This window comes from Protopterus annectens, chromosome 2.part2, assembly GCF_019279795.1.
Source record: "Protopterus annectens isolate FY-2018-M chromosome 2.part2, PAN1.0, whole genome shotgun sequence".
Lineage (NCBI taxonomy): Eukaryota > Metazoa > Chordata > Ceratodontiformes > Protopteridae > Protopterus > Protopterus annectens.
Window position 1 is genome coordinate 720,011,640 of NC_056730.1, and position 72,089 is coordinate 720,083,728.

The following is a 72,089-nucleotide window of genomic DNA, read 5'->3' on the forward strand; positions in this document are numbered from 1 at the left end:
TTCGTATCCATATATATATGTACATTTTTACTAATTAAATATTGAATATTTTATACAATAAATATATTATTGTTGATTTCCTTTCAGATTTCATATATTTAATACCAAAAATTTTAATACCAAAAATTTCATGTGTAAAATAAAAGGGAAAAACAGGGGAGGGGGAGAGGGGGGGGGAGAGCTCTCAATTTTATCTTACAAAGTCTTATTAGCATGAAACCATCCTCATAAAATAAACAAATATTTCTATTAGTATTAGTATCTTCGTTTCTTTAGGTATGATCTAATACTCACATATGTATTTAGCCCTGGAAAGCTTTGTGCTCTAAGTTTAAAGATCCAATTTAATTCTATATTCTCAAGGTCATTAAAATTATCACCTTTTCTGATATTTATTTCTTTCTTTTGTAACACTCTGAATAAAAACTTATGTTCAGGAAAATCTATAATATGTTTGGCCAAAGCATTCTTATGGTCAGCTTTTTTGATAGCATAGATGTGTTCTTGTATTCTATCCCTAAATCTCCTTGTGGTCATGCCAACATAAAATGCCGGACATGACTCACAAGTGGCCAGATAAATGACATTACTGTCCTCACAGTTTGCAGTGCATTTAAACTCAAAGTTAAATAATAACTCAGGATGGAAGAAACTCTTCTCCTTAGATATCCATACACAAGAACTACATTTCCCACAGGAATAAGTACCTCTGATGTTATTCTTAGTTAAGTTTTTCATTATATAAGGTTTATTTGATCTTTTCTCATCACAAAGTAATCGTTTCAAGTTCTTTGAATTTTTATATGTAAAGTTTGGTCTCTCACCAACAAGCTGTTTAATATCACCATTTGTTGTAAGAATAGGCCAGTTCTTCGAAATAATGTCAGTTATCTGTTTGTTGTCACTTGTATAGGTGATAATACATCTGACATAACCTGAATTTGTTTTTAAAGAATTTCTATTATTATATTTAGATGAAAAGTTCCAACCTCTATCAAAACCAGAACAACTATAGTGCTTGTGGCTCCTATGTATATCATTTCCCTGTATAAATGAATCTTTTATAGTTCTAACCATGTCCAAGTTATACTTTCTCTCTTGAAACATTTTTTCTAATTTGTTAAATTCATTATTCCTTACATCAAGATCTTGACATATTCTATCTACCCTTACATACTGTCCCTTTACTATATTTTTAAAGATGAACCTTGGGTGCATGCTGTCATATTGCAACAAGTTATTTTTCCAACATGCTTTCCTGAATAATGATGTTTTTAATCCCCCTTGTCCATTCTTTTTAATTTTTAGATCAAGAAAATCAATTTCAAAAGCTGAATATTCAATCGAGAACCTTAAAAAGTCTGTAGTTTTCTCAAGGTCCATTATAAAACTTTTTAATTCTTGTATAGTTCCATCCCATAATAAAAGTATATCATCTACAAACCTATGGTAACAAAGTACCTTTTTGTAACTAGGATGTGTAAATAAACTTGTAACCTCCCAACTATATACAACAAGGTTTGCATAAGTATTAGCGCAGGGGGTGCCCATGGCTACCCCCCACTGTTGTATATAGAAAAGCTCATTGAATGTCATAACATTATTGGTCAGGACTATTTCCAATAGTGTATTAATTAGAACTTGTTCATTATTAGTGAATTTTCCATCCTTATTTATTAGGGACCTAATAGCTTCCATACCATATAGGTTAGGAATTGCAGTGAACAGACTCTTTACATCTAGTGTAACTAAAAGATGTGTTTCTGAAACCTGAAAATCTAAATTCCTAATATGGTCAATCAGTTGATAAGAGTCTCTTAAAATAGTAGGAACAGCAGACACTAATGGTTTCAATTTTTTCTCTAAAAATATAGAGACATTTTCTGTTACCCAATTGTGTCCAACCACAATGGGACGCATGGGAGGTGGTGTTAATCCCTTGTGCATTTTTGGAAGGCCTTTCAAATAAGGTAAAGTGGGATGCTCAATCAATAAAAATAAATAAAAATCATAGCTAATCTGTCTACATAATAGTAGTTCATTTAGCTCTTGGTGTACCTGAAAAATCAATCTTTGGACAATTTTTTCATCTATTAATTTATAAGTAATATTGTCCTTAAGAAGAAGTTCCATATATGCAAAATAATCTCTACTATTTAACAAAGCTAGGCCCCCACCTTTATCTACTGGTCTAATGACCACATTTGAATTCTCAATTAAACAATTTAATGACATCCATTCATCTCTTGTTAAATTGTGGAACAAATGTAAAAGACCCTTATTATATGAAATATAATGCTTATATAAATCATTTTCACATAATTTAATAAATGCATCTATACAAGGATGAAATACTGGCGTATATATACTTTTCCTTTTAAAACATTCAAAATTATGTTGAACATTAAAATCTGTAGTGTTACTTGATACATTTTTAAAAGACAATTTTAGCGCTATTTTGCGAGCAAAGGCTCTTAGGTCAGTTAGTAAATCAGAAATCTTACTTATTTGTGCCGGTATATAACTTAAGCCTTTGTTCAATAAAGAATAGTCCATATTGCTCAAAGTTAAATCCGATAGGTTGTAAACCAGACTTTTCATTCCTTCTGACGTCCCCTTTTGTACTGCGGTTCGCCTGAAAACTTCCTTTTCCCTCTTGTTCGACTCTCCGATCTTCCTCTTGAACCCCTTCTTATGCGCATCGGTAGTGGTAAAAAAGACTCAATATTAGTCTGTTGGAGTTTTGGTCTTGCTCCCAAGTCCACCTGCTGCTGCATAGCCATTTGGTTAGGTGGTGGAGTATCATTTAGTTCAAGTGGGACCTGTCTAAGACTTCCGGTCAATGTTGGCATGATGTCATCACGTGTGCTGGCAGTAGTTAAATGGGAAATGTCATCATGAATAACAGAAGTATTTCTTTGTGTGTCCGGCATTACCATTGCGGTTCTCTGCTGCAAATTATCATGATCTTGTCTCGCCCATACAAAGACCTGGCCGTTCATAAAGTCTCTGTTGTCTCTCTGTAATTTCCGTAATTTAATTGCTTGAAGTCTTTCCCCATATGCATTTATTTGATTTAGCAGGTTGTCAAGTCTATTGCTAAAAGTTTCCCCTTTAAATCTCTTTACTATTTCTTTGTATAGACTATCATTCTTCTCCGTTAAAGCATTCTCTATAGGGAGAAAATAGTCTATAAGTAGCTTTATGTAATTAAAGCTAAGCTCTAAGTTGAGCTTTTGCCAGTTTTTTAATAGTTCCGGATGAGAGTTGCCGTACGATGGCATACACAGCACTCTCATTCCTCTCGGAACTATTTTAAAATGTAGACACGCCTCTAAATGGCGTCTTTGCCATAATAATCGGAACTGTCTATACAGATTATTTTCAAGTTCTTTGAATAAAGGATTAAATTCCGAAAGCAAGTTAGCAGTACCTGTTTCATTAAGAGCCGCGTCAGTGGCTAGCTCATAAGTGAGTAGAGGATTAACTTTCTTGTCACATAAACTATTCCATTTTGAAAAACTCTTTTCTGGGTTGTAATCCAGTTCTAAGGCTGAAGTATCCATTGCGTAGGGACAGGAAAAAGCAGAAGATATATCCAAACTCGTAAATAGCAGCAAACCTGACCCTTGAAGGTGTTTCCAGAGCAGGAACGAAGAGTGTAGTATAAACTGGAAGTCACCACCATGTAGGAGTATATTTCTTTATTAAAACAACAGAATAAGCGCTTTCGCGTGCATCCACAAAGGCACGCTTCTTCAGATTCAATGAACATTACCAAAAACTCATTCATTATATCTGCAATACATTAATTCAATTACGAACTAATTAACCAATAATGTTAATTCTTCACTTATTCAATTAATTAAAACAGGGTGTAACCTAAAAACAATTTTTGTTACATTTCTTTTGAAACCTTCAAAGTCAAGTAACATAATATATTATCAAACAGAACATGTACTGTTTGTGACAAATATAAATTCAACATTCTAATATATAGCAACCTATATATGAATTAATCTAGCAAACCAACTCTGCAAATATAAAAAAAAAAAAAAAATATAAAAAATATATATATATATCTGTGCATTATAGTTAGTAGTTATAACATTAACAAATATACATTTTTAAAAAAGGCAAATACCAGCATTTCTCTTATAGCCTATATTGAAGGCAGTTCATGTCAATTTTATATATATATATATAGGCTCTGTCTTTGATAATGCATATATTTTTTCATATAGATTTTATAGAAATTTCTTTACATGAGAAATCCATAGTAATCTGTGTAAGGATGGATTATCTTCAGGTATTTACTCTATCCATGTCTTCTTTGCAGATATTAAATAGTTCTATATGAGCCATCATAGGGCTATATACATTGTATACCAAATATAACAAGAAGAAGAGACAATTAATTAAACCTATATGGATATATATTGTTAGTCATATTTCGTATCCATATATATATGTACATTTTTACTAACAACATACCCAGCACTTTAGTCATAGGTCATTCTATAGTCAGGCACACTGACATCACACTCACCAGGCTGAACAAGGAGAGAATTACTGTCAGCTGTCTGTCAGGTGCCAGGATCTGCCACATAATGCATTCACTCAAGTCACTCCACAACAAGTACAAATACGACTCTGTCATTGTCCATGCAGGAGTGAATGACTTGAGATGTACCTCCCTGGACTACATGAAAAGAGACATGGAAGAGCTCTCGGATCATGTGGCTCAGGCAGGTATGACCCTAGCCCTGAGCAGTATTTTGCCTTCGCCCAGAATGATACCACAGTATAAGGACAAAATGATTGACTTCAACAATTGGTTAAATTTCTGGTGTCATTCAAAGGGGATCCAATATCTCTCTGCCTGGGACAACATGATCGACAAACCATGATGCTTTGCCAGAGATGGTCTGCATCTGTCACCCCTAGGATTCAGGTTACTGGCTAAGGCTCTTGCCACACATATAGTGCCTTTTTAGGCAAGGATCAAAGGACAAAGCCACCACCATAACAGATATAAGCATGCAAGATATGAAGGTAATGCTGCTCAATGCTAGAAGTCTAAACCTCAAAATGCACTCACTCGAGGCACTCCTAAAAATGGAGAAAATCGATATCTGTGCAGTAACTGAGACCTGGTTCAAGGCTGCAGAGAGCACCCTTGCAATACCAGGCTACAACTCTTACCACACTTTTCAGCCACCAAACCAGGACCGAAGCACTAAAGGCGGAGGAGTGTCCATATTCACCAAGGATATTCACACCTCCAGACTAGTTGCCCAACACAATGCATCTGAAATTCTCCAGGTGCAACTAACACTAGGTAAGACTGCAATCCAAATTGTAGCTTGCTACAGATCCTCCACCATGCCCCAAGCTTCTCACTACACCTTTCTAAACATACTAGATAATATTAAGATACAACCAAACACCCTAATACTGGGTGATTTAAACTACCCTGCCATTAATTGGGAAAACTACTCGGGTACCAACACCTTTGCCCAATGGTTCTTGGAATTCATAAATTCTAATGCCCTGGACCAACTAATTCAAAGTCCCACCCAGGGGCTCAAATATCCTAGATCTGGTCATTACCAACATGGGAGATCGATGCTCCACATCAGTGGTCACCCCCTCATTGGTTAGGTCTGACCATAAGCTAATCACCCTTGATGTCCACATTCCACCTCCACCCCCCCCCCCCAGTAGGGAAACCTCCATGAAAAACTTCTCCAAAGCCAACTTCATGCTACTCAAGTCAGAAGTGACAAACTTCATGACACCCATGCAGATGGGAACTGGAAGTTCGACTGCCGAATCCTACACTAAGGCACTGTATGAGCACATCCAATCGTGCATGAATCATGCCATTACAAACAGAACCAAGACGGTCTCCTCCAAAAAATGGAACCCAATCTGGTGGTCCCTTGCAATAAACAAACTATACAACAGAAGGAAGAAACTGTTGCATAAAAGAGGAAAATCCCAGAATGCAAAAAACTCCCTTACCAGCATCAGTAAGAAGCTGAGATACCTCATAAAATCCCCCAAAGCTAGTTACAAAAATAAAATTGCCAAAGATTCCAAGGACAATCACAAGGCAGTCTATAGTTATTTCAAGAATCTAAATGGCAATGCTCAGAATGGCATTAAATATACTGATCCCAAGGATATTGCCAATATTCTGGCAGATCGATTCAGTGCCAACTTCACCCCCCTCTCACCCCCTAAAGGGCCCATCTCAATACCAAATGATTGCCAAATTCCGGTACTCATGGCCACACAGGTAAAAAACGCATTCTCCAAAGCTAAGAATACAGCATCCATGGGACCAGATGCCATCCCAGGCTGTGTACTACATGAACTACAAAATGAACTGGCACCTCACCTAAGTGTCATGTTTAATCATAGCCTCACCTCAGGTTTCATGCTCACTGAGTGGCACAGAGCTACAGTTATCCAACTCCACAAGGAGGGATCCACCTTGGATCCCAGGAACTATCATCCTATCAGTCTGACGAGCCTGATCTGCAAAGCCATGGAATGCATTATCATGGAACTTATAAACAACAACATTGGCAACCTTCAAACACTGGACCCCACCTAGTTTGGTTTCATAAAAGGCCGATCTTGTCTCCTCAACCTGATTGACTTCTTCAAATCAGTCTCCATTGCCGTGGATGAGGGTAAGGCAGTCAACACTGCTTATCTGGACCTCACCAAGGCCTTCAACACCATCCCCCACTCTGGAATCATAGATAAACTTATTAAATTGGGCATTAATCCCACTCAATGGGTTGCCAACTAGCTTACTGACAGAACCTACACTGTAAAAGCAGCCGACTCAAAATCCAGCTCCAGACAAGTGACAAGCGGAGTACCTCAGGGTTCAGTCCTGGGACCGCTCTTATTTGGCATCTACTTCTCTGAAGTACAGGCCAGCACTAAGGGACTCTGGCTAACAAAGTTCGCAGATGACTGCAAACTGAGAGCCATTATTGAATCCCCAAATGATGTGGATATTCTACAAAAGGGCCTTATAGAAACAGATGCTTGGTGCCAGAGCCATGGGCTCAAGCTCAATGCCAAGAAATGTATAGTTATCCCCTTTGGGAAAACCCTTGTACCTATGAATTACCACATAAGTGGCAGTACACTAAACACCTTAAGTGTGATAAGGGACTTAGGGACATAGGTGGACAGTGGTCACACGTTTGATAACCACATAGCCACAACAGTCAGGAAATCCTTCTATGTGGCAAACCTCATCACTAAGGCTTTTCATCCAGAAAAAAGGAGGTCATTGTCTCACTGTACTCATCCCTCATTAGACCCATTATAGAGTACAATGCACCATTTGGTATGAACCTCACAAGACATCTGCAACAACTGGAAAGGCCACAGATATACCTCACTAAAACAATGCAGATGCCCTATGCTGACCATCTAAAAAACTCCAGTTATACTCTGTCGCATATCGCCTACAAAGAGGTGATCTCTGCTTAACACACAAGACCATGTCAAACCGAGTGCCATCGGACATGCTACACTTAAAGAAATCCCAATCCCTCAGACCTACATGCTCCAGGGATCTTAATCTGGTCATCACAATGAACAAAGCATCCTGGAGGGATAGGTTCCTGATCCAGAGACTCCCCATACTCTGGAATAGATTGCCCATACATGTCAAGCTGAGCTCCTCTTTGGCCCTCTTCAAAAGGAACCTTGACAATTGGATGGGAGATAGGAAATTCATCCCAGGGATCACATCCGTCACCCTGCTAGACAGGGGACCAGGGAAGTAAATATTCTGTGAAGAAATAGCCAGGGAATTGATATGGATAGGCCCTAGGGCTGATAGCCTAGTACCAACCTATGAACCTATGAATAAATAAAAATTACAAATAGCATATTCTGAAAAAAAATTTTTTCAATGCTTGGGAGATGTGATTCATCCATTTTGTTATGGAAGAACATAAGAAGAAGGTAAGGGTTTGTATGAGTCTATACAAGGGGCAACTGGGTACAAAATTGTGAGCATCTGCAAGATTATCCCTTAAGCTGCTACCCCAATTAGTGTTAGTTATGTGTCTACATGTGTTAGCTGTTCTGGAAATGACAAATGGACAGTTTAGAAAGTGTGTTGCACTTAGTGTGATTCTTTTATGTTATATCAGAATGCATAAAGAACATTTTGTGGTACCGAAATGTTTCCTTTCCCTGTTCGCTCTTTAGATGTAATGAGTTGTCCAAGAAATTATACAATAGTCAGCATATGCATGATCTTAAAAAAATAGCTCCCTATTAAAATGTTAGCACAAAAAGACCAAAAACACAGAAGATCGAATCTTGAAAATTGCTCTTCTTCTTTAAACTTAATTTTGTGGGGGATGCAAACAGTCTCTGTATATGACTTTTACTCTCTTGTTATTCTCCTTACAATGTCTGAATATCCACTGGGTCACTTAGAAAGGTGCTGTTATATAGTAGGGTTCCCTAAGCGACAATAACAAATCTTAACAATTTGTTAAATCTGACAGAGTTATCAGGAAATCATAATATTTTAACAGCTAAGGTGAACTTTGTTGAGATATTACATAATGAAAATATTGCAGATTTTTAGCTGCATGGGATAAGCTTATGTAACAGATGAACTGCGTATAAAACAAATACTGTAGAAAAAAATAAATGTGACTTGAAGTTGCTTCATACATACTAAACCTTGATGGCTATGCATCTAGTTTGTACTAGCATTCGTATGCTCATAGGCTGACCTGCTTCATGTCCCTTGACATAGAAGCCACATCTACAGCTTTGTTACCATGACTACAGCTATTATCTTGAAGCACGGCATGGCAAAAAATATAAGGCTATGTCTGTATTGCAAACTGAAATATTACTTTACCTTTGTGAAAACAGACAGTTTTTGTATCATTTGTAGTGTTTACAGTTCCTATATGTACTATTAACAACATAGCCTAAGAATATTTCCATAAAGCTTAATGGTACTATCTGAAGGTAATAAACTTACAGATAGGTAATGTGCTATGAATAGGTTTTGTCCTATAGTCTTTTGCTTGAGTCCCTCAGTCCTCACTATTAATCTATAAGGCTCTGAACAATTCACAAGACAAGTGACCCAGGGTCACCCTTGAATAAAACACGTACATAGTCAGATTATCCAGTTAACCAAGGAATACAATAAAAGATCCAAAATGCAGCTGCAGCAAATGTGCCCAACATGAATGGGGTTTTAAAAGAAATTAAGGACATGCAGTTAACATTAATGCTGTTGGTACTGGCAAAGTGTATAAAAGCAGTAGATATTACTTGGATCAGTCATATGAGGAACTTAATTTTCCATGTACACATTTTAGCACATTTAGAGAACAGAGTCATTGAAGGTATAGTAAGGGTTACCTGTAAAAATGATGTTTACAAAGAACCATTTCGCATTAACAAATATTTCCTTACAAAATGACATTGAACAGTACTGCAGTGCTAATGTAGAAAATCAAGCACAACAGTGATGGTAAGAATAAGGCACAGCAGTGATACTAGGTTACGTTGCAACATCAGTTTGTGACATCTTATATGTTACTGCAAACACGCAGACACAGTCATACACATATAAACACAGGTGAGCACACACACACACACACACACACACACACACACACACACACACACACACACATATGCTTAAACCCACATGGTCAAATACACACTATGTTTATGGAGATGTTTCTGTGAGAGCTAATTTTTGTGGTGCCAGTGCAAGCTAAGTATTTCATTCAGATTTATCGACGTGTTAGAAAGTAAAACTGAGACTGAATGTTAATGTGCATGCCCAAAAGTGATTATTTCAAATCATATTTTAATGTTTTAAGCCATTGTTTTCATGAAAGTTTTTTTTTTTTTTTTTTTTTTAGTTACAATGTGCTAAAAGGTCTGCCAAGCTGTAATTGCCATGTTACAACTTAAAGCATTCTTTAATTTTAGAAGTGTGTCATCTAGCACAACTCACACTATGCCATGGTTATTATGATACATGCAAGAAAACAAAATACATCACCCATGGGATTAGAGAAACAATCAACATTCATAGAAAACTCAGATATATTGTATCTTACCTCTGACAGTCAGATACAAGATAAAGTCACCTAGATCATAGCAAAACAGACCGAAGTTTGAAATAAGTATTTTTTATTATTTTAAGTAATACAACGTGTAAAAAGGTCACACAGATAACCAACTGATTAAAAAACACAAACAGAAAAATCTAGCAAAGCTAGAATTCTAACTGTGTGATACCTTAAACCTCTTGCATCAGAGGCCTCATGGGATATATGCAAATCACCATTTAAGGATATCAGGTGTTTCAGCTGAATGGCAATTCTGAATATCCATGACTTTTTCTTTTACTTTCATTTCTAAGTCTATTTATGGACAATTCCAGGCCATTAAAGCCAAACCCCTGTAGGTGTGGACATGCATTTTTCTGCCTTCTTTCAGTAACAGAATTAATTTTTCCTTAGATATTTGTCATCATAGGTTACAACAATTCCCATTTATTTTCATTAAATGTCACTGTCACGGATGTGGCTGTATACTGCTTTGTGCTTTTCATGTGTTTCTCTTGACAGCCTCTTGAAATTCCATATGTTTTGATTGGGCACTTGCTTATTGTTATAATTTAAAAGAAAGTGTTAAGTCCATGGATTTAGAAAACAAATTTAACTGAAGGTATCAAGATTGCACCTTCGGTTACATTTTCAAAACTAGTTTGTGCAGTTGAAAGGCAAACTTTGTTGTACAGTAAGTTAACTTTTTATTTTACTCAATTAATTAGTTAATCAGTTTTTTCTCTGATGACGTTGTCTTGTTGTCTTCAGCCCTGGGACATTTTAGTTGTGCCTACCCACATACTAATTGAAATATCTCTGCCACACATGTGTAGTGTTTACATTTTACATAAAGATGCTGATGTTATCTGACCTACAACATTCTCTGATGAAAACTGAAGAACAAGGTGTAGGTCCAAAGTACTGGGCTCCCATTAATAAATGTTTCAATCCGTTCTTGTCGGAGATTGTTACAGTGATGACAACAATATTTAAATAAATTATATTTTCTAGCTCATGTCAATTAACTGATTGTTACATTCTAAGTATGCGGCATGCCTCAGGCATAACTGGTTCCTCCCAAGTGCATGCATTTCTGTGCTTCTGTAAAAAGCATATATCTTTTATCATTGTGGTTTCTTTTTCTGCATCCTGGTTTTAAGCATTTAGATTGTCAGTTCAAATTCCTTTTATAATTCCCAGCACAGTGTTTTGCTAGGTCTAGAATGTGTTATGTTATTGTCCTGAATGTAGCTACTGTTTACACTGCATGTCATAGCTGTTTCAGATTTTGCACTGGTTACTAACTTGTTCATTTACCACAGCTTGTGTTTTCAGAAAAAGTATATGTTTTATTTTAATTGATTCTTATATAGCTTTTGATTCTTTGTAATGCTAGATTTTTTGTTGTGCTTTTTTTGACAAAGTTTTTATTTTGAGTGACAAAATAAGACAGTATGCAATAAACTTCAGAAATGAGACTCTGCACTTGAAATCTTTGTGTAGCTTTCTAACAGAACATACTCTCAGGCAGTAGGGTTACTTTATTTAACCTTCATTGCTGGTGATCTGTTGATGTTTGTGTCTGGACCTTGTTGTTCTTTGTTTAGCTATGTGATATATTATAGAATAGTAGTGAAAGACAACAGACATTTTGTCTCCTCAGGTATACATGTACCCCCCATACAGAAATCCATACTTGGATCATCTTAGACAGCTCAAAAAATGCACTTATGGTTGGCGGGCTTATGTTGTAGTTATCCAATTTCTTTTCAAAGAAGCTTTACTTGCAGATTTAAATCTAAGATTCAAAGTTGTGTGCATTAATCCTTACAGTTATATTGTTACTAGTAATGTCACACAACTTTTAGAATTACAGAACGTATTAGGTGGATTTGTACTATTACTTTAGGACACTAGGCACTCATAGGTCCATAGGTTTATAGGTAGGTACTAGGCTATTGGCCCTAGTCAAAAAATGTACCCTGGCTTTCGCCACCCAAGAAAATTATTTTCCTGTGCCCCTGCGAGCAGAGCCACAGAAGTGATCCCCGGGGTGAATTTCCCATTTCCCATCCAATCATCAAGATTTTTCTTGAAGAGTGCTAATGAGGAGCTCTGTTTGACATACATAGGTAGTCTGTTCCAGAATATGGGAAGTCTCTGGGACATGAATCTATCCCTCCAGCATGTTCTGTTTATTGTGGTGACAAGGTTAAGGTCCCTAGAGCGTGTAGCTCCGAGGGACTGGGATTTCTTTAAGTGGCGCATGTCCAACAGCTCTGGGTTTGACATAGCTTTGTATGTTAGGCAGAGATCACCCCTGAGTAGGCGATATGCGATGGAGTAAAGCTGTAGTTTTTTGAGACGGTCTGCATAGGGCATCTGTTTGAGGCCAGTAATCCTCTTTGTGAGGCATTTCTGTGGTCTTTCCAGTTGTTGTAGATGTCTTGTGAGGTACATACCAAAAGGGGCGTTGTACTCTATAATGGGTCTAATGAGTGATGAGTAGAGGGGAACAATGACCTCTTTTTTCTGGATGAGAATCCTTTTGTGATGAGATGAGCCATGTAGAAGGATTTCCTGACCACTGTGGCGATGTGATTATCAAAGGAGAGACTACTGTCCACCTGTGTCCCAAGGTCTCTTATCACATTTTCGGCATTAAGTAGACTACCAGCTATGTGGTAGTTCATGGGTACAGAGTTTTTACCAAAAGGGATGACAATACACTTTTTGGCATTGAGCTTCAGGCCATGGCTTTGACACCAGGTATCTGTCTCAGTGAGGCCCTTTTGTAGTTTGTCCACATCGTTAGGAGTTTCGATTATGGCTCCTAGTTTGCAGTCATCTGCAAACTTTGCTAGCTAAAGACCTTCTGTGTTGGCCTGCACTTTTGAGAAGTAGATACCAAACAGGAGAGGACCCAGGACTGAACCCTGTGGTACTCCACTTGTCACTGGTCTGATGTCGTTTTTGGAATCCGCTACTTTCACAGTGTGGGTTCTGTCCATGAGCCAGTTGGTAACCCATCTTGTGACATAGGGATTTATACCTAGTTTAGTGAGCTTATCTATAATTCCAGAGTGGGGGATGGTGTCGAAAGCCTTGGCGAGATCTAGATAAGCTGTGTGAACCATTTTACCCTGATCTATGGCTTTGGTGACTGCTTCAAAGAAGTCAATCAGGTTTAGGAGACATGATCTGCCTTTTACAAATCCAAACTGAGTAGGGTCCAGAGTTTGGAGATTACCAGTGTCTTTGTTTATGAGTTCCATGATGATATGTTCCATGGCCTTGCAGACCAGGCTCGTCAGGCTAATGGGGCAGTAGTTCCCGGGGTCCGTCATGGCTCCCCCTTTGTGGAGTGGGATAACTGTCGCAGTGCACCATTCAGTGGGTACAAAGCCTGAGATGAGGCTATGATTGAACATCATACTTAGGTAGGGTGCCAGTTCATTCTGTAGTTTGTGTAGAACGCAGCCTGGGATATTGTCAGGTCCTATGGATGCTGTGTTCTTGGCTTTGGAGAGTGTGTTTTTTACCTGTGCAGCCATAATTATAGGAACTTTGCATTCTTCTGGTATAGAGATGGGCCCTCTAGGGGGTGAGAGGGGGGTAAAGTTAGCACTGAACCTATCTGCTAGGATGTTGGCAATATCAGTTGGTTCTGTATATTTAGTGTCGTTATGCTGTAACTCAGAGCAGATCTGAGTGTTCCCATTTAGATTCTTGACATAGCTATAGAATGCTTTGTGGTTGTCTTTAGAGTCAGTGGCAATTTTGTTTTCGTAACTAGCTTTGGAGGATTTTATGAGGGATCTCACCTTCTTACTGAGGTTGACCAGGGAGTTCCTCCAGTCATGGGATTTTACTCTTTTTTGCAACAGTTTCTTTCTTCTGTTGTAGAGTTTGTTTATGGCAGAGGACCACCAGATTGGCTTCCTTTTTTTGGAGGATAACATCTTGGTTCTATTAGGGATAGCATTACTCATGCACTCGTGTAAGTGCTTATAAAGTGCATTTGCATAGGATTCGGCAGTCATACCTCTATTGTCCGTCTGCACGGGTGTCATGAAGTTTGCCACTTCTATCTTAAGAAATGTGAAGTTGGCTTTTGAGAAGTTTTTTACAATGGTTTCCCTAATTGGGGCTGGGGATGGGATGTGGATGTCTAGGCTGATTAGCTTGTGGTCGGATCTGACCAACGAGGAATTGACCTCTGGTGTGGAACACCGGTTTCCCATGTTGGTAATGACCAGGTCTAGGATATTGCTGCCCCTGGTGGGGGTGTGAATAAGTTGACCCAAGGCATTGGAATTTATGAATTCTAGAAAACGTTGAGCAAAAGAGTTGGTATATGAGTAGTTTTCCCAGTTAATGGTGGGGTAGTTGAAATCGCCCATTATTAGGGTGTTTAGTTGTACCCTAATACTTTCCAGTGTATCAAGAAATGAGGAGTGTGAATCCTGGGGCATGGTGGGGGGTCTGTAGCAAGCTACAATTTGGACTGCGGTCTTGACAAGAGTTAGTTGCACTTGGATAATCTCGGATGCATTATGCTGTGCAACTAGCCTGGAGGTGTGGATATCCTTAATGAATATGGACACGCCTCCACCTTTAGTGCTTCTTTCTGGGTTAGGTGGCCAAAAGTTGTGGTATGAATTGAAGCCTGGTAATGCAGGGGTGCTCTCTGGAGCTTTGAACCAGGTCTCTGTCACTGCACAGATGTCAATGTTCTCCATTTTAAGGAGTGCCTTGAGTGAGTGCATTTTGAGGTTTAGACTTCTAGCATTGAGTAGCATTACCCTCAGATTTTGCTTGCTTGTACCTGTTACGGTGGTGAATTTGTCATTTGAACCTTGCCTAAAAAAGGCACTATAGGGGTGGCAAGAGCCTTAGCCAGTATCCGGAATCCTAAGGGCGACAGGTGCAGGCCATCTCTGGCAAAGCATCGTGGACTGTCGATCATGTCGTCCCAGGCAGATAAATACTGGATCCCCTTAGAATGACACCAGAAGCTTAGCCAATTGTGGAAGTCAATCATTTTGTCCTTGTACTGTGGTATCATTCTGGGTGATGGCAGGATGCTACTCAGGGTTAGGGTCATACCTGCCTGGGATACAAGATCGGAGAGCTCCTCCATGTCTCTTTTCATGTAGTCCAGGGAGGTACATCTCAGGTCATTCACACCAACATGGACAATGACAGTGTAGTATCTTTTGAAGTTTAACTTTAAGATGTCCTCTTGGATTTTCTCTGCTCCATCCTGATAGAATGCTTATCTGTTACACTCCTGAGGTTCATCTTCCAATTCAAAGGGCTGTAATTTTTATCTCTTGGCAGTGAGAATATAAAGTGTGAATAGTCTGAAGAGTACCTTGGGGTACTCTCCACACTCCAAGGTTTGTCAGCCTCAAATGTTAGTACATAGTAGTCACAAGGGTGTGAAGGTGCAGCCTCCCATGGGGATACTGGGTGCACAAACTCCCCACCGGAAAAAGCAAATATAAGTATAGCAGTAAAATTAAAATGTCTAATTTGCTGTTTATTTGTTAGCATAGCACTTTCATTTGCATAGCTGTAGGAACTTGTGCTACTGGGCCCAGGAGTGAGCCTCATTGCAGTTCAGGTGATGGTTATGCCACTGCTCTCCTTCAGTTGCACTTGATCTGAACTGACAGAATCAGCTAGCCTGACGTTCTGTGATATGCTTTTGTCACTTTGTTACTGTCTTTATTTAAATGGACAACCCTGAATGGGTATGGAATGAAATTTTAGAGGTAAAGTCATTTTCATCATCTGGCTAGGATGGGGATGCATGTTCATAGGTTCATAGGTTAGTACTAGGCTAACTGCCCTTGCGAGCCTTTTTAAGCCTAGCCAATTATCCCTTGTGAGATTCAAACCCTGCACCTTGTGTGTGTAAGGCAAACACCTTAACCATTAGGCCACCCTCCCAACCCTGTGTATGAACTAATTGCATTGTGCCAATTATGGGTGCACCCTGCTTTGGTTCCTGGCCATCCCCAGTTCCTATTCATCTCTCAGATCATTGCATTTATACTCCTCTTAACCATTATACTTTTAATACAACAAAGTAATTTGAAAACAATTTAATATTTAATATATGTTTCAGTCACTACTCCTGAACATCTCAAAAATAAAAGGTATTCAGAGCTTTACTATTTTGTTAATCAGAACTTATGTGTTTTTAATCAAACAGCTCTACATAATATTCCCATTCATTATTTACTTCTTTTCACCATCTTTATTTACAGCTCATCACCTTACAGACTCATGGTGAAATGCTACCAGAAGTAGAATATGTCTGTCATCAGTCTAGAAGTCTTCTTAAGTATGAGCTCAGCATAGCCCAGATAAATACAAATAGTCTGAATAACCTATGGATTCTGCTTGCAGCATGGTGTAAAACTGAAAGAGCTAGATACTTTAGGTAGGAATCATGACTAAATAGAAAACCTGTCCTTCTGTCTTTGTTATGCACATACTCCATATTTTTAGGTAATAAATTTTGTAAACATGGATGAACTGTGTTGTTGCTAGTAAAATTAAGCATAATTGTATGTAAACATCATCAACAAAATGTTACTATTATTGAAAATGCATTTTACTATTTGTCATTAACTGCTAGTCGGTGAGCATACCAAATTATATACAGAACTAGTCTACATATTTTACTGTTCTTCACCTAATTTCAAGATATACCCTCTTGAAATGTCGTCTGAAAATAATATTAATTTTTAAAGAGAACATTAATGAGAACTTGTTAGGAGCAGATAAAACAAAAATCAACCCCGATGTGTCCTCTTGCTGTGCTACGTATCATGAATTATCTTCTCATCTATCAGACCAATCCTCCGTAATGACACCACCTTTCTCCTTGATGTACCAGTAATGCTGTCATGAAGATATAAGGACTAAGATTTGCTACCAAACTCATTAAGCGATCACTGACCTATTCTTACTACATTTTCATATATATATATATATACCATAAGTTAAAGCCTATCCTATACAAAGTAGATTACTTCCAGAAGGACACTGAATTATTTTACACCCTACTTGATCATATTTTTAACAAACTATTTCTCAGTACAGTGAGACAAATTAAAAGAAGCAACTCTCACTAGCTTATCCCTGAAATAAAACAGCAAATGTAAAATAGAAGTATTGCCTAATACAAGTGGAAAGCCTTGAATAACCACTACACAGCTGTCCAAAAATACATTTAATGAGACTGTTATTAAGTCCCTGCACACCAGTACTCATGCCTTTAAGAAAGCAGTGATAAGTATGTTAAAAAAGTATCATTTAAATTATAGTTTATTCACATGTAGTTTCAAAATGTGTTGCATCACCTAGATTGGGTGTTTATTACTGCACTAACTGCAATGTGTGGTCACAGGTTTATACATGTTGCATTTTGAACATTAATTCTGTTAAACACATATCAAAATAATACTATTCTTGTAATTCCACCAACATGGTTGCAAGGTTTATTTTATTTTATTTTATTTAACATTTGCTGACCGAGAAACTCCAACTAGGACAAAGCCTATCTTCAGCTGATGCCCAGGGAGAAACACTCTAGATGCATGTCTTTGAAATCTAAAAATCTAAAAATATGATACTGTTTCCTGAATCTGAAAGTAATAGGTATTTGAGATGCACTTAACCCTTACGAAACACATACTAGGTAAACTAAAATTATGTGATTTATTCTGCAGCATGTACATTTTCAGTGGTATTAGAAAGGTATGGAAACATGACCTTTTCCACAAATTTAATTAAAACAAAAGAAATGGAATATATGAAGTTTGTAACAAATATTGTAATCTTCACTATTAAAGAAGAAATGCTGCAGACACTTGTAGATATCAAAACTTTGGAAATGTGGAAAAATGCACAAGGTCAAGCCAGTTACCAAATGCAATGAGAAAACTCTACAGGTAAGATAAAGTTGCAAAAAGATAAAAACTATTTATTGCTCTCAGTTTAGTGCTTTTGATCTGTGGTTGGTTATCTGACTTATCCTTCTCCAAAATAAAAGGGCACTACTTACAACTACCACATTTCCTGCTTCCCTTCTTTAACTTATTCTTGGGGGCACCTTTAACTCCTTCCAAAGTTCCTTAACATTCCTATGTGGTATTAGAATTCATATTACACATTTCAGAAATTTACTTAAAAATGTTCTAGTTTTTAATGACAATAGTCTTAATATCCTTGGAAATAGAGTTGTATTCAAACACCAGTGCTCTGGTAAAATAATTTGTGCCCTTAAAATTATTGGATGCTTCATCACCCCTTTCATTAGTCTGATCCAACTTTTACCAAGGAGTGGGATATATATTTACTCCCCCAACCCTTAACAATCACTTTCCTCAGTATGTTCAAAAATGAGTATGGATATCCTCTTCCAACAAAGATGGTTAAAAGTGGGTCCTCTTCTAGCTCAAATGTCTCTTAGTCCATGACCATGCAACCCTTACCAGTTGTCTTGTGACTAAACTTTTCTTAAATTGAACAGGGTGGCAACTTTCAAAATGTAAAAAGCTATTATAAAAAAGTAGTCTTCATATATATATATATGTGTGTGTGTGTGTGTGTGTGTGTGTGTGTGTGTGTGTGTATATGTGTATATGTGTATATATATATATATATATATATATATATATATATATATATATATATATATATATATATATATCTTGGAAGCAAAGTCATACAATTTCTTAGTAATTAAAACATCCAGAAAATTCAAAGATACCAAATAAAATTGGTAAGTAAAAATAAAAAAAAGAAATTAGTAGTACTCTAAATCCATACATCAGCAAACCCTTTTATCAATTCTGCACATAGGGCCGGGGTGTCACTTCAACAGTGACAATCATCTAGTGCCAAGGTTCACACTGCTGGGTGGCTAGTACTCCAAATATAATTAACAAATTCTAGTAACTTGGTTTCTGGGTCAGTCCACAAAATAAAAAAAAAATCATTCAGAAAGTGAATCTAAAGTTACTATGTTTGCAAAAATACAGGCACATACAGCCCTCATGGTTACCCCTTTGTTTTGTTTGAAATATCCCCCTTCAAATAGAATGAAGTTATTATTCAGAACTATTTCCATAAGTTCAGTGAAAAGTAAAACTTCCTCAGAAATAAAGGTAGGGATGTTATGTAACCCTTCTCCAAACCTTTCTCTAACTACACATTTCTAACAATACACGAGAATAAATCAACATCAGTCATAACAAAAAATATCTTTTGTCCCATAAATTGGGGCTTAATTTTCCTGCAGAGTCCCACAAGTCCTTTAATAATTAGTTGTTATTAGAATAAAGGACCTTTAGGGACCTATCAATGTATGTTTTTGAAGTCTGTGCTGCTCCAATGGGTTTAAAGGGGGATACAAAACTATGGACTTTCAAAATACTAAATAAAGTGCAAACAACATGGTGTGGATTCATCACAAAATTATGAATTGACAGAGTAATAATTCCCAGCATAAGGTTGTCATTCAGAATTAAATTAACCTTGTGATAAGCTATATTAAACCAAGACAAGATACAGGGAGATACTTTTCAGTATCCCTTAGTAGTTTATATATTTTGATCATATAATCAAAGATGTCCATCAATACCAACTAACCCCTTTTGTCATGCTCATGTCATAGATGTATTGTTGATTATAGGTGTTAGCAGGGTCCTTTCCTATTGCTTTAAATTGCAATAGGAAGAAATTGCTTTTTTCTTTATATAATGCATAAAAATTGTTCTCACATTCCTTTTCAAAACTGGAAATTAAACCATTAGTAGGCAGGATATAAGTATTTTTTGTCTTTATGTTATTCAACTCAGAGGTAATGGGGGATGTGCACATCATCCTTAAAATGCCATGCTGAATTCAATTTTCTAATGAATATTTTAAATTCCACCAAAAACTTAATTGGATCTTTAGGATGTCCACTGGAAACAAAATTCAGGTTCCTTTTAAATAAATTAGAAAACTGTGATTTAAATTAATTCTACAATAATTAAAAATATTGAAATTTCTTCTCATCTACATTACCCCCTTACATTGTGAAGTAACTGGAGTCTGAGTTATCAGCTCCATCTTCTTCTTATTCTTCTTCCTTTTCTCTTCTTCTGTAATTTCTGGTATTTCTACTGTTGTGTTTCCCCCAAGGTGTCTCCTTTATTAGGGTGCCTTGCCCTGACAGGCAGTTCCCTTTATTCTAACGGTTCACTAAACTCTCTGACCAAGATAAAGGGGGAAATTCTAAAGGGCCCAGTGTTTGAAAAGGCCCATGGTCTTCATGGATATTATTACCATTAGAGATCTGACCTTGTAAATTGTCTCCTAAATTATCAGTGTTCATATTACCCTTATTGCCTGTGGGAGATTTGTTTTTCCATTCTGGAGAGATAAGATAAGCACTCTTCATTTCATGCTTATGATCATCCCTAATAAACGTTTTGATTTTTGCATTCCTGAACAGTCTTACAAGTTTTATCTATCTTACTGAAAACATCACAAGAAGAACTCTTGTATGTATTGAATAACAAGTCACTAACAATATTATTGTTTACATTTTTGATCTTGACCTTTAATTGTCCATAGTTTGCTCATATTCCCTGATAAATATTTTCATGAGTTCAATTCCATGTCTGTCAGACATTTCCACTAATTGTGTGTAAAGCTGGGAGTCTATTGCTATCCCATTGGGGAATGTATGCATTCCTAACCCCTGTTGTACATGTCTTCTATTAATTGATTCCATGAGATAAGCATTGCTTTACACTTGGTAATCATAGCTTTAAACAAAGTAATTTGCTTGGCATGTGTACACCTTTGGTTCTCATCAGCAATCAAAGCTATAAAAGAAAAAGTCTTAGAAAAATAATTGTCAGAACATACCAAGTCATTGTTCAAGGCATCACTCACATGGACAGCCCTGAAGCTCTCAGCAGTGGGATTGTAAGTCACATTGATGCCCTCCACTACTGCTGCTATTTTTTGACTCATATCAAGGCAATTGTCATTGCACTCTTAGGTAGATTTACCACAATTGCAATGCAAATTTTCCTTACTTTTTCTTGCACCTTGGATCAAAACTGATCAATTGTACATCCAAACAATAATTGCATCTTTCTGTCCTTGAACTGGCAGTAGGCACTATCTCCTGATTCTAGGATAATAAATCCACAATTTGTGTCAATTTGCCATTGAGTCTCATGATATTGGAACTGTCTTACCTCTTAACTGGGGAACATTTGGGTTCAGAGAGTAGATTCACTGATGCCTATGTATCTATAATGAAAATTCTGGCAAAATTTACTAATGCAGAAGAAATCTAGCTAACACCTGTGTGTAGCAAAACTTTGAAAATGTGCAAAAACACATAAGGTCAAGCCAGTCACCAAACTTGATGAGAAAACACTCCAGGCAAGATAAAGTTGTAAAAAGATAAAAACAAATTATTGCTGTCAGTTTAACTCTTTCATCCTGTAGTTGGTTAAAAAGATAAAAACAAATTATTGCTGTCAGTTTAACTCTTTCATCCTGTAGTTGGTTGCCATCGGACTTCATTAGAACTTAGAGTTACGAAAAAAATCATCACTTTCTCTCTCTCTCTCTCTTCCATTACATGACTTAACCATTCAAAAGCAGATATAACATAATCTCTTGCAAGCTATCACTGTCACATAAACCCTCTTCACAATAATAAATGTAGAATAATAGGGAAATATACATAATATAAAATAACAGGAAACTTCATTATGATATTAATAACAGTAATACTAAAAATAACCTACCCTTATCTATAAAAAAATCTAAATTAATGATTGTCACACATCATAATGTGGTTGCTCACACTCTTAGGAAATGAATAATGGATGTACTGTCCTTTAAGCCAGGGAAAGCTGTAGCATTTAATCAGAGTTGCCAAATCACCTCCTTGTATTCTGTACATTTCTCCAAAGTCCTTCCCCCTTGTTTTTGTGAACTATTTTAAAAATAACAAATTAAAATAAATTGAAATAACTACATTTAGTAACATGCCTATGTAGGGCATTGTTCAAATGTTTGTTCCTAATATCATTTAGAGGTTCATAAATTCTCCTGCAAAAAGTGCATTCCATTTGTCCAACATAGAAGGCACTGCAGGGATCACACAAGGCCAAATACACCAGTCCTTTGGGCAAGCAATTTCTAGCAACAGGTCAAATGGTAGTCCAGGATATATTAATCTTGTAACAAGATACAGGGAGATACTTTTTAGTATCCATATTTGTGTATATATTTTGCTCACATAATCAGTGGTATCCATCAACACCAACTCACCCAGACACTCACCCAGATATTAGCGGGCATTTTTAAGGGAAATCCTGAATTGTACAATATGATGGGTGATACCACGTTATTTGTGTACAAAAAAGGAAGGGAAGCTAAGGAACCTTCGAAAGGAGTTAAAGGTATCCCCAAGAATAGGCTGAAGAAGGGAAACAGGAAATGTGATAGTTGTAAACAGCACTTTTTTATTTTGGAGAGGGATAAGGTGACAATTTGTAGTAGAGCCTAGACTATCATTTCACCTGCTGTTGCGAATTGCATGTGCAGAAGATAATTTGGCCTTGTATGATTCCTGCGATGTTTTATATGTTGATAGCATGTAATGCACTTTTCACAGGAGAATCTATGAACATCTAAATGATATTAGGAACAAAAATTTGAACAATGCCGCATACAGGCATGTTACCAACTGTAATAGTTTTAAATTATTTTAATTTGTTATATTGGACATAGTTGCCACAAACCCAAGAGGGGTGGTTTGGGAGGAATGTACAGAATACAAGGATTATCTTTGCAACTCCGATTAAATGCTTCTTCCTTCCCTGATATAAACAGCAATGCCACCATTATTAGTGCCCTAAGAATGTGAGCAGCCAAGTTATGATGTGTTACAATCATGAATTTAAAATTTTTGTTGAGAACTAGTAGGTTAACGTCAGTATTGGTGCTATTAGTATTCTAATAAATGATCCTATTATTTTATATTACAGTGAATTCCTTATTTTTTTATATTTATTATTATGAAGAATGCTTCATGTGACAGTGATGTCTTGTACAAGATTATATCAGTTTTGTTTGGTTAAGTTATGTCATATGATAGAAGGGAGACTGAATTTAATGGTGACACTTTTATAACTGGTGCAGATGAGGTGTGATGATACAACAGTAAATTGCTTGTATCTTTTTATGACTTTATCATTCCTTGACCTATTTTTTTTGTTTTTTTTCAAATGTCAAAGCTGAACAACAACAACCACATATATATATAAAAAAAAAGGATAGGAAAAGAAAATAAAAGTTAATTTTTTTTTTTTTTAAAGAGATAGCTCAATTAGAGCAATTAAGTAGGCTCATAGATGCGAAAAATAAAAAACCTTTTGCTGCATGTGTAGTCTAAAGAGAAATAAGAAAAAATAGTTAGGGAAGATAAATAAAAATGGAGGATGAACCCTACACCCTGTGATTTGTGAGTTGTTTTAACACTTGTTTCTTTCAGCCTGCAAATTTAGTTATGTTAGGTAGCGTCCAGATGTCTCATCAAATTTGGTGAATGGCTTGACCTTGTGTATTTTTTCACATTCTATTTGTCAAAAGAGATCATATTCAGTTAATTCTTTTGCTATATTAACTATTAACATTGTTGTTGTTGACAACAACAACAACTATTAACATTATTGTTTAAATGATATTTATCTGCATAAAGTATTCTTTATTTATTCATTGCCAGAAAGCTTGTGAGGGGGCGTCTAGTTATGTATTCATAGGTTCATAGTTGATTACTAGGCTAATGGTGCAAGAGCCTTTACAAGCCTAGCCAATAGTATCCAGGATATGACAATATTAAAGTTTATTTCTACAGATATAGGATGGGGTAGTATCAGGGAAGTAAGTCTTTGGGTGTTGGAGCCCTGAGTCATTTGACAGACTGCCTCGGTCCATAAGGGAATTTATGGCTCCCTATCCATTTATTCAAATTCTTTTTGAAGAGAGTGAGGGACGGGTTTTGTTTTACAAAGATGGGACGTTTATTCCATAGACAAGGTAGCCTTTGGGATACAAATCTGTCTCTCCAGCAAGTTCTGTTAGTCAAAAGTAAGGTACAGGTCCATGGACTGCATGAACCTAGTACCATTTTTCTTGCAAATATGAAACAATTTCATCACGGCTGGATTTGAGAATATGAGATGGAGTAAAGGTTTAGGGCCTTTAGTCAGTCTGCATAAGATATGTGTCTTACGCTTTGTATATTTTTAGTGTGTAACCACTAGACTCACTCCAATTGGTATAAATGCCTGGTTAGATACATGCAGAAGGGAGCATTGTACTTAATTATGGGCCTGATAATGGGCAATTACAATGGTACTATGACTTCTATTGACCATAAAGCCATGTCTTTACTTATAAGTTGAGCCACAAAGAAGGATTTCCTCACTGTTGTATGCACCTGGTGATCAAAGTTTAGGTTACTATATAGGTTCAAAGGTTCATAGCTAGGTACTAGGCTATCAGTCCTGGGGCCTATACAAGCCCAACCAAAAAGGTACCCTGGCTTTTGCCAACCAAGAAAATTATTTTCCTGTGCCACTGTCAAGCAGAGCCACAGAGGTGATCCCCGGGGTGAATTTCCTATTTCCCATCCAATCATCAAGATTTTTCTTGAAGAGTGCTAATGAGGAGCTTTGTTTGATATAGATAGGTAGTTTATTCCAGAGTATGGGAAGTCTCTGGGACAAGAATCTATCCCTCCGGCATGTTCTGTTTATTGTGGTGACAAGGTTTAGGTCCCTAGAGCATGTAGCTCAGATGGATTGGGATTTCTTTAAGTGGAGCATGTCCAACAGCTCTGGGTTTGACATAGCTTTGTATGTTAGGCAGAGATCACCTCTGAGTAGGTGATATGCGATGGAGTAAAGCTGGTGTTTTTTGAGACGGTCTGCATAGGGCATCTGTTTGAGGCCGGTAATCCTCTTTGTAAGGTATTTCTGTGGCCTTTCCAGTTGTTGTAGATGTCTTCTGAGGTACATACCAAAAGGGCCATTGTACTCTATAATGGGTCTAATGAGTGACGAGTAGAGGGGAACAATGACCTCTTTTTTTCTGGATGAGAAACCTTTTGTGATGAGGTGTGCCAAGTAGAAGGATTTCCTGACTACTGTGGCAATGTGATTATCAAAGGAGAGACAACTGACCACCTGTGTCCCAAGGTCTCTTATCACACTTTCGGTGTTAAGTATACTATGTTGTAGTTCATGGGTACAGAGTTTTTACCAAAGGGGATGACAATACACTTTTTGGCATTGAGCTTGAAGCCATGGCTTTGACACCAGGCATCTGTCTCAGTGAGGCCCTTTTGTAGGATGTCCACATCGTTAGGAGTTTCGATTATGGCTCCTAGTTTTCAGTCCAAATACCTTCTGTGTTAGCTTGTACTTCAGAGAAGTAGATACCAAACAGGAGAGGACCCAGGACTGAACCCTGTGGTACTCCACTTGTCACTGGTCTGAAGTTGGATTTGGAGTCTGCTACTTTCACAGTGTGGGTTCTGTCAGTGAGCCAGTTGCAACCCATCTTCTGACATAGGGATTTATACCTAGTTTAGTGAGTTTATCTATAATTCCAGAGTGAGGGATGGTGTCAAAAGCCTTGGCAAGATCTAGATAGGCTGTGTGAACCACCTTACCCTTGTCTACGGCTTTGGTGACTGCTTCAAAGCAGTCTGTCAGGTTTAGGAGACATGATCTGCCTTTTACAAACTCGAACTGGGTGGGGTCCAGAGTTTTGAGATTACCAATGTCTTTGTTTATAAGGCAATGGAACCTTGCAGACCAGGATCGTCAGGCTAATGGGGTGCTAGTTCCCAGGGTCCAGGGTGGCTCCCCCCTTGTGGAGTGGGATAACCGTCGCTGTGCGCTATTCAACAGACACAAAGCCTGCGGTGAGGCTATGATTAAACATGGTACTTAGGTGGGGTGCCAATTCGTTCTGTAGTTTGTGTAGAATGCAGCCTGGGATGTTGTCTAGTCCCATGGATGCTGGGTTCTTGGCTTGGGAGAGTGTGGTTTTTACCTGTGAAGCCGTGATTACAGGAACTTTGCATTCTTCTGGTATACAGATGGGCTCTTTAGGGGGTGAGACTGAGGTAAAGTTAGCACTGAACCTATCTGCCAGGATGTTGGCAATATCAGTTGGGTCTGTATATTTAGTACCATTGTGCTGTAACTCAGAGCAGATCTGAGTGTTGCCACTGAGATTCTTGACATAGCTATAGAATGCTTTGTGGTTGTCTTTAGAATCAGTGGTGATTTTGTTTTCGTAACTAGCTTTGGAGGATTTTATCAGGGATCGCAGCTTCTTACTGAGAGTGACCAGGGAGCTCCTCCACTCATGGGATTTTACTCTCTTTTGCAACAGTTTCTTCCTTCTGTTGTACAGTTTGTTTATGGCAGGGGACCACCAGATTGGCTTCCTTTTTTTGGAGGATAGCATCTTGGTTCTGTTTGGGATAGCACGATCCATGCACTCATGTAAGTGCTTATAAAGTGCAATTGTGTAGGATTCAGTAGTCGTACCTGTATTGTCCATCTGCATAGGTGTCATGACATTCACCACTTCTGTCTTAAGAAGCATGAAGTTGGCTTTGGAGAAATTTATTACCATGGTTTCCTTAATGAGGGGTGGGGGCAGGATGTGGATATCTAGGGTAATTAGCTTATGGTCAGATTGGATCAATGAGGCATTGACTTCAGGTGTGGAGCACCAATCACTCATGTTGGTAATGACTAGATCTAGGATATTGTTGCCCCTGGTAGGGGTGTGGATAAGTTGATCCAGGGCATTGGAATTTATGAATTCCAGAAAGTATTGAGCGAAGGAGTTGGTACATGAGTAGTTTTCCCAGTTAATGGTGGGGTAGTTGAAATCGCCCATTATTAGGGGGTTTGGTTGAACCCTAATATTTTCCAGTTCATCAAGAAAAGAAGAGTGGGAATCCTGGGGCATGGTGGGTGATCTGTAGCAAGCTACAATTTGGATTGCACTTTTGCCCAGAGTTAGTTGCACTTGGATAACCTCGGCTGCATTATGCTGAGCAACTAGCCTGGAGGTGTGGCTATCCTTAATGAATATGGACACACCTCTGCCTTTGGTGTTCCGGTCCAGGTTACATGGCTGAAAAGTGTGGTATGAGTTATAGCCTGGTAGTGCAGGGGTGCTCTCTGGAGCCTTGAACCAGGTCTCAGTCACTGCACAGATATTGATGTTCTCTATTTTAAGGAGTGCCTCGAGTGAGTGCATTTTGAGATTTAGACTTCTAGCATTGAGTAGCATCACCCTCAGTTTTTGCTTGTCTGTTCCTGTTATGGTGGTGAATTTGTCATTTGAACCTTGCCTAAAAAAGGCACTATAGGGGCAGCAAGAACCTTAGCCAGTATCCGGAATCCCATGGGTGACAGGTGCAAGCCATCTCTGGCAAAGCATCATAGTCTGTCAACCATGTTATCCCAGGCAGACAGATACTAGATCCCTTTAGAATGGCACCAATAGCTTAGCCAATTGTTGAAGTCAATCATTTTGTCCTTGTACTGCATCATCATTCTGGGTGATGGCAGAATACTACTCAGGGCTAGGGTCATACCTGCCTGGGCTACAAGATCGGAGAGCTCTTCCATGTTTCGTTTCATATAGTCTAGGGAGGTACATCTCAGGTCATTCACACCAACATGGACAATGACAGCATCATATTTGTACTTGTTGTGGAGTGACCCGAGTGCATGACTTATGTGGCAGATCCTGACACCCGACAGGCAGCTGACAGTAACCTTCTACTTGTTTAGCCTGGTGATTGGGACATCAGTGTGCCTAGAGTCACCTATGACTAGTGTGTTGGGTACGTTGTTTTTCCATGTTGGCTGTGGTTGAGTGGCACATTGAGCCTGCGGGCTATGTGTCATTTGGGTTGTGTTGGGGGGTGAAGGTTGCTTGCATTTCTGCTTTGGTGGTCTCTGTTGCTTGAGCAGATTATTATTGAGAGCCTCCGTGAATGTTTTCGTGTTTCTATGCGTAGATTTTGGTGGTGTAGATTTAGTGAGACTATGTGATGAGTGTGGTGTGGTGCAAGTGTTTACCTTCTCCTCTTAACTGTCAAGTTCAGTCTTGATTGGAGAGTGCTTTACCTCCAGTTTGGCTAGATAAGTGTATCTCTCATAGGTTGTAGTGTTGGGTGATAGGAGGAGAGGGTTGTCTGTGTACATGAGGCAATTTCTACATTGCCCCAAGAGGCCCAGATTCATCAGGTAGACAGGATAGAATACTGGGAGCTGACCCTTGTACATGCCTGAATTAAAAACTATTTTCCTCTAGATAAGTGAGGAAAGTGAGTACAAGAGCTGTTTTTCTGTAAGCAAGTGAGGAAAGTAAGTACCAAAACTGTTTTCCTTTAGGTAATGAGGAAGGTTGAGTGCTGTAGTAATTAGTAGGTTATTTAGTGCTTACAAGTTCTGAACAAGTGCTGATCATGAATAAGCAAATTCAAGTGCTAAAACTAAGAATCTGTATCTGGACTAAACTAGTTACAGGAAAGGGGAGAAACAAGTGCAAATGTGGGCTTTTAAATCAGAAAGTTGAGAGAGATGGAAAAACTGCCCAAACAGCCAATAACTACAATTTCTGGGCCAGAACCACTCCTTATGTGGTAGATAGGTTACCTAGTGCTTACCACTCCCGCTGATAAGCTAGAAGGCTTCCCTCCAACACAGAAAGCTTGGGGAGGCTCAGAAGCTTACATACAGTCCTGGATACAGCAAATCTGAATTTGGACTACACTAGTTACAGGAAAGGTGTATATATATATATATATATATATATATATATATATACATATATATATATATACATATATATATATATATATATATATATATATATATATATATATATATATATATATATATATATATATATATATATATATATATATATATATACAGAGAAGTAGCTAAAATAGCAGTAAAAACAATTCAAATGCAGTACAAGCTAGCACATTTGATTATGTAGCAATGTTAAACCAAACAGTTTAAAAAATGCAATTAAATTAAAAATGACTGAAAACAAGTGCAGAAGGAGTCTATTAGGTAGAATGAGGTAAAGAGATGGGACTGGGGGGAGTGTCCCGGATCACATTTACAGTGGGGGCGGGCAACTGCAAAAGCCTCCAAATTTAAACAACACATGATTAGGGAGAGTGGGTATGGGAAAACCAACACATTCAGCAGAGATCTGAAAAACTACACAGTGAAGCAAAAATAACAGTGCACAACTCTGAAGTCCACCAGCAATTATATAAAATTAGTCAAACAACAATTACCAGTACACAACTCTGAAGTGCCAGAAAAATATACTCAGCTCTGTATATCTCCAGATACTTTGAAGAGCACTCTGTCAGGACACAAGAAGGCTCCAGCAATGATATGCAGGCTGTTACTAAGAGGGTCTAATTTTATGCAAGTAATCCTTGAGATAGTCAGATAACACACAGGATGTAAAACCAGTTATACCAACTTAAGACACAGAGAAATAGGAAAAACACCTTCAGCAGAGATCTGAAAAACTATACAGTGAAGCAAAAATAACAGTGCACAACTCTGAAATCAGCCAGCAATGATATAAAATTAGTCAAACAACAATTACCAGTACACAACTCAGAAGTGCCAGAAAAATATACTCAGCTCTGTATATCTCCAGGTAGTTTGAAGAGCACTCTGTCAGGATACAGGAAGGCGCCAGCAATGATATGTCTGTGTTCCTAAGTCCCTCACCACTGGGTCTGCTTTAAGGAGTGTACTCTCAACATTATAATTTTCAGGGATATCTGATTTACCAAAGGGTAAGATTACGCATTTTTTAACATTTAATCTCAGGCCATGGATTTGGCACCAGTCGTTTGTCATTTTTAGGCCTGTTGGTAGGATGTCAACATCATTTGGGTATTCACTGATTGCTCTTAGCTTACAGTAATCAGTAAGCTTAATGAGCCAGAGTCCTCCAACATTAGCCTTTACTTCAGAGAAGTATATACCAAAGAGGAGTGGTCCCAACACCGAGGCCTGTAGGACACCACTGTTAACAGGTTTCTTATTGGAAGTGGATTTGCCTGTCTGGACAACATGTGTCCTGTCAGTAAGTCAGTTTGCTATCTACCTGATGATATAGGGGTTTATGCCTAATGCAGTAAATTTATTTGTGATGTCTGAGTGGGGGTTGGGTTGACAGCTTTGGCCAGGTCTAGATAAGTAATGTGTACCATTTTACCCTCATCCATGGTCTAGGAGACTTTCTCAAAGAAGTCCTCCAGAGTGAGCAGGTAAGATCTTCCTTTGACAAAGCCAAACTGGTTTGGTTCAGTGTTTGGAGATTTCTTATGCTGTTTTTGATCTGGTCCATGATAATTTTCTCCTTGTCTTCGCAGATAAGACTGGTCAAGCTTATAGGTCTGAAGCTCCCTGCATCAGTTAATGGGCCCCCTTGTGCAGAGTGATGACTTTTGCAGTCCTCCATTCCTCTGGGACACAGCCAATCTGGAAACTGTGGTTAAAGAGAGCTTCTAGTGGCCCTGATAGATTCTGCTTTAAGCTATTTAAGAAGCATCCTGGAATGTTGTTGGGACCCATGGATACTGTGTTTTTGGCTTTAGCAAGTGCACTAAGGACCTGTTCCCTCATAATGACCAGTAGGGGAATGGTTGCAGGTATTTGGGTGTAGTAGGAGGTGAAGGGGGGACAGAAGTTTGGACTGATCTTGTCAGCCAGCAGGTGTGCTATGGTTTCAGGCTGAGTGTAAGTGTTGCTGTTCATGATTAACTCAGCACATTGCTGAGCATTTCCCCTGAGGTTATGGACATAATTAAAAAAAGCATTATAGTTATCTTTCACCTGGGAGGTTATCTATGTCTTGTAGTTTGCTTTGGCAGATTTGCCAGCTCTCTAATTTGCTTGTTTAGACTGGTGAGTGTCTTTTTGCACATTTTTGTTTGTTCCTTTTTGGCTTTGGAGAAATTTTATTTCTTTTTGTTGAATAGTCTATTTAAGCTAGGGGTCCACCAGGGTGGTTTATTTTTGCCAGTAATCACATGTTTAACTTGGACAGATACTGTCTCCGCTATGCAGCTATGGATGTGGTTGTATAGTGCTTTTGTGTACAATATAGAGTAGACTTCAATGTCATCCATTTTCAGAGGGGCTTGGAAGTTTAATAAACTGTCACTCAGTTTGAAGTAATTGGCCTGAGCTTTGGGGGATAGAAATGTAGCAATACACATGGTTTAAAGCCGTGCAGAGCACACCAACAGTGCAAGGTTATAATGCCTTCCACACACTTAGACCAGCTACTTCACAGGCAGGGACTAAAGGTGGAGGTGTCTCGATTTACTTCAAAAATAAATATACCTCAAGGCTGGCCAAACAGGTCAATGCACTTGAGCTTTCTCCACGTTCAAATCCCCACAGGCAAAAATCCATTGCCACTTCATTGCCAGATATATGTCATCCTGTATGACCCAGGAAACCCATACCATCTATTTAAACTTACTGGAAACACTTACCATCCAACCCAATACCATACTCATGAGTGACTTTAATTACCCCACTATTAACTAGGAATCATATACAATACCAAATGTACAGGCACAGAGAAACTTGGATTTTGTAAACACAAACTCCCTGGACCAGAATGTCAATACACCAACAAGGGCTGCAATAATACTGGATCTAGTCCTCACTAATATGGGAAAGTGCTGTACATCCCCTAGTGTAATGTCTTCTCTGGTAAGGTCAGACCACAAAATGATCTCCTTTGAAGCAAAAATAAACCCTGGAACCCCAGCTAACCCTGGAACATTCAGGAACTACTCTAAGGCTAACTTCCTACTATTAAGTGATAACCTGGAAAAATTTCAAGCCCCCATAAACTCTGCTATCAGCTTGAGCACACAGATCATGTACTACTGGGTCTACACTTAGGGGGTTGCCATATATAATGTACTTAGAAAGTATGTCACATCAGCTTACCCAAACAGAATAATAATGCATTTTGTTTTGCACTTAGCTTTAATCTGTGCTTTGCCATCAATAAATTGTCTGCATTAACCCTGTATGCAGTATATTAACATCATTGGGGGACTCAGTGATTGCTCCCAATTTGCAATCATCAGCAAATTTGGTCAGCAGTAGGCCATCTGAGTTTGCCTGGACTTCTGAAAAATAAATTCCAAACAGTAAGGTGCCCAGCACAGAACAGAGTAGTGCAATCTTGGAGTTGGTATATTTAAGTTACGGGCTGGTGTGGGGGACTTTCTAAATTTCGAACATGTATAGTAGACCAGATATCGGCCATATGAAATTTGAAGTTTTAAAACTCCGATCCAAGGGGACCCCCACACACACACACGCACACACACACACACACACACACACACACATATATATATATATATATATATATATATATATATATATATATATATATATATATATATATATATATATGGGTCGACTATACATATTCGAATTTCAAAAAGCTGAAACCCATATGGCCGACACCATATGTTCAACTCCTGAAATTTCGAACATGAAAAAAAAAACACAACATTAGCTTTCTTATTAACTACATCCCCCTCCGTAAATTAAATAAACCACTCCGAGATAGCACTACAGTGCGGAAATGAAAATCTTTCCATTCCGCATTGTACGGAGATGCCAGTTCCGCATGGTCGGCTTTTCAAATGTCGATCATATGGTCTCAGACATATGATCTTCGACATTATGAAATGTCGACCATGTGTAGGGGACCTGGCCGAGACCATATGATCTAAGTTTTAAAACTTCAAACATTATGAACGGAGATCTCCATACAGCACAGAATGGAAAATTGTCCCTTTTCCTTGCTATAGTGTGATCTTGGAGTTGGCATATTTAAATAGCAGGGGATGTGGGGGTGCCTGCAAAAATGTCCAGGAAAAGTTTTTTGTTTTGTTTTTCTTTCAGGTGTTTGAAGTTTTGAAACTTCGATCATATGGTCTTGGCCATATTAAATTCGAAGTTTTAAAACTTCAGTCATCTGAAGTAGACCCATATATATATATATATATATATATATATATATATATATATATATATATATATATTTATATTTATATATATGTATGGGTCCCCTTCACATGGTCAACCTTTCAGAAAACGACTTTCATATGGCCGAGACCATATGATCGACTTTCGAAAAGCCGACCATGGGGTACCGCTATCTCTGTACAATGCAGAATGGGAAAATTTCTTTCTTCCGCACTGTAGTGTGATCTCGGAGTTGGTATATTTAAGTCATCCACGGGGGTGGAGGGTGGCTTGCCCCCCCTGCTAACAGTTGAAAGGTAAGTGTTTGTTGTGTGTTTTTTGTATATTTTACATGGTTGGCTTTTCAAAAGTCGATCATATGGTCTCGACCATATGAAAGTCGACTTTCTAAACAGTCGATCATGTAAAGTAGACTTATATATATATATATATATATATATATATATATATATATATATGTGTATATATATATATATATATATATATATATATATATATATATATAAAAGCATGTGTGTATCTCTCTCTCTCTCTCTCTCTCTATATATATATATATATATATATATATATATATATGGGTCTACATCATAACATTGAAATTTCATAACACTGAATTTCATAACATTGAGAACAAAACATCTAAATCCCAAAACATTCAAAACCCAAAACACTGAAAACTCAGAACATTGAAAGTGTGCTTCATAACATTGAAAACTACTATGCATATGTAAATAACATCCTCTCCACCTATAACAACACCTAATTAGCAAACACACTTTCTAGTACATTTCTGCAGGGGGGCAGATAGTGCCTTCCATAAGCAATTTGTGTAAACTCACCTGTATATCATTCAAAGGGACATTAATATCTACATTACTAAGTTTCTGGTAAGTAAGTAGAGACATCACTCAGCATACTAGTCATACACTCTAGATATCTGGCAACATCCCTTAGATCACAACCCCACCCCCTTTATCAGCTGATCAAACCTGCAAATCTTCAAACGATATTAATTCATAAAGAGCGTGAAATTCAGTCTCAGTCAAGTTGTAAAAAAGTTTCTTATGTTTGTGACTCAATGCTTCTCTATTATCTTGCTCACACACTCTAAGAAAAGCTTCAGCCAGGGGTGCATTAACTGGAACAAATTGTTTTTTTTAAATGAGACATTCTGGGACTGTACATTACCATAAATAGATTTCAGAGAAATGTTTCTTACAAAAAAATCTCAAGTCTAATAAAACTTCACTCAGTACTGAACTTATAGCATCTCTAAAAGATAGTCCTTTATTAAGGATTCTTACTTGCTCTTCTGCGAGAACAACAGATGAAATGTTGAAAATCAAGTTCCTAGAATCTTGCTTCAGACTGCAGGTCCTATATCTAACTAGATTTGCCTTCGTGTTCTCTTTTGCTCCATGCAATTCCCACGCTGATGAGATGCTGATGAGAAATACAAAAACTTTTTGGGTGATACTCCTAATTTTTGTTTTAAAACAGCCAGTCCTTGAAACAGTTATTGAGTTATAAACTGGCAAGGAGTAAGTATGACTTGCTATCAAGCCAGAAAGGGACATAGGTTCATAGGTTCATAGGTTCATACTAGGCTATCTGCCCTAGGGCATTTATATGCCTAGCCACAGTGTGTTTGGCTTTCGCCACCCATTTTAAATTAATTTTGCTATGCCCTTTTTTGAGGTTAGTATACTGTGCCTCTGTCTAACAGTGACACAGAAGTGATACCCGGGGTAAACCTACTATCTCCCATCCACTCATCAAGATTCCTCTTGAAGAGAGTCAATGAGGGACTCTGCCTAACCTGGACTGGGATTTTATTCCAGAGTGAAGGGAGCCTCTGGGTTATGAATCTGTCCCTCCAGCATGTCCTATTTATTTCAGTGCTGAGGTTCAAGTCTCTCGAGCACGTAGCTCGATGGGATTTGGATTTTCTGAGGTGCAGCATGTCCATTAATTCCGGGTTGGACATGGCTTTATATGTCAGGCACAGATTGCCTCTGAGCAGGCGGTATGCCACTGAGTAGAGCTTGAGTTTCTTTAACCGGGCAGCATATGGCATCTGTCTGAGCCCTTTGATCCTCTTGGTGAGGTACTTTTGGGATCTTTCCAGTTGCTGCAGGTGTCTGGTAAGGTACATCCCAAAAGGGGCATTGTACTCAATTATGGGCCTGATGAGGGATGAGTAAAGAGGCACGATGACCTCCCCTGATCTAGATGTGAATCCCTTCATGATTAGGTGGGCTATATAAAATGTTTTTCTAACCACTTTGGCCACGTGGTTGTCAAATGAGAGATTGCTATCAACTTGGGTCCCCAGGTCCTAATTACTTCTTCTGTACTTAATGGATTACCACCTATGTGGTAATTTGTGGGCACTTTGTTTTTGCCAAAGGGGATGACTATACACTTTTTCGCATTTAGCTTGAGGCCATGGCTCTGGCACCAGTTGTCTGTTTCTATGAGGCCCTTTTGGAGGATGCTTGTGTCGGCTGGAGAGTCTATTATGGCGCCCAGTTTGCAGTCATCTGCGAACTTGGTCAGCCACAGTCCTTCCATGTTTGCCTGTAGCTCCGAGAAATATATACCAAACAAGAGAGGTCCCAGGACTGAGCCTTGTGGGATGCCACTTGTAACTGGTTTGGAGTCTGACATGGCTCCAGCAATTCTAACCATGTGGGTTCTGTCCTTGAGCCAGTTTGCAACCCATCTAGTGACATAGGGGTTTATATTTAAGCTGGTGAGCTTATCTATAATGCCCGAGTGGGGTATTGTATTGAAGGCTTTTGCAAGGTCCAGGTAGGCTGTGTGGATCACCTTCCCCTCGTCAATGGCCTTGGTGACTGTTTCAAAGAAATCGACCAGGTTTAAGAGGCAGGATCTGCCCTTAACAAAGCCGAACTGGGTAGGATCCAGTGTCTGTAGGTCCCCAATATCTTTATTTATGAGGTCCATGATGATCCTTTCCATAGCTTTGCAGACCAAGCTAGTCAAGCTTATGGGGCGATAGTTTCCAGGATCCGTTGAGGCACCACCTTTGTGGAGAGGGACCACTGTTGCTGTACACCACTCTTTGGGTACATATCCTGTAGTAAGGCTGAGATTGAACAGTAGTTTTAAGTTTGGGTTTAGTTCTTCTTGGAGTTCATGTAGGATGCAGCACGGGGCACCGTCTGCTCCCATTGATGCTGTGTTTTTTGCTTTGGAGAGGGCGGCTCTTACCTGAGCATCTAAGATGTCAGGGGGGCAGCACTCTGCTGGGATAGATATTTGCCCTTTTGGTGGGGAAGGGGGGAAGAAGTTTGCGCTAAACCTGTCAGCTAGGATGTTGGCAATGTCTGTGGGTTCGGTGTATTTTTTGTCATTTTGGACTAATTCTGAGCATATCTGGGAATTCCCACCCAGGTTCCTAACATAACTAAAGAAAGCCTTGTGATTATCCTTGGTGTCCTGTGCAATTTTTCTCTCGAAGCTGGCCTTAGATGATTTTATGAGTGCCCGTAGTTTTTTGCTAATACTGATCAGAGATGCCTTCCCTTTTTGGGATTTTGCTCTATCATGTGGTAGCTTCCTCCTTCTATTGTATAGTTTGTTTATGGCTGGGGTCCACCAGACAGGATGCCTAACTTTGGAGGAATGGGTCTTGGTTTTATTTGGGATTGCATGATCCATGCATTCCTGAAGGTGTTCATAGAATGCGTTTATAAAGGATTCTGCTGTCTGGGCCGTATTTTTCACAGGCCGGGGGATTTGAAGGATTCCACCTCGGATTTGAGGAGTGTGAAATTTGCTTTAGAGAAGCTTTTCACTGTGGTTTTCTGGACAGGGGCTGGGGTCGGGATGTGAATATCTAGTGAGATTAGTTTATGGTCTGATCTTACCAGTGAGGGATACACTTCTGGTCTGGAGCATAGAGTCCCCATGTTGGTGATGATCAGGTCCAGTATGTTTTCCCCTCTTGTGGGAGTGGCAACAAGTTGTTCCATAGCATTTGAGTTTATAAATTCTAGGAACCTTCAGGCTAGGGTGTATGAGCTAGAGTAATGCTCCCAGTCTATGTTAGGGTAGTTGAAGTCACCCAATATAATGGTGTTTGGAGAGACCTTCATATTTTCCAGTATTCTCAGGAAGGCCAAGTGGGGTTCCTGGGTTTGGGAGGGTGGTCTGTAGCAGGCTATAAACTGGAAGGCAGTTTTACCCACTGTTAGTTGCACATGGATAGTCTCTGATGCTTCGTGCTGTGCCACCAGCCTGGAGGTGTGGGTATCTTTGACAAATATTGATACTCCCCTTCCTTTTGTGGTTTGGTCCAAGTTTAGGGGCCAAAAAACATGGTATGAGGTATAACCTGGTAGTGCTGGGGTGCTCTCGGGAGCCTTGAACCAGGTTTCTGTTACTGCACAGATATCGATGTTCTCCATGCTAAGGAGAGTTTCGAGTGCGTTCATCTTGAGGTTTAGACTTCTGGCATTGAGTAGCATTGCTCTTAGTTTCTTATCCCTTGTGATACCTATGGAGGTGGGTTTGTCTTTTGAGCCTTGCCTAAAAAAGGCACTATGGGGGTGGCAAGAGCCTTTGCCAATATCCGAAAGCCCAGGGGTGACAGGTGCAAGCCGTCCCTAGCGAAGCATCGTGGCTTGTCGAGCATGTCATCCCAGGCAGACAGGCATTGGATCCCCTTTGAATGACACCAATACTTAAGCCAATTGTTGAAATTGATCATCTTGTCTTCATAGTGTGGCATCATTCTTGGTGAGGGTAAGATGCTACTCAAGGTCAGGGTCATACCGGCCTGGGCTACACACTCAGAGAGCTCCTCTATGTCTCTTTTCATGTAGTCCAGGGAGGTATGTCTCAGGTCATTCACACCAGCATGGACAATGACTGAGTCATCCATGTAAATCTTGTAACATGAGTAAGTACATGAATAATAGTAATAGCTTACAAAAATATTGTGACTGGACATATGTACTAATTTTCTTACATTGTGTGAGTAAGATAATAGAGAAGCATTAACATAAAAAAACTTTTTTACAACTTGACTGAGACTGAATTTGTGCTGTTTATGAATTAATATAATTTGCACATTTGCAGGTTTGATCAGTTGATAAAGGGGGTGGAATTGTGCTAATGGACACTGCCGCATAATTGGAGACTATGACTAGTATTCTGAGTAATGTCTCTCCTTACCAGAAACTTAGTAATGTAGATGTTAACATACTTTTGAATGCTATACAGGTTAGTTTCCATGAATTGCTTATGAAAGCGACCGTTGGGAGAGATATATATGAATATTTTCTAGCTGAGTATCCCACTACACCAATTATTTATGGCATCCCAAAGGTGCATAAATGTTTAAGAGACCCACCCATGAGACTTATTGTTTTGGGTCGTGGGTGGGCTACTGAACCGATCTCTGGTTTTGTTGAGAAAAATTACATTCAGTGGTTGATAAAGTAGCCAATGTTCTGAGAGATACAAAGCATTTTCTTTTGTTGTTGTATAATTGGTTAACTGATTTTACTGGAACTGATTCTTTGCTTGTAACCATGGATGTGACATCACAGTTCATGATTCCTAATGGCATTATACACTTTGCTTGAAATTATATTAGAACATAATGTTTTTGTATTTGATCAGCTTTACCTACAGAAAATTGGAGTTGCCATGGGCACAATGTGTGCCAACAGCTATGCTAACTTAGTCATAGCTTATTGGGAATCTCTGTATGTGTTGGCTGTCCAGAATGTTTTTCATCTGGTCATCCCCTTTTATACTTGGCTTTGTGGATGATGTCTTTATATTCGGACATGTCCACAAGATATGCTGACAGATTTTGTGGAGTATTTGCAGAATGCTATGAGCTTTCTTAGTTTTATTGTGAAGTACTCAAATGAAATGATAGATTTCTTGGACCTTGCTATCTATAAAACTCACACAGGTCTGAGTATAACTTTATATAAGAAGCCTAGCAAGAAAGTGAATATTTTACATAGATGAAGCAAGCACTCACATTTTGTCCACACAAATGTGTTAAAAGAACAGTTTTATAGGTTATCTAGGTTATGTTATGATGGTGGTGAAATGTTGAGATCTTTTGCCCAGAAGAAAAATTATTTTCTATTAAAGGGCTACACAGAAGATGAGATTGATTTAGCACAGAAAGAAGTGTTGGGATGTAGGTCTGAATCTGCCAGGCCTTACTTTTCTGATAGAAGTAGTGATGTTGTATCAATACCCGATGCAGATATTAATAAGATTAGCTTTTTCCTTACCTATTCTAATGATGTTGGCATTGTCTGCAATATAGTGAAGAAGAACTGATATATTCTCACTGCTGATCAGAAATACAAAAGCTTTTTGGGAGATTCTCCTAATTTTGTTTTAAGAACAGTCATTCCTTGAAACAGTTATTGTGCTATAAACCGGCAAGGAGTAAGAATGAATTGCTGTCAAGTGGGAAATGGACAATTCCATGTAAATCTTATAACATGTGCAAGTGTGTGAATAGTAGTAACAGTTACAAGAGTATCGTGACTGGATGTATTTACCAGTTTAACTTTTATTTGGACTGTAAAATTTATATTTAGTGTATCTTGCTGTCTGCAAGGTTTGTGAATGTTATTATGTTGGTAAAACAAAAAGAGCCCTAAGAGACATGATATGTAAGCATAATAATGATGTCTCTAAGAAAGATGTCATACATGCCCTTGTTAGGCATGTTATAGTTACTGATTCTACCCTTAGATTTATGTTTATGGTGCTATATTTGATTAAACTTAATATTAGAAGAGGTGAGATTAAAATTAAGACTGAGTGTGTAGAGACAAAATGGATTTTAAAACTGCACGCTGACTGTGCAAAAGGTTTAAATGGTTCTGTACCTTTAAAACCTGTGCTGAGATCTAGGGCCTTACCCTGCCCAGATTTAAAAGTGAGTACTTAAGGAATGTTTTTAACTTTTGTGTATCAGATCTGAGAAAGCCCCTGTGATAGGTGTGAAAGTGGCCATCTTTTTATAGTTTTTCTATAGTTTTAATAGTTGTTTTAATAAATGTGAGTTCTAGAGAAATTTCTGCTGTGTTGGCTGGATATACTTGTTTTGTGCTATTTGAAGTTGTGGTTTTTCCAGCCTTATCCACATATCTTGTTTTATTTCTGTCAGAAAAAGACATGAAGATAGAAAAAATTCCATTTCAGTATTTGGGACTCCATTGGGGAAGAGGTGAAGGATATCTGATGTAAAGAACTCTGGCTGGTTGTTCATCTTATTCAGAGATGACAGGCAGTGATTCACTAGCTTATGACATGATGCCCTTAACCCCTGACTGAATGACACATTTTTGTTTTGATGTGCAGATGCCATGTGATGTAATGGGAAGATTTCACTGAGCCAATGTGTCTTACCATACATGTTAGGATGCTAGATAATCCCATATATATCCAACAGTGACTTGGATGCTTTAACTTGTTTGGTTGCAGTGTCTGCCTTATGGAATTATAAATCTTTTTTTAGCTCAGTTTTAACTCCAGGTGTTTTGTTAATATGGGTCCCCACTGCCATTTTGCAATGTTTGCCTACGAATGATTTACTGTGGTCATTTTGTAATGTGTTCCATGCATGAGGTTCTTATGTTGTTGAGCTTATGGCTTCTTTAGGTACAGGTGACGCTTATGTGGTGTGTTCTTCAGTCTATGTAATTATAGGAGAGTGTTCATATATGTGTGTGGGAGAAGGGAATTGTGTGTGTGTGTGTGTGTGTGTGTGTGTGTGTGTGTGTGTGTGTGTGTGTGTGTGTGTGTGTGTGTGTGTGTGTGTGCGTGTGTGCGCGTGTGTTTGTGTGTGATGTGTGTGTGTCGCTTGTCTGTTCACAGGGGTGGGCTGGTACTGATAGTTAAATGCTCTGCATATTCATGCAACTCTCATATGCATTTAAAGTGATATCACTACAGTGTTTTCTGTGAGTATGAGGCAGCTCATACACTATAACTTGCCATCTGTCAAGTCTTAGAAGACTAACACATGCAGTGTCTCCATACCTAATGTAAAATATGATCCTTTTTATTTAAAACTGATAATCAGAGAACTGTGTAGTGTTAGCCAATTCTAAATGTTACATTTGTCAAAGGACCACTAAGCTAGTAAGCTTTATGTTGTCTTTTTTAAAAAAATATGCTCATTTTTACCTATTTACACCTCCTATTGCAGGACAGTGCTAAGTAATGGAACTTACTGGGGATTTTAAAATTAAGTTGAAAAGTTGTTAAACTTGTGAGCTTTTGTAGTGATCCACCAGCAGGTATGACAATAATGTCTATATTAATTAATTGAAGGTTCAATTCAGCGAGCCTTTCTTCATCGAACCCTAACCATCAAATGTTCATTTCACTGAATGTTCTCATCGAAAAAAAAAGTAAACAGGGAAACTAAGCACTTGGCCAAAACAACACCAGAGCAGACACCACAGTATGTAAAACCCACCAAAGTGGGGGGCTTCAACCCCACACCCCCACCAGCTATATATAACAGCTTCAAGATCACACTACAGTGGGAAAAAGGGCAAATTTGTGTTGCTGGCCAGTTGTTTCCTTTCCCAACATAATTTTTTGTGGATATGAACATTTGCTGAAATGAACATTCAATTCATATGGTTCGATGAATAAAAATTTGCTGAATTGAACCTTCAATTAATTAATATAAACCCATGGCAATATAATATGACCATATAGTGATCACTAGTGGAATTAGATAATAGTGGGAGGAACATCTGAAACATCACTAATATTACAGTATCCGCAATGTTTAAGAATACAACAGATACAAGGTGTGTGACGTGAATGTCTAACATTTGTTTAAAAAGCCATCTGTTTTGGGAAAGAAAATCTTTAAGCGGTTTTCTATATTACTTTATGAACATAATGCTGACTAAATACAGTGTAACATTATGTCACTGGGAATATAAGATGTTAGACTACAATTAGCAGTTAATATATCATTCATGGTGGAGCTTTCTGCTTTTACATGCTTTTTGCATGCCCCACTGCATTTTTCAGGTGAACAAGTCCATTGAGACAATGCAGCCATTGTGACAAAGTATCAGATATGATTAGGCACACTGTAAGGCATATAATGCAGCCTCTTGGGTTTGATAATTATATTTAAATGTCATGTACTAAAAGTTATTTATATGGTGCTAATTATAATTTATCATGCATTCATAGATATTAGTAATCACAGGTGTCGAAAGCACAAGTCACGAAACTACGAAAAAAACAAAGAAACTGTGACTCCAATGAAGGCTGTCCCTCCAAATGTTCCTCTATTCAGAGGAATATGTAAAATATGCCAGTACTTCAACAATAAGTCCAAGGAATTAATCAAAATGTTAATTTATTCACACAAAAAAATAAATAAAACATACATTGAGCGCTTTCTTCTCCACTCAGACTTCATATTGTTGAAGTACTGGTATCTTTTACATATTCCTCTGAATAGAGGAACATTTGGAGGGGCAGCCTACATTGGAGTTACAGTTTCTGTGTTTTATTCATAGATATTCTAAGACCATTCAGTCTTATGTCCATTTACTCCCTGTCAGTACCGTCCTTCAACTTACACCTCTTTTCTCCAGGTAGGCCAAATCAGTCAATCCAGGGTAAATTTGTGAATACTCATCCATTCAACTAAGTTATGTTTAATGGAAAATAATGAATCACACTGCTTAACATGCAGGGAAACTTTATTCCAGAAGTTTGAGAGGTGCTGGGTATAAACCTGTCCTTCCACCATATTTTATTTATCTGTTAGCAGAGATTTAGGTCCCTAGTTGTAGCATTGGTGTAGACATTGGACTAGCAGAGATACAGGAGTACTAAAACAACCAGATCTCTAATGCCATGGTAAGTAAGACAGAGCTCTTCCTCAAAAGTCATTTTGCATGTTTTTCATTTATATAAATGTAAGATTGCCTTTGTCATATGTGTAAATTTAATAAAGATGTTTGAAAAAAAAATGTCTGTAATACACTGATTATAGGGATGGAGCAACCAGCCTTTCTTGATAGCTCAGGGCATTTAGGCCTGTGATCTTTTTCATTAGAAACCTTTGGGGTCTTTCTAATTGCTTGATATATTTAGTGAGGTATATCCTGAAGGGGTCATTGTATGTCATAACTGGTCTGATCAATGCTGATCATAAGGGGTGATTACCACTTTAGTCTTGGAAGATATTCCTTTAGTAATTTGTTGTACTAAATAAAAAGGTTTTCTGAAAACTGTTGTCACATGATGGTCAAAGGAGAGGGATTATCAGCCCAACTTTCAAGATCCCTGACTTTCACTTCCTTTTGTAGTGGTATGTTGTGTATACAGTATGATGAAGGGAGGAGTAGTCTAGGAAAAGTGACAGTGTTCTTTTAAGCATTAAGTCTGAGCCCATTTTTAGCACAGCAAGAATTTACAAGGAACAGTTCATTCTTGAGTGTCTGAGTGCCATAGAGTGACTTAACAACAGATCCCAATTTGTAGTCACCTGCAGACTTTGTTAGCCAATGGTCTTGCCTCTCTTCTTGGAGATATGAGAAACAAATGCCAAAGAGGAGAGGTCCCAGCATCAATCCCAGAGGCACATTGCTAGTAACGTTCATTCTTTCTGATGAGACATCTGGAAGTTATACTGTGTGGGTTTGTCTTTCAGCCAGCTTGATCAATAACTTTTCTTACGTATCCACAGGTTACTAGGCATCCAGTCCCTCATTATGTGCTACTGCTACGTCTGGAGATTAGCATGCTGCACTCTGTGCTACTGACCCTAGAAATTCTGGGTAATAGGGGAAGACAGTGGGCTAGCAAATGCCATACAGATTGATCAGTGTAATAATCAGGCATGGCAAAAGTCAGTACCATCCTATAGAGGTAGATGTTAAATTGTGCAAGCCCTTCTGGAACTAGATACTCCCATGGAGACAAGGGGTGGGAAGATAGCAACAGCCTTTTGATTCCAAGTCCTTTAATATTGAAATACATGAATGAAGTACTGCCTGACCTGCTGTAGAGAAGCTTTACATGATGCTCCACTTGTTGAATGAGCTGGCAGAGCACAAATATGGTAGTGCAGACTTGGCATAGGAACTTAACATTGGTGATGGGATTACAATATCCAAATTTTACCACCGCTATAGCCACATGTATCTAATGTGAGTGTCTGGGCTCATTGGTATATCAGATTCTTTAAATGTGCTTCCCTAATTTTGCCCCTTCATATGTGTCTTTGTATATTGTACATTCCATCCAGACATTCTACCATCTGCTGAAGCTTTGTGTGAGCTGCATCTTCAGTTGAGAGTCACTTTGCCGGATTAGAGTTATTTGGGTATGCATACCACATATGTATTCTGTGCATGTTTACAGCCATGTATAGTTTTTCAGCTTTCATTTTCACCATGTTATAGATTATTTACTTTTCATGTGAAATTTCATTACTCAACTGTATGGCCCACATAAAAACTCACACTTTTTGTAATTTTCTCCTTTGTGAATCCCAGCAGTGTCATACATTTAAAATACACAAAATCAGTGCAACAATAAAATAGTTTGCATGCATAGTTAAATTCAGCATATGGTACTCAAAACACAAAAGTTCTATATCAGGCTCAATAAAACAATGAAAGCTGTTTGACAGTTTTCTTTAGGGAGCAGACATCATCTGTTGCTTTATGTCATCCTGACATGCACTTCAAAATGAAAAATCTAACTAGTGGTCAAATGCCATGACTCATTTGTTAATTTGTATTCAGCATACTGCATCTGAGACAAAAGACCTTGTTGCTGAATTCTGTTAAATGTTAAGAAGGACAAATAGGAAAGCATTTCAGCTGAAATGGAAGGCTGGTATTATGTCATTTTTCATGTGATGTGTTAATGGAATTCCTAGCGGTGACATGATATAATTACTAGAAATGTATAACATTTAAGTAATTGTTGTGCAAGTTTGAACTTTGTCCTTGTCATTCAGAAAGTAAAGCTGCTTTCAAATTCCAAAGCAGGTATAGCTTTAGACAACACTAAAATAACAGTGCTACAAAAGATGGCATACATGTTATCTGATCTGTTCAGTACTGAAATCCATAGTTCATATAGCTCTGAACTCAGGGGTGAAGCTAAAAACGAAGGAGTGGCAAAAGGCCCCCCAAACAGGGGCATTTTTTAAATATTACTCTAATTCACTTAAAAGTTAATAGGAAAACAGATTTTATATCAATATGTATTTTCTGAACAATAAGCATGAACGTCTAGTGTCTAACATTGTTAACTGACTGTAATCCTTAGTAATTTACCAAAAGATGAAAAATTTTGTGAGGACTGGGGCAAAAATATAAGGAAAAACCAGAGGCATTCAGGAAAATCAGAGAAACTTGACAGGCATGTGTCTGTAATACATCCCAATACTGTCTTTAGCAAAGTTCAGAAGAGTGATGGCTACATTCCTGATATGACACATCATCGGTTTTCCACTGTAACGAGCTATGTCTCAAGGGTCAAGGCTGAATTTCATTAGTACTTCAGCTCTGTTATATTTTTTGTTTTTGTTTGTTTGTTGGTTTCATTGACCTGTGTACTTATGCAGCTATTGGGATACTGGCCTTTGACCGAAAAAGCAGACTGTTAATAAAATATATATATATATATATATATATATATATATATATATATATATATATATATATATATATCTACAGCTGATCAAAAATCATCCGATTTGAGCTTTACTGTTTTTTTTTTCTATGCAAGATGACAGTACAGTGGGGATATGGGAATTGCCCATTTCTCAATATATTTTGATCTAGAAATTGGCTGTGGGTGTGAAGATGCAAGTGGGGCTTGCCCCCTGCAAAGAACATTTTGTTTACTTTTTGAGTTTTTCAGAGATATGTGGCTTTGAGCACTTGTGCTCAATCATTTGTGGATTGACATTATGGCAATTTGATTAAAAGTCATAAATCCACATCTCTTTTCTGGGGCATATGGGGAGAGCTGGAGTAGTGCTACGAATGGCTACAATGTAACATCTTGACATGTTACTTTCATCATCATTTGTAGAATGTTGAAATGGCTTTTTTTTTTCCATGACGTGCAATAACCTTAGAAATCTGATGTAGCTATATGAAGAATGGTGACACACTCACTATGTGGGGTGTGTATGTATGTGTGTGTGTGTGTGTGTATTTTTTTCCCTCACTCCTTCTAAGACCTCTATATTTTGTTAAAAGCTTTTTAGCTTCTGAATGTATATTGGTTTAATTCTAATGCAGATTATTAACATTCTCATTTAGATTTAAATACTTTGCTGTGATTTTATGAAGCTGTAGGAGGAAGAAATACAAGCCAAAACTTAAATGAACCGTGTTTTACATAAATTATCTGTTTTTATATACATTAACACTACATTGCAAAAGTAATTTACTTTTGTCTTCCTACTCTCTGGCTTTGTTGACAAAAATGTTAGTGGAACTAGAGAAACTGAAAGTGGCCAATCAGGTTAGAGCAGCTCTAGTTTGGACACTTTGTACAACCTTTTCTATCCTAGACCAGATGTGAGTGATCCTTCTGTTTTCTGTATGGGCAGTCACTTTCATTTCAGTGAAATAAAGGATGCACAGAGCACTACAGAAAATGTAGCATCTGTGTCAATAGGTCTGCAAATTCTACTTTTTTAAGAAAAAGAAAGAAGTCAAGGAAAAAAATCTAACAATGAAACAATTCTTTTGTGGTCCAGTTAGATAATATCAAGCGAAGTGATTCAAGCAACAATGCTTGTGTTTGCATCAAAAAACATTTTATTGAAGGTCTTTCTGTGCTGTCCATTAAACTAGATGGCATTTTCTATGAATATTATATATTTTTAAGCTTTTTGTAAAGCTTTTGTGAAACTGTCATTCATGTTTAAGGGACAGTTTAATATAATGTTGTTGTGCGTGTTTAATACAGACTTTCTGAACTGCCACTGCAACACTATTTTATCATATTGCCATGTTGTCTAAAGCAGTGGGGCTGGCTTTCCACATTAATGGACATTCCCATTCCTCCATGGTTGTATGACCATAAGTTTAGTCAGTCTGTTTAAAATGATCCAATGACCCAAATAATCGACAAAAAAATGTTAAAACTGCAAATGTTAACATGCTACTACTATGCATACACCAAGCCATAACCTCAGTGCATACAAAAAAACCCCCACCAACCAAACAAACAAAAACATAATTTATTGCAGGCTAACAAGCCACTCCTGAACCCCAACATCCCCTCCTGATTATATATAATAACACTGAAATCACACAATATTGGGAAAAGGGCATATTCCCTGTCCCTGAGAACTATCCAATATTAAACACCTGTCAACCATCTACTTAGCTGACCAAATTTGGAACACTAAACAACCAACATTCAACTAAGGTTATGACTCCCATTTAGTGTATTTCACTAAAGGGCTGTAGAGAGTCTGTGGTACATGGGGCAAAGGGAGGCTGTCCCCCTTCCAAATCATGTTATTTTTAGTTTTTTTTTTATCAGATTGCATTCTTATATAGGAAAATGTAGTTTCATTTATTTTATTTTTGTGTCTTAGCATTTTAAATTTCAAAGCTCCAATTTAAAATATGAGCTCTCATGCAACATTGCAGATAATAAATGTATCCTGCATTTTTGGAAAAAAAGGTATTGTTAAAAAACATGAAAAGAAACTGGGGTATGAAGCATTTGTAGATTGAAATGTAAACCTGTGAAGTATTGAAGGATTGACTGTAAAACCTGTAAAACCTCATGAAGTTTAGTTGTAGAGGTTCCCAAAGGTCTAGTCTAAAACAAAGAAATGGAAAATGGCATTAACAGCCCTATACTGCTAGAAATGTTTCTCTAAGGACTTAACATCTTTGTTACTGAGAGGGAGAGAGCTTCTTGGCAGACCATAAATGAATACTACCACTAAAAATCTGGCTGTGTGCTGCAGAGGGATAAAACGCTAACTGTAACCCTGACAAGCCGAGTTTAAATTGTGTGCTGCAGAGGGATAAAACACTAACTGTAACCTTGACAAACCAAGTTTTAATAACGGCTCAGGTGTGAGAAGAGCTAGGAAGGGGGGAATGGAAATGAGCAGCTAGCTATGGTTGTCTACATGGGACTCCATTTTGCAACCACCATGTATCCTGCTATATTATGTACTACACTTTTACACCCTGTCCATTCTCTTATTCAGTATTTACAGTTTATAAGCCCAGCTATCTTGCAGACTTATAAAGCCATTTCTTTAATCTTGCAACAATTTCATAGCATGCTGCCTTACTATTTTTTCTGTCTCTTAAGCTTCCAGTCTAGTCATTACAGATACTTTCCATCTTTCTCATCCATGTCAGGTACCCTCCAACCTTATTCAAGCCCACTGCCAGCAAATAAGAATACACAATCTACTGACTTGATACCAGTAATAAGCTCATGTACGCTACTAGGAAAAAAAGAATTATTGCAATACATACTCCTACAGAGTTCACCAATTCCTATGTTAAAAAATTGAGCATATTCTTTCAAAACTCCACACAGAGTTACAGAAGTAAATCACCTATCATATCAAAAATAAAGACCTTAAAATTGCTTGACTTAATGCATGCACTCTTAGTAATAAATGGACCAGTCTTGAAGCATGGCTGCTAACAGAAAATCCCCATATTCTTGCTTTATCAGAAACCTAGATGCTGCCACTCTACTTTTAATCGAACACACAAATGTTCGACTTTCATATGGCCAAGACCATATGATCAAACACTTGAATGTTCGAAAAATGTGAAAAAAAAAAAAAAAAAAAACTAAACTGTGCTAGCAGGGGGGCAAGTCCCCCTGCACCCCTCACACCCCCGCTATTTAGATATACCAACTCTGAGATCATACGACATTGTGGTAAAGGCAAATCTTCCCATTCCATGCTCTATGGAGATCCCCATTCAGCTCGTTCGAACTTTTAAAAGTTCGATCATAATGTCTCGGCCATATCAAACTACTTTTGAAGGGGACCCATATATATATATATATATATATATATATATATATATATATATACATATATATATATATTTATACATACATATATATATATATATATATATATATATATATATATATATATATATATAAATATATATATATTTATACATACATATATATATATATATATATATATATATATATATACACACACATTAAGATATATATATATATATATATATATATATATATATATATATATATATATAGACAACAGACCAAACCACGGATTTGGTGGTGGTAGTTCAATTCTAATGAAAAAGAATACCTCAGTTGCAATTGTGGATTGCATTAATTCTCAAACCACAGAGGATAAAAGTCCCAGATGGGTACACTCTCATATCACTTTAGGCAGCATGTGGATTGCTACTACATCCCCCACCCTTCCCTGTCTCTGTTTTATGTAATCTCTACAACATATGTTTCCCTAAGGCAGATATAACAACACAGTTATTCTTGGTGATTTCACTATCAATGCTATTGGGAAAGACTCTTCCTCTGAACAAAATGTTGCAGCAGTTTAGATTCGCACAAATAATAGAAGTGCTTTCCCAAACCAGTACAAGAACTGATTCTAGCTACACTTGCCCTAATAATAACCAACATGCAAAACAGGTGTCTTCTCACTGAAATACTCCCCAATGCTCAGAGTGACCACTACCTATATAATTGAAGGAAGGGTTTTCTCTAATAATAAACTACCAAATCTCAACACCCTATTCAGTGTTATAGATTGGACTCCCTGCATGCTATGTCTGAACCCACCTTTGATTTAAGATTTTTAAGCACAAAACTGACCACAATTCAGGATGCGCTGTATACAGAAAGAAGTCTTAGATCACAGTATTGCTCATGGCTTTTAGTGGGCATCAGAAACAAAATTAAAGCCATAGGTTTAGCCTGGAAGAACTGGAACTGGAACCCCAACAATTCAGAACTACACCAAACATTTCTGACTGTAAGGAAAGAAACAGAGATTGCAACAAATACTGCAAAGGTCCTGTATCTTAGACATAAACAGAAATCAAACTGGTCTAGACCTAATCAGTTTTGAAAGAAGTAAAATGCTTAACAAGGACATTACATAACTCTTACACAACAAAATGAACCAATAACATTGAATCAATCCACCTTTGCTAATGATTATGATCAATTTTGGCAGTCCAACTTAACCAGTACAATTAAAGCCTTTCAAACAATTTACTTCATCACCAACAAAGAACAAAAAAGAACAAAAAACTTCAATCCTTAATGTGTACCTTATAGCCAATTATGCAACAACTTTTCACTTCTCTGAAATTGCAGTAAAACAGACCAAGTCTTCTCAAACACAACAGTTCAGGAAATAAATCCAGCAATCTTCATCCCACCTTCCTAATGTTTGCAGCTGAAAAAAACTGCTAACTCCCTTATTGATATATTTAACCTTTCTCTCACAACAGTACAAAAATACATACCAGATCGGTCGAGGCCCGGGTTAACAATGACTGCCACCAGTACTGTTGGCCAACAGGGTGCTGGTGGAAATTGGGCTACTGTTGGCCGAAGGAGGAGAAGATGGGTAAGGCATTCCCAAAGGCAGGTAAAGGCTAGGACTGTGATAGTAAGGGTCCAAACTTTGAATGTTGGCAGTATGACTGGTAAAGGGAGAGAGCTAGCTGATATGATGGACCGAAGGAAGTTTGGTATATTGTGTGTGCAAGAGACCAGATGGAAGGGGAGTAAGGCCAGGTGTATTGGAAGCAAGTTCAACTTGTTCTACCATGGTGTGGATGGGAGGAGAAATGGGGTAGGGATATCCTGAAGGAACAGTATGCTAAGAGTGTTTTGGAGGTGAAAAGAGTGCCAGATAGATTGATGTTTATGAAGCTAGAAATTGATAGTGTAATGATGAATGTTGTTAGTGCATATGCTCCACAAGTTGGGTGTGCAATGGATGAGAAAGAAAAATTTTGGAGTCAGTTGGATGAAGTGGTGATGACTGTACCAAAGGGTGAGAGACTGGTGATTGTTGCGGATTTCAATGGGCATGTTGGTAAAGGGAACAGAGGGGATGAAGAAGTGATGGGTAGGTATGGTGTTAAGCAAAGGAATGCAGAAGGTCAGATGGTAGTGGATTTTGCAAAAAGGATGGACATGGCTGTGATGAATACGTATTTTAACAAGAGGGAGGAGCATAGGGTGACATACAAGAGTGGAGGAAGATGCACACAGGTGGATTATATCTTATGTAGAAGGGCCAGTCTGAAGGAGATTAGAGACTGTAAAGTGGTGGCAGGGGAAAGCGTAGTTAGGCAGCATAGGATTGTGGTTTGTATGATGACATTGGCGATCAAGAAGAGGAGGATGAGTGTGAGGGCAGAACCAAGGATCAAATGGTGGAAATTGAAAAAGGGTAATTGTGAGGTGATGTTCAGGGAAGAGTTAAGACAGGCATTGGGTGGCAGTGAAGAGTTACCAAATAGCTGGTTAGCTACAGCAGAGCTAGTAAGAGAGATGGCTAGAAAGGTGCTTGGTGTGACATCTGGAAAGAGGAAGGAGGACAAGGAGACCTGGTGGTGGAATGAAGAAGTACAGGAGAGTATACAGAGAAAGAGGTTGGCGAAGAAGAAGTGGGATTGTCAAAGATATGAAGAAAGTAGACAAGAGTATAAGGAGATGAGGTGCATGGCAAAGAGAGAGGTGGCAAAGGCTAAGGAGAAGGCGTATGAAGAGCTGTATAAAAGGTTGGACACTAAGGAGGGAGAAAAGGACCTGTACTGATTGGCTAGACAGAGGGACCGAGCTAGTAAAGATGTGCAGCAGGTAAGGGTGATAAAAGATAATGAGGAAAACATACTCACAAGTGAGGAGAGTGCGTTGAGCAGATGGAAAGAGTACTTTGAGGGGGTTGATGAATGAAGAGAATGAGAGGGAGAGAAGGTTGAATGATGTGCAGATAGTGAATCATGAAGTGCAGTGGATTAGCAAGGAAGAAGCAAGGATAGCTATGAAGAGGATAAAGAACGAAAAGGCTGTTGGTCCAGATGACATACCTGTGGAAGCATGGAGGTGTTTAGGTGAAATGGCATTGGAGTTTTTAACTAGAATGTTTATTGAAATCTTGGAAAGTGAGAGGATGCCTGAGGAATGGAGAAAAAGTGTTTTGGTACCGATTTTTAAGAATAAGGGTGATGTGCAGAGCTGTAGTAACTACAGGGGGATTAAACTGATCAGTTGCAGCATGAAGTTATGGGAAAGAGTAGTGGAAGCTAGGTTAAGAAGGGAGGTAATGATTAGTGATCAGCAGTATGGTTTCATACCAGGAAAGAGCACTACAGATGAGATGTTTGCTCTGAGAGTGTTGATGGAAAAGTACAGAGAAGGTCAGAAGGAGTTGCATTGTGTCTTTGTGGATTTAGAGAAAGCATATGACAGGATGCTTAGAGAGGAGTTGTGGTATTGTATGAGGAAGTCAGGAGTGTCAGAGAAGTATGTAAGAGTGGCACAGGATATGTACGAGGGTAGTGTGACAGTGGTGAGGTCTGCGGTGGGAGAGAAGAATGCATTTAAGGTGAAGGTGGGATTACATCAAGGATCAGCTCTGAGTCCTTTCTTATTTGCAGTGGTGATGGACGGGTTGACAGATGAGATCAGACAGGTGTCCCCGTGGACTATGATGTTTGCAGATGACATTGTGATCTTTAGTGAGAGTAGGGAACAGGTGGAAGAGACCCTGGAGAGGTGGAGATATGCTTTAGAGAGAAGAGGAATGAAGGTCAGCAGACTAAGACAGAATATATGTGTGTGAATGAGAGGGAGGATAGAGGAATTGTGAGGATGCAGGGAGTAGGGATGGCGAAGGTGGATGAGTTTAAATACTTGGAATCAACAGTTCAGAGTAATGGTGGGTGTGGAAAAGAGGTGAAGAAGAGAGTACAGGCAGGATGGAGTGGGTGGAGAAGAGTATCAGGTGTGATTTGTGACAGACGAGTACCAGTAAGAATGAAAGAGAAGGTCTACAAGAGGGTAGTGAGACCAGCTATGTTATATGGGTTGGAGACAGTGGCACTGACAAAAAGGCAGGAGTCAGAGTTTGACGTGGCAGAGTTGAAGATGTTAAGATTTGCACTGGGTGTGACGAGGATGGACAGGATTAGGAATCCATATATTAGAGGGTCAGCCCAGGTTTGAAGGTTTGGAGACAAAGCCAGAGAGGCAAGATTACGTTGGTTTGGACATGTGCTGAGGAGGGATGCAGAGTATATTGGGAAAAAGATGCTGAGGATGAAGCTGCCAGGTAACAGGAAAAGAGGGAGGCCTAAGATAAGGTTTATGGATGTGGTGAGAGTGGACATGCAGGTGGTTGCTGTGACAGAGCAAGATGCAGAGGACAGGAAGAAATGGAAACAGTTGCTCTGCTGTGGTGACCCCTAATGGGAGCAGCTGAAAGAAGAAGAAGAACCTTTCTCTCACAACAGGTACTATTTCACCAGCATTCAAGCATGCAATTATCATCCCTCTTCTTAAAGTCATTTGTCCTAATGATCTGAAGGATAAGAGACCTATTTCTACCTTGAGCCCTCTTACCAAAATATTTGAAAAACTTTTATACAAACAAGTACTTAAGCACATTAACAGTTATGACCTGTTATGTCATACACAGAATTGTTTTTGTGATGCCTTCATTACCTTTACTGACCTGATAATAGCCACTGATACCAATTATTGCAACCTGAATGAGGGACTTATTACGGCAGTTCTCTTAGTTGACATGACAAGAGTTTTTGAGACAGTCAACAGTATCTTTCTTCTCAACAAACTCAAAAGGCGCAACTTTGGAGATAGCTCTATTTTCTGGCTTCACAGCAATTAAAAAGACAGACTCTTCCAAGTTCATAGCAATACTACATCATCTACTGCTGGTAAACTTAATACAGGTATACCACAAGGGTCAGTCCTCCTAGAAGTAACAAGTTTTACATTAATAATGCATTGTTAATAATGCATGAAGATGACATGCTGGTCCTGCAATCCAGTACTAGTCATTGTGATCTGTAAACCAAGTTACAGGGCAATTTTACTCTGTTATTTACCTGGTCCATTGCCAACAAACTGCTAATTAAACCTAAGAAAACCAATATTATGGTCTCTGTCTCAGCCACTATTCCTTCTATTCTCTTAACAGTTCCTAATGGAAATATAATACCAAATGTCACTGAACAGAGGTACCCAGGCCTAATACTTGAACCTACCTTTTCCATTACCACACATACAGGTTTTGTAAATAATAAAGTCCTCGCTCGATTCAAGCTTTGTTACAAAATCACTCTCCTCCTTTCACCCACTACATGCAAGGCCATTGCTGAAAATATTTTAATACACAGTATTGAGCATGGTCTTCCTTTCTCGTTATACATTCAGCCACAATTACAGACTACCGAGAGTGAAATTTGCAGATTCGTTCTATTAACTGACCCTCAAATGCACAATTACATATTGCTAAAAATTGCAAGCCTCATAGGGCTACTTTTCATTGTAACTGTGCCTGTCACTCCTTTAACTCATTAACACCTATGTGGTGTGGAATGTCACACCTCTAGCTGCCTACACACATCTGGTATTCCAGAACATTTCCTGAAAAATAAACTTAAAAAGTAAAGGATAAACAAATGTAAATATTTTGTGACAATGTTGTATCTTTCAACTTTTCCCGGTTAGGGGTCGCCACAGCGGCAATAGATTTTTATGTACCAAGTTGCCAGCCCTGATGCACAACCTTCAACGAAGATATACCCATTCATGCATGTCTCCACACAGAAGACGCTTTAGCTGAGAATCGAACAGGACAGCGTCTTACTGGGAGGCGACAACGCTACTGCAGCACCACCACCACATCTAAATGGTATTAAAACTTTACAAATGGTTTCAGTAAGAAGTACTCTTACCAGTGGTAACAGTCAATGCATTCATAATCTTTTTTTTGCAAATACTTTAATATGATACACACAAATCCCAAATTATATTTTTTCTGAATTTTCACAAACATATTTTCATATCTTGAAAACTATGCAACCTGACAAGAAATTCTTCTGTGAGTGCATGCCTATTAAAATGTTTACAAAAATATGAAAACATATGTTTAATTGTATTATTAGGAATACAAATTACCTCTCAAGATGTCTAACTTGCGGTGCAAATATTAAAGACAGTTTTCTTAAACAACATCTAAGATTTCATCTAGTGCCATAGAACAGTTTGTAAATCACAAAGTTTTTAGTATTAAATACATATGGCAATATTGCTGATTTTCATAATTACAAAAAAACAGCTAGTGATATTTTGAGTATAGTGTGATATAAGCCAGCATTTTCAGTGAATTTTCATGTTTCCCACATATGTGTTTCACATCATACATATCAATAAAATGTAAGTCTCAGTTATGAAAATATGAATAAACTTGAACATATGAATACTAAGTGGGGAACAAAAAGTAATTTCTTCACTGCAGGACATCCTAGACTTACAATCTCAGTGTAATTTTGTTAGTAATGCCTTGCCCTTTCTAATACTGACTATTATTAGCTGGCAAGTCACTTAGATAAAGAAGCCAGGCAGAAAAAAAAATCTAGATGCCATTAGAAGGTAAGGGTATGAGCTGGAAGTATCTAGAAAGGGTGTTTGTGGCTCAGGTGAGTTAAGAATGAAACTATGTTTAGAAAAATCCTTATGTACTCAGAAGTAAACAAGACAGGATGACAATTTCTCTCTAGTAAACCCTCCATTTAAAACTGCTATAGATGAGAGAGCCTTCTCTAGATAAGGACCTGGAACAACCTGCCTACAAACATCAACAATCTGGAAACCATTAAAAAGCTTCAAAGGTGCACTTAAAAAGCATCTCTTTACTGAATCTACCAGCATCTGATACCATAACAATAGTTAGGTACCTTACCATTTAATATAATGAATAACAGAATACATTTAAGAAACGTTTCCCAAGTTCCCACTGCAGCATCTTAGGAGTGTATGTGATATATGTATGACTGCACTGTATTTTATGCATATCTTAGTTTTTATTTTGTATACATTTTTTCTTTTCTCAATGCACTCTGACTGGGTCCTTTAATCTTATCCTGTCTTTATCTTTATCTTATCTTACTAATATGTGTTGAATTATGTTATGTACTCATTGTGTATATAATATTGTTGATTAGACAGACTATGATGTATTTTCTGTACTTTAAGCTCAGGTCATGGCTGAATAGGGTCACTAGACCAATCCACTTACCCAGTGAAGAAATGCTAATGAAATAATATTTTAATGTCTACTTTATCAAAATAAATTTACTATTCTGGACAGAGTTTTTTTTTTTCAGATCATGAGTAGAGAGGCACAATGGCTGCCTTTGTTCTGGCTAAAAACCCATTAGAGATTAGTAGAAGGATATCCACACCACCTTGTCAATATGGTTATCAAAGGAGTGAATGCTATCTACTTGGGTTCTAAGATCCCTTATTACGTCTTATGTATGCAGGGGACACCACCTATGTGATAGTCCACAGGTGATTGGTGTAATCCAAAGGGGATGTCTATGCACCTTGTGGCATGCAGCTTGAGGCCATGTTATTGACACCAGGTATCTGTCCTAGTGACACCCTTATGGAGGGTGTCTGTATCAGCTGGGGAATCAATCATGGCCACTAGTTTGCAGTCATCTGCAAACCTTTTCAGGGTAAGTCCTCCTGTGCTAGCCTGTACCTCAGAGAAGCATATACCAAACATGAGAGGTCCTATGACCAAGCCCTGGAGGGACGCCAATTGTAACTGATTTACAGTAGGACCTAGGGTATGCTACCCTCACTGTGTGGGTTCTGTCCGTGAGCCACTTTGCATAACATCTCGTGATGTAGGGGTTAATGTGCAGGTGGATGTGTATGTTGACAATACCAGAATGGGGAATGGTGTTGAAAGCCTTTGAGAGGTCAAGGTAGGCTGTGTGGACCTCCTTACCCTCATCTACTGCCTTGGTAACTGTCTCAAAGGACTCCATCAGGTTTAGGAGGCATGGTCTGGCCCTAACAAATCCAAACTGGGTGTGATCAAAGGTTTGGAGGCCACCAATGTCTCTGTGAATGAGATCCATGATGATGTGCTCCATAGCCTTGCATAACAGTCTAGTCAGGCGTATAGGGCAATAGTTCCCCTGGCCCATTTTGGTGCCACCTTTGTGGAGTGTTTGTAGAAAAACACCAAGTAACTAAAAGCATGAAAATGGAGCAGGATGGCAATTAATGGCTTAATTGTTGTATGTATAAAAGGATGGTCTTGCTGACTGTCGGGTATTCTGAAGAAGTCAATCCTAATATTTGACGAAAGCGTTTAATAAATTTTATTTATTCCTGTATCTTGCTCCATTTTCGTGCTTTTAGTTACTTGGTGTTTTTCTACAAATTTCCAGTATGGATTCCAGCACTAAAGGCACACACGAGGAATTAATCTCGGCTATTAACAAACTAACTGAACTCATTGGTGTATTCAACAATCAAATAGTCAGCTTGGGCAGCAAGCTTGAAGGTTTAACTGGCGATTTGAACCGCTGTTCTTTGACTTTTACTTCCTCATCACAAGACTCCCTGTTCAGCATACAACCAGGGCAAGGCAGCCCAAAAAGCAAAGAGAACAGGACTGCCACGAACTCTAATGATGTTGCAGTACCTGGGACTTCCGCTTCAAACACAATTACAGGAACGCTGAGCTAAAGACATGAGAATCTGGGTCCTCGGTTAAATACAAGCAGTGATTTTAATCTAACCGAGTGGATTAATAGGGACATGACCGGGATTCACCACACGGACACCGTCAACCTCAACCAAGGTACTGTAAGTTCCATTTTAAACAACCTTGAAAAGGATAGTTTGAAATTGAAGAAATTACAAATAGAAAACCAGTACCTTAGGGAATGCTTGAAAAGGGAACAAGTTCCCAAAGGGATAAGGTACTGGTGTTTCCCTAATGGGATTTTAAATGGCTCTGAACTGCATAAAGACTTGGTTTCACTATTTAACCGACAAGGTTGTGAGTTACTACAAGGTTTAATAAGTGACAATGACAAGAATTTTGAATTGTTGCAAAACTCTGTGAGTAAACTAGATGCTTTGTTAAAAAATGACATTGATTTTTGTAACAAACATAAGGAGTATAACACTGTGTTTTTTAAATATAGTAGTCCACCAAAAACGTATAATATAAAAACTCCGTGTGACCAGACCAAAATATATTTTAATAACAAAAATTAAAAATCAACAGATTTAGCGCTTTCGTCTGCCGTATGCAGACTTCATCAGAATAATGAATACACAGTGCCTCTTGTTTTATATACTGTTATTCTAAAACAATTTAAGTATTTAATTGATTAATAAATTCATTAAACCTGGAATTGGAATATACTGTTAACTAACTAAACCATGAATGAATTTCTTCCTAATATGGTCGTAAGATTGAGAACAGGAAATGCCAAGAAACAAGTGCATTTTAAAGTGCAAACTTTTTAAAAATGCAACATATCCATTAATGATTTTTACTTTTCCAAATTAAATAGTTAATTCATAAACTAAAATAAATCTTTTATACATTCACTTTGGTTTTATGTATTATATGGACACCAGCGTTAACCATACACTACGAGGCTTGTATTTGACATATAATAAATTGTTGTTTTTTAAAAAAATCAATGAACTATTCATACTAATAACACATAAAACAATGTGCATATAAAAATATATATAATATGCTTTCATCAATATTGTTAATACATATTATGAAGTTAAAAAAAAAAAAAAAAAAAAAAACATATATATACACTCTTGTAAATTTATATGCAAAATTCTTATCAAATAAAATACATTTCTAGATAAAATATATATATTTATTTACATGTTATATGTGAAAATTGTTCACACATACATGTATGTTAACCTAATCCTAGAGTTGCTTCATAGTATATAGTCTCGATGTTGGAAACAGGATAAAAATTAACTAGTGGTACCCCTAAAAAAAATGTGTGTTACCACTGATAGGAATTATGTTGTTCTATATGGTATTGACCTTATTTTTGGTGCAATGAATAGATGACCTAAATTGGTGTATATCAGCTAAAAAATAGAACAATTAATTGAACCCTTGGGACTTTGTCTATTATGGGTAAAAAATGGGTAAAAAATGTTTTAAACCCTTGAGGCTTTGTCTATTAAGATGGGTTTTATACTGATGTATTCGTTGAGCCCAGGGGGGTGTTAGATTTTAACCTTAATTGCCATTTAATTTCCTTCTGAAGGAGAATATTCTTAAAATCACCACCCCTATTGTCTATTTTGATGGTTTCCAAAATTCCAAACTTGAAATCTATAAAACCTTCACATTCTAATGTATGTTTAAACAATGCACTTGTCTCCTTTCTCTTTTTAACATTGTGGGTATGTTCATAGATTCTTTCTCTGAGAGTCCTCTCAGTCTTGCCCACGTAAAAGGAGGAGCATTTGGAACAAGTAGCCAAATACATCAACATCTTACTTCGACAATTACCTTTACAAAAGGCTATCTTACTTTTTAAGCCATTATTTAATATAATTTCCGCAGATAAATTGATATATGTGCATTGCCTGCATCTACCACACTTTGTGGTGCCTTCCTTTGTATCGATATTAATATTTCCAGCTTCAAAAATTCTTTTAAAATTTTTTGCCGTCTTATATGTGAAAATTGTTTTTTTTCCAACTGCTTCATAAATTTCTTTGTTGGTTTTAAAAATACACCAATTGTTTTTAATAATGTCAGTGAAACAGTCTGAAAAACCATTATATTCAACCGTGCAAGCACCCATGTAATCAATGGATTTGTCTAACTTTTTATCCTTAGGTATAAACTTTTCTCCTAATAAAGGTCTATACTTAGTACCCCATCCCTGATATACTTCTTCCAAGATGTCACCTACAAATTGCATTGGGTAACCCCTTTCTAAGAATTTTTCCATTAAAAAGGAAAATTCATTCTGTAGATCTTGATGTTGTGAGGTCATTCTTGCAATCCTGACAGCCTGACCCTTAATAATACTTTTCTTTTGATGTAGGGGATGTTGGCTGTTGAATTGCAAGTAGCTGTTACACCAAGTTTCTTTACGAAAAATATTAGATTTGAAACCACTAGTTTCAACAACAATTTATTATATGTCAAATACAAGCCTCGTAGTGTATGGTTAACGCTGGTGTCCATATAATACATAAAACCAAAGTGAATGTATAAAAGATTTATTTTAGTTTATGAATTAACTATTTAATTTGGAAAAGTAAAAATCATTAATGGATATGTTGCATTTTTAAAAAGTTTGCACTTTAAAATGCACTTGTTTCTTGGCATTTCCTGTTCTCAATCTTACGACCATATTAGGAAGAAATTCATTCATGGTTTAGTTAGTTAACAGTATATTCCAATTCCAGGTTTAATGAATTTATTAATCAATTAAATACTTAAATTGTTTTAGAATAACAGTATATAAAACAAGAGGCACTGTGTATTCATTATTCTGATGAAGTCTGCATACGGCAGACGAAAGCGCTAAATCTGCTGATTTTTGATTTTTGTTATTAAAATATATTTTGGTCTGGTCACACGGAGTTTTTATATTATACTGTGTTTTTTAACATAGATAAGATTGTTGAGAAAATCAAGGTGAAAAAGAGTAAAATACTAGATAGAGATGCCAAAGACTATGAAGCAGGTGTCGCCTACCCATCAATGTCTAATGGAAATACTAACAATGTACAAATGCATAACAATGCTAATAATGATGTTTCTGATGAACTTACTGATGACTTGCAACCCAGTGAAGACAACCACCCAGGTCCCATCCCTTTAGGTCAACCCCTAAGGAGATCGGAGAGGATCCAGAAACAAGGTTATACCCACCAGAGACAATCCAGTGTGGGTTTCCAGGGGGACCAACACCATTTACCCCAGAATTTTTCTGGGATGGGGAGAGGGAGACGGATGAATTGGCAACAGACAAGATAGGGCAAGTTTTAGACAGCAACAGTGAGATTTCAATTATTTCTAATGACCATCAGGACTTCAAAATTTATAATTTAAGTAACATGGAAGTTACAAAAGATTGGGCAAACGTTTCAGAAGGGGTTCAATTTTGTACCCTATAAGCAATTCAACATGGAAAAAACAATCCTTGACATCATGCTTTATACTAGAAAGCTAAACCCGAGTGTCTATGTAAGTGAAACTGGGAATAGTTACCAGTTACCAGTTGGGTGCAAAAAAACAAGCACTTATAACCCCCCACTGCATCCCAATTTACAACTGTTCCAAGGCATTTGCACTAAGGAAATCAGGAATTTAAATAGGGTGAATGACAATAGTAAACTGTACAATTTAACTAAGGAGGATACTATCCTTCTAGACAGTATTTCTAACAACAGACAGATCAGAGTCATGAAACCTGACAAGGGGGGTGGTTTAGTAGTCATGGAACAGGAAAGGTACATTGACTGTATGCTAGAACATCCTCTTGGTGACGGATATGTACAAATATCACTCAATAAATTAAACATCGCATATAGTCATGTAGACATGGTGCTTTCTGATTTATTTCTTAACAACCAGATATCTGAAGAAGAACTGTTTTTTTGCACACAGAAACATCCATGGATCCCAATGATATTTGGGATCCCAAAAATCCACAAAAACATCTCCCACCCACCATTAAGGCCTATAGTGGATGCGAAAGGTTCCAGAACTATTAATATTGCCAAATTTTTGGACCACAAGTTAAAAACCTGCCTGAGTTCATTTTCCCATATTATAAAAGATTCTTGGGACTGTCTCAAAAAATCAGACAAGAATTTTTTGACAGTAACATTTTTTTAACTATTGACATCAAAGATTTATTCAATGTCATCCCACATTCTAAAGGCATTGAATTGTTCTATGATTTTTTTGTGCCAACAGACTACATTCTCCTATATTAGGATTCTTACACTTAGGACTTTAATGGAATTAGTCCTGGAAAACAGTTTCCTGATTTTTGAGGGACATCTTTTTAAGCAAAAATCAGGTATTGCTATGGGGGTGGCCTGTGCACCAGTTTTTGCTAATATTGTCCTGACACAATGGGAATTGTCCCAAGTTTTCACATCTGAATGGATGACATACTGTTCATTCTATGGGCGGTACCAAGATGACATCCTTATTTTCTGGAGGGGGGACCAGGAGCAGTTGTCTGAATTCCTACTGTTTCTCAACTCCAGTACTACCTTTCTGGAGTTTAACATAGTAACTCATATGGAATCCATTAGTTACCTGGATATACAGATTTCCAAGGATCTGGAGAACAACCAGTTTTATTTTAACATCTTCAGGAAACCCACATACTCGAACACCCTTCTTCATTTTGATAGCGGACATCCCCTTCATCAAAAAAGATCCTTAATAAAAGGACAAGGGGTGAGATTGGCCCGCATGATCAGCAGAATTGATGACTTTTACAAGGAAAGGGATGTTTTATTGGGTATGTTAGTCAACAGGGGCTACCCTGAAGAATTTGTGATGCCTTTACTTGAGGAAGTATCCAAAAAGAGAGTGGAAGGTTATTTCTACCCACTGTTGGGTTTGGACATTTCTAGACTCTGTGCACCTTTGGAAAGTAGGGTTTCGACAACTGCCCCATTTCAACATGGGCTTATTCTTACATACAACTTACAATTCCCTTTGATACAAGACATATTGGTGAGAAACTGGTTCATTCTTATGAGCGACGAGACCATAGGAGGGAAGGTGGGGGACTCCCCTTTTATAATATACAAAAAGGATTCCAGCATTAAGAACCTTTTGGAGTCCAGTGGTAAGATCACAAAACCTGGTATTGGGAAAATGACAAAATGTGGGCACTGCACTCAATACAAACACATGTTAGAATGCAACAGAATCTTTATTAAAGGTTATGGATGGGTAAAAGTCAACCAGAATTGTAATTGTGCTAGTAAACAAGTAGTGTATGCTGCTATATGCCAGGCGTGTCCTGGGTTTTATATTGACAAGACCAAAAATGCCTTCAGGACACGCATTTATCAGCATACATATGATATAACTAAAGGCAACACCAAAAATGCCCTGGGAAAGCACATTAATACATTTCCAAAACACAATTTCAAGTTTATCATTCTGGAAAAGGTAGTAATGGATGAGAGAGGGGGACCCAGTGACTGGTTCCTTGAATTTAGAGAACTCATGTGACAACTCAAAGTTAATGCCACTACTAGCCCAGGTTTGAATTATATGGTGTCCCTCACCAGTTATTTAAAACTTAAAGCAGACTTTTTATTTTAACGAGGTGTACACTATGACCTTGTTTTTCATTTCTATGTAAGTTTTTATAGCACTGATATTAATTATTGTTTGTTCCAAGACATTCTGAGTTTTTATTGGACATATTTTATTGTATATATTACTTGTTGCACAGATTTATACATATGATGTTCATATTTTCTCTAAAAAACAGTTGATAGTTTTGTATTATACCTACAAGCTGGCATTTTTTGTAATTTAGTGTTAGGGGACATATTTACCACATATATACATTTTTTACAGTGGTACTAAGTAATGGCTTATATTTTAATTTACTGGTAAAGAAACAATTCAGAAAACAAGGGAGTCTATGTCTTTAAACATTTGTATGCTTAATTATTCAATTATTCAATTGCATTCAATCAATGGCTTAATTGTTGTATGTATAAAAGGATGGTCTTGCTGACTGTCGGGTATTCTGAAGAAGTCAACCTTTGTGGAGTGTGATAACTGTTGCTGTGCATCATTCAGGGGCCACAATGCCTGATGCAAGGGTATTATTGAATATGGTGCCCAAGTGGGGAGCCAGTTCATTCTGAAGTTCATGGAAATAGTAGCCTGGGATGTTGTACAGTCACATGGATGCTTTGTTCCTGGCTTTAGAGAGTGCAGCTTTGAACTGCGTAGTTGTGATCGCAGGGACTCTGCGTCATTCCTGTATAGATATGGGCCCTTTAGGGTGTGAGAGGGGTGTAAAGTTAGCACTGAACCTATCTGGCAGGATGTTGCCAATATCAGTCGTTTCTGTAATGTTTGTGCCTTACTGCCTTATGTCAGAGCAGATGTGGGTATCGCCATCGAGAGTAGTGACATACCTCTAGAATGCGTTGTGGTAGTCCTTGGAAGTAGTCGCAGTTATGTTTACGTAGCTAGCTTTGGAGGATGTGATAAGGGATCTCAGATTCTTACTGAAGCTGACCAGGGAACTCCTCCACTCATGGGATTGTACTCTACTTTGCAACAGTCTCCTCCTTCTGTTGTCAGTGGACCACCAGAGTGGCCTCCATTTTCTGGTGGGTGCCATCATGGCTCTGTTTGGGATAGCATGATCCATGCAGTTGTGTAAGTGCTAATTAAGTGCAGTTGTGTATGATTCAGCGGTTGTAACTGTATTGTCCATCTGCACGGGTGTCATGATGTTTACTACTGCTGTCATAAGAGGCCTGAAGTTGGCTTTGTAGAAATATTGTATTATGTTTTATGTAAAGGGTGTGGTGCTGGGATGTGGATAACAAGGGTGATTAGCGTACATTCAGATCTGACCAATGAGGAGATAACCCCAGGTGTGGAACACCAGTCACACATGTTGGTAATGACCAGGTCTAGGATATTGTTGGCCCTGGTGGTGCTGTGGATAGGTTGATCCAGGCGACTGGAGGTTATGAATCCCAGAAAGCGTTGGCCTAATGTGTCGGTACATGAGTAGGTATCCCAGTTAATGGTGGGGTAGTGTCAGTTGCACATCAGTAGTGTGTCTGTCTGAACCCTACTTTCCAGTACACAAACAAGTGAGGACCGTTAACCATGGGGGTATGGTGGGGGATCTGTAGCTAGCTACAATTTGTATAGCAGTTATGGCCAGAGTTAGTTGCACTTGGATAACCTCTGATGCATTGTGCTAAGCAACTAGCCTGGAGGTGTGGATATCCTTAGGAAATATGTTCACACCTCCACCATGGGTGTTCTGGTCCTGGTTACATGACTGAAAGGTATGATATGAGTAATAGCCTGGTAGTGCAGGGGTGCTCTCAGGAGCCTAGAAGCAGGTCCCAGTCACTGCACAGATATCAAAGTGGTCCATTACAAGGAGTGCCTCGGGTGAATGCATTTGAGATGAAGACGTCAAGCATGTAGTAGCATTACCCTCAGGTTTTGCTTGCCTGTTTCTGTTATGGTGGTGAATATGTTATTTGAGCTGTGCCTAAAACAGGCACTATAGGAGCAGCAAGAGCCTTAGCCATTATCCGGAATCCCAGGGCCGACAGGTGCAGGCCACTTGTGCCAAAACATCATGTTCTGTCGACCATGTCATTCAAAGCAGACAGATACTGGATACCCTTGGAATGACACCAGAAGCATAGCCAATTGTAGAAGTAAATCATTTTGTCCTTGTACTGCATTATCAGTCTGGACGATGGCAGAATGCTACTCAGGGCTAGGGCAATACCTGCCTGGGCTACAAGATCAGAGAGCTATTCCATGTCTCTTTACATGTAGTCCAGGAAGGTACATCTCAGGGCATTCACACTAACATGGAGAATGACACAGTCATATTGTACCTGTTGAGGAGTAACCTGAGTGCATAGGTTATGTTGCGGATCCTGTTAGCCGACAGGCAGCTGAGAGTAACTATCTCCTTGTGTAGCCTGGTGGGAGGGATATCAGTGTGACCGCCTATAGAGTCACCTATGACTAGTGTGTTGGGTACGTTATTTCACCCTATTGGCTGTAGTTGATAGGCACACTGAGTCTGTGGGCTATAAGTAATTGGTGTTGTGTTGGGGGATGGGGGTTGCCTGCATTTCTGCTTTGGAGTTCTCTGTTGCCTAGACAGAGTAGTATTGAGAGGCTCCACAAATGTTGTAGTCTTACTATGTGTAGCCTGTGGTGGTGGAGATCTAGTGAGACTATGTGATGAGTGTGATGTGGTGCAAACGTTTAACATCCCCACATGATTGTCAGGTTCAGTCTGGGTTGGAGAGAGCTTTACCTCCAGCATGGCTAGATATGTGCATCTCCCACAGGTTCTAGTGTTGTATGTTAAGAGGGGAGTATTGACTGTGTACATGAGACAATTTCTATATTGCCTCATGATGCCCATATTCATCATATAGACAGGCGAGAACACTGGGAATTGACACTTGGACATGCTTGAATATTTAACTATTTCCCACTAGATAAGTGAGGAAAGTGTGTACAAGAGCTGTTTTACTCTAAGCAAGTGGGAAATGTAAGTACAAACAGTGTTTACCTGTAGGTAATGAGGAGGATTGAGTGCTATAGTAATTAGTAGCTCATGTAGTGCTTACATGTTCTGAACAAGTGCTGAGCATGAATTAGCAATACAGATAGGGTGTTGGATAACATAAACACACTGCCCCCCCAACAGTTACACAATCACATATCCATGTACACTACAGAGCCCCTGTAACCATAACTATGATGGTACAAGGTGCACTCAGGCTGTATGGGACCTGTCCACATTCCTGGTTGTATCATGCACATATGGCAAAACAGTTTGCTCTACACATACACATCATGTAAAACATAGCTTCATGTCAGTCTGTGAAAACACTGAATGGTGCACTCCATCAGTTATCACAACCCACAAAGTGGAGACACCACTCATAATGGGAGGCACTGCACTACTACCCTGCTGAGTCTGGTCTGAAAGGCCATGAACCTTAATCAACGTATATGTTGTTAGCAGCACAGATGACAGTACGGATGATTTCACACTGCATATCATACCTGTGACAGGTCATAGGACATCATCACCCATACTGTGTTCCACCTACACTCAGTATACTAGATGTACATTTGTATGTCACAGGAGTGTTCTGCCAGTGGACTTTTGACAGAACCAACACTACAGAAGGTGTCTGAGTAATATGTGTATATCACACCAGTGCCAGCTACAGTAAAACAGGGTTAATTTGTTGTACTCCCCCTCATTGTAGCCCATACCACACAGACAAATGGGAGGCATCTGCCTATGTAAGTATGTGAATGGCTATGACCTAGGAGCAATAGCTGAGTCAGTGTTGTGGGCAACATACAGAAGGGGCTTTGTGGGTGAGGTGTGTGACATATGTGCACAATCTGACAGCTGCATATTGTATTGTCACCACTAGGTTAATAACCCTGTACCCATGAACTACCACCTAGGCAGAGGTCAACATAATAGACACTGTGTGTAAAGGATGCTGCTGTGCAGTTTACCTCCCTGAGCTAGTGACGTCACCAAGCCTATTAGGTAGTCATTAGAGGCAACCCTAGTCATGACAGGGTGCCATCCATGAATATAGAGATCATTGTACAGCCATACTCATCACTCAAGTGACCTATATCATATCATATATCACCTTTAAGGGGTATTGGCCATGTTTGGATGGCCAACACCAGCCTTCACAATCCTCATCTCCACTATGTAGCATGATGCCTACCCTGCATAAAGACATGTCCAACACAGTGATGTTGGACATGCTACACGTACATATCCTGATCTCAAATACATACGTCATGGACATCCACCTCCCTAGTACAAGGATCACCACATGCTGGACAGATCCTTGTGCCATACAAGTTATATACTCCTGCCATACTATGCAACCTTGTTCAGCAAAGCTGCACATTTCACCTCTGTCAGACATGGTGTGATGACCGCATGGTAGATGTATCATTAACCGTGTAGATCAGTTATGTGGCACTGCTTCACCTGGCACCGGAAATATGGCTGTCGGCTACAGCTAGGTAATCTTACATCCTAGGCTCATACATGGCCCAGGGCATACAGACTATTAGATGGCCTTGGCCATACATGCTATAGTTGATAACCATCCCTGCAAATACCAACATGTGCAACACAGGCGATAGCGATACGTGGCAGGATGTTGAACTGCTGTACAGTGCCGTGTAGATGTATATGGCAAAACACACGCGTGTAAAGGCTTCCGTGTGCATGTCTGCAGTGTCACAGGTCATGTCAGTTAAGGCAGTGTATGTGTTTATATGTGACATATACACAGCATCAAGGTTGACAGCATTAAAGTGGACACATCCAGGCATGTGCTGATAGGTAAGAACACCAGTACAGGCAAACAAACATGCCCACATCAAGACAGCATCCACATGGAGTATGAGCAATGTAATCAGGTGACACACATATATGGTGATAATATCCAATCCGCATTGGGTGTCACATGTGTGTGACACAAACATATCAGTGGTGTCAGTGTCATGAAGATTTGCAAAGACAACTATTTATATGTAATAAATGTGATACACATGTATGTGCAGCTGTATCTCTGTGCATCTCTGAGATACTGTGACCTGTCTCCATCATTATGTCTCCCAGGTATGCCGCGAGCAAGGCTCCCAGCCTATACACAATTGGAGGATGAGGCCCTTGTACCTTACCTCCAAGACAACTATGATGTCCTGTTTAGCCATGTGCCACAAGATGCACAGCAGCGGGATGACCTGTGGTAGGAACTTTGCAGGAGGGTTAATGATGTGGGTGGCCATAACCGCACATACCAGCAGGTGCGCAGACATTGCACAGACCTAATCAGACATGCAAAACAGTGTGTGAATGCAATTGCCAGGGAACAAGGTGCAACAGGTGGTGGGCCCACCCAGCCCCCACTCACACGTACTGAGGAGCTACTGGCCAACCTGGGGACACCGGCAGAACAGCATCCACAAGCCTTAGCTGACATTGTGGAGGTGGGTGTCTCTCAACCACCGAGCTTGGAGTTGCCTGGTAAGTCACTACTGCACATATAACTATTATAAACCATATAGTTGCAAGTGTCACTGCACAATATGTAATGTAACATCATATGCAAGGCATGTATACACACATGCTGCATACTATAGTATGCTACTCTGTGTATGCACACATGTGCATACTCCATAGTATATCCTATTGTACTGGCGAATGTGTTAACATGCACATTGCACCCTGTAGCTGTCATACAGGTGTGGATAATGATCATACTGCTGTGTCACCCCTATATAGGTACCTCTGTTGTTCCGCTAAGACAGCAGGCCATTGCAGGTGAGACAGTTATAAGTATCAGGCATGTTAATGCACAGATCTAATCACCATGTGGCCAGTTAACACATTTACACATAATGTATGGTCCAGTAACAATATACAGGTCACATCTGCAATCCATCACAATGGCTACCCATGTGCAATACTTACAAACTAAGTGAAACACCAACATGAAACCTCAGAAACTGTCATTGCTAGATGTGTGGACAGCTGTGCATACAACGATGGAGGTGTTGTTCAGTGTAGGAACATGTACTACACATCAGAACTACACATGTGAGGTACACAAACAGTACTACTCAGTGAGCTGGAGTATGGGCAGCCCACAGGATTCACCATTGTGGATTATGCCCCTGCTATGAGTGCACACATTGTGATGTGCCATCTGACATGTCCATGACATGTAGTGCACCGGCTGCAACATTGTCTCACTATCCCATAAAACATACCCCGCATACCAAACATACAACCCTTTGTCTGCATAACCCTGTGAACAATGGAGTATATGACATCTATGGGTGTATGTCATATGGGACAACACAGGCATGTGAGATAGATGGCCATCACAACCATTTGGCCAACACATGTTCACACATGGCCATGGAGGATGGCCAGAGACATGTAGCAACACACAGTAGATGTGATGTGTTTGTGTGTACACCCTGTTGTACATTGGCTACACATGGTCCGACTATAGCCTTTGTTGAATGGTTGTATTGCAGATGTGGAACACTGGACATCCTACAGGCCTGTGCACAGCTTGTAGAGGCGTAACATCGCTCAACCACATAAGATGTGTTGAACATCATGACTGTGTCACAGCATGACAGTAGTGACCTGTACAGCATACACATACATACACAGACAACCACATCAGGCCACAGATACAGTACATTTCCCTTGCTGCTGTTGGACGTCATTCTCAGCCATTCACCTCGTGTGTGTGGTACACAAATGTCATGTGGGACATGGTGTACTGACAAGTCTGCCATGTGTGGACATGGTTGCTAGACAGCTAAAATATGTTTGCAGATGTGCAGAGGTGTCATCCGTATGGCCTTTGGTGACTTATGTTGAACATTCCACATCATGGTTTAGTGCGTATACACCTCAGCAATGTGGGTCACAATCCACAGTATATATGCATTGTGTATGCACACAGTCATGGCTATACACTGTGTCTGTAATTCACACTGTTTAGCAATAGAGACGCCTCATGATTCCATACAATGGCACTGTGTCTGTATTCCACACTGTATAGCAATATAGACGCCTCATAATACCCTGCAATGGTCATGCACATCTGCTAAATGTGCATTTTATCTGTAGGGCGGACAGACAACACTGCAATGTGACACCATTACCCCACTGTATATGTGACAGCACATCATTGTGTTAAACATGTATGCATGTCAATGCACACATCAGCAGATTACATGTCATACTACATGGTAATGTCAAGGTGATATGCCACACATCAGCCATGTGTACTGTTAACCTGTGCTGGTTCACATGGTGTAACTCAGGGATGTATGCTTACTACCATGATTGTGTGAAATGCATGGCTTCTGCTATGACACATGCATGCTGTTGTGTGCAACCCAGGGAAGTATGATAACTACCACTATTATTGTCTGAGCTGCATGCCGTCTGCTGTATCACATGCATGTTGCACGCCTTCTGTCAAATCACATGCACGGTGTGTGTCTGTGTGTGTCTGTCTGTGTGTGCGTGTGTGCGTGTGTGCGTGTGTGCGTGTGTGTGTGTGTGTGTGTGTGTGTGTGTGTGTGTGTGTGTGTCTGTGTGTCTGTGTGTGTGTCTGTGTCTGTGTGTGTCTGTATTGCAATGTACAGTCTTTGTTTGCCCTCACAGGTGATGTAGGTGTGTTACCCTCCTGCGGTCCATCTGATGTTAGTGTCCCCACAGACTATAGCAGTGATGATGAACATATGCTTGAGGCACAGGCAGGGTTGTCATGGGCTGAATCTGTACCATTGGTCACCATTCCACCTATAACCCCCTCATCCCCGCACACAGATCTCATGCCAGCACATACCCTATCACCAGTGGCCATAGAGGAAGGACAGTTGGCATGTGGTAGCTTGAAACAGGAAAGTGTGGTGGCTATGGAAGGTGTGTATTCACACCATGGTAGTCAGGCAAATGACTGGAGATGGGCCACACCGGCATGTGGCCAGTGCTGCTCGTAGGAGGACCTCTGGCTGACATGCCCCTGCAGGACAGAGCGCAGCAGCTGGTGTCACCAGATGCATGTTTCAGGGCAGAGGCTTCAGAGGGCTGCTATCCATTCTTTAAATGACAACATCCAGGCAATGGCAAATGCTCAACAGCAGATTGCTGAGGTTTTGGACAGATGATTGGGTGACATGGTTGGAATCCTTGACCGTGTCATGACAATCCACGAGCGTGAGCTGTCTGTGCTGGAACAT